The 53264-nt window shown below is 41.7% G+C and overlaps 2 protein-coding genes across 2 annotated transcripts; both read right to left on the bottom strand.

Annotated features, from left to right (window-relative positions):
- Positions 1–544: 544 nt before the first annotated feature.
- RABGAP1 (RAB GTPase activating protein 1) lies at positions 545–50838 on the bottom strand. Its single transcript, XM_010223009.2, has 25 exons — positions 50635–50838; positions 46219–46453; positions 45484–45688; positions 44682–44856; positions 44128–44285; positions 41624–41734; positions 41470–41536; positions 40868–40970; positions 40485–40654; positions 38165–38339; positions 37266–37359; positions 34859–35009; positions 16047–16160; positions 15703–15777; positions 13827–13952; positions 13577–13720; positions 12821–12862; positions 12371–12499; positions 9511–9603; positions 8428–8538; positions 5154–5258; positions 4631–4714; positions 3772–3843; positions 3070–3267; positions 545–2251 (listed from the first exon to the last, which is right to left on the bottom strand). The coding sequence occupies exons 1-25, from the start codon at positions 50782–50784 to the stop codon at positions 2129–2131; spliced, it is 3210 nt and encodes a 1069-aa protein (XP_010221311.1). The 5' UTR covers positions 50785–50838; the 3' UTR covers positions 545–2128.
- On the bottom strand, positions 27538–29002 carry GPR21 (G protein-coupled receptor 21). The gene has a single exon (XM_010223008.2). The coding sequence runs from the start codon at positions 28817–28819 to the stop codon at positions 27773–27775; it is 1047 nt and encodes a 348-aa protein (XP_010221310.2). The 5' UTR covers positions 28820–29002; the 3' UTR covers positions 27538–27772.
- Positions 50839–53264: the final 2426 nt, after the last annotated feature.

Below are 53264 nucleotides of genomic sequence, written 5' to 3'. Positions count from 1 at the left end.
CTCTGCAGAACACACGCAGCTCTGGGAGCCCGAGCTGCACTGTGACCCAATTAGTAGAGTCATCCAGTTGCACAGCTAAACCCCATGTTCAGCGATGACTAAAAAATCCCAGTGAAGATGACGTGCACATCATTTGACCCCACCAAATTTATGTTACTTTTGATGATGAGCAGAAATTCCCTACACTTTTTTTTTTTTTTCCTCTTCCCCCAGATCCAAGCAGAACCTGGTGGGCCACAGGAAAAAAATATATATATTCTGAATTGGGTATATCTGAGAAACACTCAGTCACAGACCTCAGGGTGAACAAGGTCATTTTTGTGGTGTCTTTTTATAAAGCAAAATCTACATTTTATTATATAAGACAGTATTTTGCAACACTCTGAATATGCAGTCTTTTTATCAAGACTTTTGCAGCATTAATATTGCTTGGGCTTTAGAGAAGCTTGCAGCTGCTAAAGCTTCTATTTTAAAAAGAGAATTGGTTTTGTATTGCAAAATATTTAATGAATTTGCTGTTAAAATGAAATGAAACAAGAAAGTTGTTATACAATTTTACTAGTTTATAGTTCAATTCATAAAGTATACACACTGCAACTATGCTACCACAATGTCCACGCATCTAATATTGATGGAGTTACAGTATTTTTTGGTATTAAACAATAATGTATGCAGTTAAGGAAAAAAAGCTTGGACATAGCCTGTTCTATCCTGTAGTTACAGAGTACATTAGCTAGCATTAGTACAGTAAACAAGAAAAAGGTAGAAATACAAAATAAACCAAATATCTTTATATACAAACCAGTGCCTCTTATTGTTACCAGCTTATACTCACACTGCACACAAAATTTATCCACTGATGCAATAGATACTTCAGCATAACACAAAACCATTATAAATTAAAAAATTACAAGGTGCAAAACTCCATTCTACAGCTTTCTGGTGAGAACTCAAGACATTCCAACGGATAAAAATCCAAGCACGTTTAGCACCTATTAGTGCAACTGCGTCGAGCGTGGTAAGTGACCTACACAACCTCTGCACTTGTCACCCGGGGAGCCAGCTGGATCGCTGCAGATCCTCGCAGCTGCACTCGCGCAGTGACTTTTGCCTCATATATATCTCAGTTTATTGTTTCTTTGTCCCATTCATACCTATGTGCAAAACTAAATCCTGGAAGCTTTCTTAGAGCTTCACAGAAGGCCTGCTACAGCCTGGTAAAAAAACAAACAAAAAACAAAAGCTCGACAAAAAAAAACAAACAAAAAGACTTACTTAAATGTCAGACCATCCACATAATTAGTACTTATTAGCAGTCTTGATGTCAGGGGTTTTAATGCTGTTGATGTGTGGATTTAACAACATGACACAGAAGCAAAACAGAAATTTGCCAAGAATTCTGATTATTCTTGTCTAGCACTTAGAAAAAGCCCCCAACCTCAGGTTGTGAATTTGTTTGGCAGCCCATGCCAAAAAAAGCCCAGAGTTGCATAGAATTGATTAGTAACAGAAAGAAATGCCAAACACAGAGATGGATGCTGCATCTACCTACTAAAACAAAGTGGGGTTGCTCCGACAGGAATGCTGAAATCATCCCCATTCATAAAGCAAAACACGTCACCTCCTACTCTCCATATCCTACCTCTGGGGACTGCTTTCTGGCACTGATGTAGTTCTTGCTAAAGTCTTTTTTTAATATATATATTTTTTTCTTTTTTTTTTCTTTTTATTTTGTTAGTGACACTTTTCCTTTCAAATAAAATATTAAAAAAGGTTATAACTGTAAAAAAACCTATCATATGTAAACTTAACGATTAGGGTTTGGTAAGTTCTCGTACCTAGTCTGTGAAAAGCCTCCAGCCAGACCGCAGAATGGAGTGTTTCTCTGAAGAGCTTCAATCTAGCTACATCACCTGTTAAATATCAGTAGTATGAAGATCCTGTGTCTAGCAATAAAGCCTTTTTTTTTGTGTTTCCATCCTCTTTCTCACTGACCTATTGAATCCTGACATGCTGTGTTTCTATGTTATTTACATTCTGGTCCTCTCACGTCACAGAATTAAACATCTGGCCAACGAAGGCAACAAAAGGTGTTGTGTTAAGAAGGTGGTTGACAGAGTTCTGCTTTTCAACAAGTCTCTTTTCCTTGGACTCCAGTCACTGTTTTTATAGAGCTTATTGTTCTGTTGAACCATGTTTTCTTTGCAGCTTGTACCTCATTCAATGCCAGACCCAAATGGTGCTCCAAATCCTGCAAAGAGAAGAATAATTTATTTGCTTTGTTATGTATACAAAGCACAAAGTTATGTAAGTTAAACTTAGAAGGCTTTAAGACCTCTACGGTCTCTCGGCTATTTCAGGAGGTAAACAAGTCTTGCATAATTTAAATGTAGCACCACAAGCAGATGAAATAAAGATCTTTCAAAAGCAAAACAAATCTTGTGTTATTGCCTTTCATGAAACAGCCAAATTTCATTAGCACATCCACACCCTTTAATTCATTCCTCTCAAAACACTGAGAAGGAAGTGTTCACACACTTGGACTTTCTACACAGACACTCAGAAACTAGTTGAAGAGGCTGTAACAGCCCACGCTGAGGCACAAAGAATACTTTTTTAATATATACTCTACACAAGTACTTCAAATATCTGGACTGCTTTCCAAACATGCTTTCATAAATACGGCTAACATCGCATGTTACTTCATTCAACACTGATTATGAAATAAAGACAATACAATTCAGGACTTTGTTAAAGCTAAACAGCAAAAAGCAAATCCCTGTATTTCTTCAAAGCAGTTTCCGAAGATCCATCTGTGAGTACTGTGCTGCAACCAGGCAGATGTCTGGATGTTGTGGTAGCTGGTAAATATACTTCATGCCATTTCAATTATTTTATCTGCCTATGCTATATTTTTCAAACCCAATGTTTGGTTAAGTAACCCATACATAGCAAATAGCAGGCTGCAGTTTCAAACAATGGGACCTATTCCAGCCCCACTACCACCAACACATTTTCCTAGGAATGAGAATACACCAAGCTCTATAGAATGAGCCCCCAGAGAATTACCTGTATTTTACACTCTGCTTCCACTAGCTGCAGTTTGGTCTGGGCCAGCTCAAGCTCCATTTCCCTCAGCTGGTTTTTCAGAGTTTCCTTCTCCTCATCCGTGTCCTCATCTGACCCGTCCTTGGCAGAACTAGCAACCTTCACACGGCCTTCTTTGTTGAAGAACTCCCGGCAATGTTCACAGTCATCCACTTTTTGCTAAAGCAAATACCTGATCGTGAATGCCCGCGCTGACGTGCTGGCAACGCCATCAAAGCCTTTTCCTGCCTCTGCTCTGGCAGAGCGGCGCAGCGTGAGCACCGGGGATGACTTACAAACGCGGAGACGCCTGCGGGGCGCAGCCCGACCGGGCTCCAGCCAAGCCCAGACACTGCTGCGCTTTTGGTTACGCTCTCTTGCTGCAGTAACGCGCTCTGCACTGCCTCATGCTAAGGCAGACAGAGGAATCTCCTCCAGAATAAAAATAAAGTCCCTCCAAGCAATTAACAGTCATTATTTACATACATCGGTATGTAACAAATAGGCGTGGGAGAGAGCTGACAGCTACTCATCCATCCTCCAAGGTTACCCCTCACATTCATCTTCCCCAAACTGTAAGCCAACAAAGAACTCTCTCTACCCTCCCTTTGCTAAGGAAATAAATTGTATGTCTTTGTTCAGAGATTTACACATTGGACACTTTAGTGCTACCTGTCATCTTACCCGTATTTTCTCAATTTCAGCTTTATTTGCCGTTTGTTGCTTTTCCAGTCGCTCGCTCAGCTGAGAACAGATCTAACAGAAGCAAAACCACATTACCAAATCATTTATAAATGTAAATTTTATCTCAAATGAATGCCAAAGCACAAATCAATGTTATAGCAATACTAATATGGATAGTTTAAGGTCTCTGAAAAAAGTGTGGAAAATTGGAATACTGCATTAAGTCTTTTTGTGGTACACATTCTTCTCATTCTGTACAAACTCTTCCGTAACTGCAGAAGCGGCTGTGGTTTCAACGTGCGTTACTAGCAGTCTGGCCTTGCTAAAGGAGTCAGCAAGGTTAGGAAAAGCATGGCTATTCCATTGCCTTTGGGATAAAGACAGCAGGGGCGTCCAAAAAAAAAAAAAAAATCTATCCCCCAAGACCCATGCAATGCAGACCTAATGTTTTGATGGGTATGGGCCCATTATACACATACATGAATTTGCTCCCTTGTTGTGACCAGAAGCATGAACTCCAAAGGAAAATCTTTGAAAGTTAACAGGTCTCTATGTTTCTTAAGTGCAATTAGCTTTTGATAGAAGAGATGAAGATGGATGAGACAATTTTATGAACAAATTTAAACTTTGGATTACAAAGGTCCACTGAACAATGTTAAGCTCTGACTGATGCTGTTGTGACTGATAACCTACAAATACCTATGTCACAGATAAACAGAACATCTTCCCACTTAACATAGCTAGAATGTCCTCTCAAATGCATGGCTGAAATTACACTTAATTTACAGATATCTCCTCAAATATCAAAAACAGGCTTGCAGTTTGAAAACAGAATATATCATCTTTAAGTTGTGCTTACCTGTTTGTAGTCACCAATAATAGAGCTGTTCTTTTTGATTTCTGACTCTGCCTTATCTAGTTCCCTACGACACATTTCTTTCAGCTGTAGGAGGGGGAAAAAAAAAAGCAAACAATAAAAAAAAGATGTATTTATCTGTACAGTCTCAAAAATAATCAGATGGTATTTCCTCTTTCTTTTTAGCATCTCCCTCTCTCACACGGGCCTAGATTCTATGCCATGGAACAGTGGCACAGGCTAGCTCAGGGACTCTGAGCTGGACTCTGGTGGCCCTGATGGCTAAAATTGCTGCTTCTCTGTGCAGCAATCTTTGATACAATCTGTGCCTTCACAATTTCAAGTTAAAAATTCACTACCCTACAAACACCTGCCAGGAGAACACAGAATTCTGCTTTGCTGACGTCCTTTACACTACAAAAGAGGCAGAAACATGACTTGGAACATTAAGCCCTTCCCACACTTGTCATTTTTAGTGTGTTTCCGTACTGCACAAAAATGTGAAAATGACAGAAATGCCCTTAACCTGAGCTGACTCTTCTTCTAGGCGCCTCTTTTCTTCTTCTGCATCAATCAATTTCTGTTTAGTCATTAGCAGTTCCTTATTCAGAGCATCTGCCTTCTCCTCCGCCTGAAACAGAGTAGAGCGTAGCCTTAGTGAGAGGCTTTCTTACTTGCTGATGCTGCTGGACACCCATGGGTGCAGGATCCAGCAGAACACTGCCAAGAAAACAGTCTCTTCGTGTGTACTACTACTACTAAGACATCAACGTTCTGCAAATTGCTTTTAAAGAAAAAATATACAATGCCAAAACAGTAAGAAATTAAAATTAGCAAAGTATATCACAACACTCCATCATCACAAGATGTTCCTGGAATTCAGTGATGAGTTTTAGCAATATTGAAGTAGGGATTGTTCCAAAGAAATCCAATTACAAAATAATACTTGTTTTCTAACCAAAACTGGAATTTGACAGATAATTTTTGAAGACATAGAAAGGCACAGGAGAGTTCATGACATGCAACCGGTAAATGGCTATAACAACTTTAAAATGAAGTTCAGCTTGCAAATACTTCAACTTTCAGTGAAAACAGAATTCATGAAAAATGCCTCAAGGACATTTAAAACAATACCAAAGATCTCTGATGCCTACCAACAGATGTGACAGCCTCTTTACAGCATCACCCATGACACACTGCACAAGAAAACCTCATCTACTGGAAAACACACAGCAGTCAGAGACCATCCTCTCCTTTAAGGAAAGAGATGTTCTACCAAAAAGTGCACAAGCCCTTTTTTTTTTTTTTTACTACTTTTTTTTTTTAAATAAAGATGTATAGTGGCAGGTTTTGGGAACAAAAAATGTTCTCACCAGTTTCTATTCCTGGGTGGTATATACTGGTGCTAAATCGCACTACTGCATTTGGAGGTAATCTTGCCTTTCTATTGGGGAAAATGAAATACATTTTCCCCCCCTCTTCTGGATACTCTACTGTAATAAATATGCGCTTGATTTTGGGATAAGAAAATGAGAAAAATCTTGGCCTCTTCATAAACCACCCAAAAATATCTCTGCTAACGTGGACACCTTTTCTTCTCACACAGCAAACTGTCTCACAGCAACTTCGTACTTCCCAATAGGTGTATGAATTCCACATAAAAATAGATCAGTAACTCAAACGGTAGATGGAATGTTCAGACACTAGCTGTACCAATTCCCTTCAAAAGAAGAAAAATCAAAAAGTGAATTTTAGACCCTTAAAGTCCTGCTGATCCTTTAAAAAAAGATGACAAAGGCAAAGAGAACATCTTTTCATTATACATGGTTTTAAGCTGTTTTAAAGTGAAAGAAAACTGCAGGTTGGAGTCTGACAACAGCAGAAGAATGAAGTCTATTTTCTAGTCTAGGGCAAAGGAAATTAAGGAAATTCTTGTATTTCCAAATGCTTTGCTTTGATCTTCTAGGCTGCAGATTTCAGACATGCCATGAAGGTATCAGAAAAGGTGTTTTATACAATGTCCTTTGGTACTTTTCTTTCAGGATATCTGGGTAGTAGAAATAAAACTTACGATTTCAGAGGATTTAATCGAGGTCCTAAAGTAGGATCAAACCTACACAACCTCTCTTGCGGAATAACCCAAATGCTACCAGCACCCTTTACCACCTTTGAAGACACAAGTATTATACACACACTGGGCTATCTCTGAGGCTTTGCTTCGATTTTGGTCTCCTCTCACCTCTCCATTTAAATTAACCAATATAAAGCATCATCATTCAAACAAATCAAAATAAAACCACAGCATATAGGACCCTGCAGCACATGGGCTCAAGCAGCCATGAACAGCAAAAAGTCTCCGGTGCTTTTGTTGCTGTGGAGCAGCTGCTGGGCAGCCTGCTGGCCTTCTACAAGCTACCTTCAATGAAGTGAAAAAGCACAGGCATTATGAAGTGAATGTACCGATGCTTTGTGAAAACGCTGCATGGGACATACCTTTATGATTCATAGCACGTTTTAGCACTAAAGGGGAGCAGATGTAATATACCTGCAAGTCATTAAAACAAACCTCATAAGGAGCAGCATTCATCCCTTGCCATCAACATGTGCTGTGAATACTTTTCTAACAGAAGGTTTCCAGGGACCATGGGAATCCTTAAATTCTCTGAAGAATTTAAGCTGAAACATTTTAGAGCCTGTCAACTGCTGTGCTATATGATTTCCAAAAGCCAACTTCCTTTGAGATTTCAGAAATGGGCTTATCTTGGTACAGAACAAGAATGGCAAAGCAGGAGCACTCGAGCTCCTCATCTCCCCAAGCACAGAGGCTAAATTCATTCTGGCCCACCACATGCACTACTAAAACCAGGATCTTTCAGTCTCTGCACGTCCCATAAAAAAACATATCCCATTAAAATCTCCTAAGCATGAGTATGAAAAGAAGGGAAAGGGAGAGTGAGCTTAAATAGACTCCTGTAACACAGACTGCGCTTTGCTCCTCAGAGTAATGCTGAAAGGAAACCAGGAATGATGATGAGTTCACATGGACAGACTTCAACAAGCCAAACCCAAACCATACAAACATTTTCAGAGTTGCCTGAGGTGTTTGAAAATCTGATTCCACTGACAGCCAGCCAGATTCAGTTTGTAGGGACTTTGCAAAAGCCTGTCTGCAGTGAAATCTTATTCATGGAAACACGAGATGAGGAAAAACAGTATACTGAATGTATCCTCTTATCTCTGCAGCAATTCAAAACCTTGACTAGTTCAGCTCCTGCTGTACTTTCTTTCCCTTTATACTAAGCGGGGGAAAAAAAAAAAAGTGTCTTCTCTTCTTTCCCTCAAATTGTTCAGTATATGTTTCAGAATATCAGTAATTCAGTCACAGGTCCAGTTTCTCATGAATGTCTGAGAAGTCCATATATCACCATTCTGCAATACAGACATGGAAGAAATAATTCTACCCCATCTATATCAACACCACAATTTTCTGCAGCACATTAGATACCCTGCAAAGGTGATCCCCCATCCTGGATAATGTCAAAATCTGCACCCACTCAAACTGTGGACCTGGCAGGATTATAAGTAACCCAGCTTCAGACAAACATATAGGCAATCCTTAACCCTGGAGGTAAGACACAAATGAAAATACATCCTATGAAGAACAAAGAAAGGGGGATTTATCAGTTGTGCCAACAGAAAAGGCAAACTTACAAAGTACAACGTGGCTCTCCCTACAGGCACCTCCAGAGAGGAGTCACTAAGAACCAGTCTGAACTACAGAGACTAAAAATGTGTCTTACATTATCTAAATCCTTTCGTAGAGCAATCTTGCTGGTCACTAGTTCATGTGCAAGATCATCATTTTCTTGCTCAAGCCTCATATTTGCTTCTTGTAGACGACGGTTCTCACGCTACGGGAAACAAAACAGAAGAAATTAAGAGGAAATTCTTATCAGATTCTTGTCCATTAACTGCAGTACTTACTGCACCTGAGGACAAGCACACAGCTTATATTCCAGGGACAAAAAGACAACTGTACTCCATGAGGACAAAAACAGCTAGCCATATTTTAAGTGTAAAATAAATAAATAAAGTATTAGCTTTGAGAATAAGTCATTTATAAATAACTCTCCTTAACTATTATTTGCTGAGCTAGAGAAATGCTTTTGGAGAATGCATAGGTGGGGGTGTCATTCCACCATCAATACCTTGCCAGGAGGTTGCCACAAGTGCTGCTTTTCTCAGCTCAAAATGAAATTTGCATGCTGGAAATAGGGGGGAGAGGAGCAGGATCCTGGGAAAGCCATTCTATTTTCTTCTGCTACAGTTCCCAGAACACAGACAGGCGTTAAATTAAGTTCACATAAAATTCTTGAACTTAAAATATAAAAAGGTGTCTGTATATGCAGGTGCGTTGGTGTGTTATGTATATGTGCATGCCCACATAATTTTATATATAACATATTTCTATATTTTTACATATATATGTATTACTTGATACCGGGGTGAGGAGTGAAAATAAGATTATAATCAACAGAAGGCAGAGTTCAATCAATTAGGAATTTTCTTTCTGTTCCTGGCATTTATGTAATCAGCCAAATTACCTACTACATAAGTGCTGAAAACAGGTTCTGCTGAAACAGTTTTATGACAAAAATATAAGAACACACTCATCTTCATTTCCTTGTGAAGATGGGCTCACAATAACCCCATTACAGTTAATATTGCTGGTATAAGGAGATTTACTGCACAGTCCTATAGCAGATGCCCCTATTGCATCAAAATTGATCACATAACGAAAACTGCTGAAAGAAAAAGCAGTCAAAGTAGGAGCTTCCTGCAGACATAATGCATTAAATTAGACTATGGTGAGTGTGCATTACCTCATATCTTTCTATAGGATCCTCCTGTTGAGCTTGCTGCTCCCTCATGGCATGATACTCCTTTTCATATTTCTTCAGCTTCTTCTGACTAATCTAAATTAAAGCAGCCCATTAGTTCCTGCCCAGAACATCAATAGAAGAACACACAATTCACAAAGGGTTACAGTGCAAGCTTTAGGCAGCTCCTGCCTCTTCACATCTCAAACATTTTAAGTATCAAATCATTAGACGTGGTCAAAAATTTGGATCCATTAAATACAATCGCAGACATGCCCCTTCCTCTTCTCCCTTGGTGGAAACTAGAAAAGCTTCTGAAAAGGATCTGCAGGACCATCCTGCTTGCATTTTCCCTGGCATAAAACTACCTGATACTCCAAATACTGCTCAGCGAAACAGACTGGGCTGCAAGCCACCAGAGGGGCTTCTGAGCTAGCAGGAGCATTTGGTTCACTTTCCACAAGCCTGCAAGCGCTGCAAGGACAAGGGCAGGCTCGGCTCATGTTTCGGCTGGTGTTGTCCAAGCTCAGGAGAAAACAACCCGCTCCCAGGGCTGCCGCAGCAGCTCAGATGAGCAGCAGCACTCAGTGCTCGCAGGGGCCCAGAGATCTGCTCTGGGCACAGCGCAGACAGGGCGAGCGACTCCGTGCACGAAGCTGTTTTGTGCACAGTGCTGCAGTGGAACAGGGAGCGAGGACACAGGAGCAAAGCTGCTACACAGCCCGAGCAGCTCCCTTCCCAGCGTAGGGATCCGGGATGCCGCATGCCATGGGGCTGCACAAGACACACCACACCAAGACCACTGTGTGTGGTCCCCATGTATGTTAGTTACATCTACGTCAAATATTTAGTAATAAGATTTGAATCTTTAGTATTTCAGTAGACCAAATTAATAAACAGTGATGGCAATTTGGTCTCTTTAAAAAAGTAGGTCTGATGAAGTTACCAGTGTGCAAAATGAAAGCCAAAAGGCAAACATGGTTTGGTTTCTATAACCTTAGGTTTTATCATTAAACAATCTTCCTTGAAATGAACTGTGGAAAACTAGGAGCTAAGCTCCCTCTAGCGAGAGTTGCACAGAAACATTTAACCATACTTTAGCTGATAATTTTCTTAAGAAGCCAGCCAATTTACCAGAGCCAGTCCAGCCTCATCAACTCCAAAAATTACTCTTTCCACTCAAGAGGAATCTTCAGAATATTAACCCTTTTCTGTCAATGAAGCCAATAACTTCAGTAGATTATTTCACTGCTTCGGCCCTGCTGAAATAATGCCCAAACTGTCGGCTTTCATGCAGCAAATCTGAAGCTGTGGGCACTGGCAGGTCTTGAGAAGCTGGGGTCTATCTCCTACATTTCTGAATGTATTCAAGCAGCTCTGCCTGTAGATATCAGTAATGAGGTGATCAGGAGAACGCTTGCTCATCACCAACCTTAGATGCCGGAGCCCTAGAGGGACCTGTGCCCTGGGCAGGTCACCAAGGCCTCTGGGTTTGCATGGTGGCAGGAGGCAGAGATGCAGCTTTCCAGGGTTGCAGAAAGCAGCAGTAACTGCAAACACTTGTCTGCAGCAGCGAGGAGTGGCCGTGAGAATGAAGCGTTGTCTCAGCTCATCAGCGCTGACCTCCTTTTCAGCAGAATGCTGTTGCAATCACAATGCCCTCGCGGACTACCTCTCCTTCCTATAAATTATTTATCTTGACATCAGACTCTTTTCTGCTCAAAAGCACTTCCAGACAAAGACCTGGAGATTTCTATTGACAGCAAAGGGCTTATATTTTAGGTCAAAATAGCAGTGCTGTGCACACCCAGGGGTGAGCCGCAGCAGCGAGCGTCTCCGCGGGCCCCGCGGCGCAGCCGGGTCTCCCGCAGCCCCAGCGCAGCCCCGGGCGGCCGCGCGCTCCCGCGCAGCAACTGGCAACGCCGGCAGCACCGGAAAGAGGAACCGCCCGTTATCCTCAAAGGTGAAAGCCATTCTATGTGGTTTAACCAGATGCATATTTAATGACAAAACTATGGCTAGTGTTTAGTGATTGGATGAGCTAAAACACCAGATTTTCTGCTTGATTATTCCCCTCTCCCAACACTTGTTTCATGCAAGAAATGTCCGAAACCAGTGCAGAATATTTATCTTGTGATGGGCAAATTTGTGTAAAACTGTAGACCCTCAGACTACAAAGACCATAATTGATGAACCTGTTATTGTTATCTACTCTACAGTAAAAACTATGAAATGGTCCTGAATGGGAAAATTCATTTAAAAAGTTAACAAAAAGTAGCATACCTTCCCCACCAGAAAACAGTGATAAATATACACAGACACCTTGAGATCGTTCCTAGCTTGAAATTTTAATGCCAGCTCACAATCCTTCATCTTCCTATATCTGTAAATCTATCAAAGCATTTTAATGTGTTCCTTATTTGCAGTACATTAACATTACACACACACAATTAAAGATTGCCATATTCTGTCTGAAATGGTGGTGTTCTCTTTCTGCATTACTTACTCTGTTTTAAATTAAAGAGCGTCGTTTCATGTTGATGAAATATATTACCCTTTTTGAAGCTATTACAGGATAAAAATTTCAGCAAAGAAATGCAGAGATGCCTTTAATTATTTTATTTTAGTGCTATTAGTCATTTAAAATGTTTTGACTGTTCCAGTTTTTAAAGCACTGGATGTTACTCTTGGAAAGCCAGTCTCTTCCGAGCTCTCAAGACAGGCCCATGCCACTCATGGGGTTTACTGTGTTTCACTGGAGAGTGTCTGCAATGTACTTACACTTGGACAAGCACGTTGCATGTAAGCACTGAAGCTGTACACATTAAAGAAGTTCTCACAGTCACTATTCTCACATCTTTACCTTCATATTACACGCTAATTCCATCAGCTTTTTTGCATTTTCCTCTGAACGGTATCTCTTGGGCAGTTGTACACGGAAGAATTTTAAAGCTCCTTCAAAGTCAGTTAGTAACAAGTCATCCTTGGTAGTCTAGAAATAGGAAAAGAAAATCAGTAACTGCATAGCAGATTTTGAACAACTGCTTTACTCCCAGAGACAATAAAACAACAGCAGTTTCCTAAAGCCCCCAAGAAAGTATCTAGCTTTAGCTTTCTGCAAATCCTGTGCGATTCCATCTCTGCAAACTTCTCTTGACCCCTGCTCCACCGCTCTAAGGGCACTGCCCTGCGCAGAGCACGACAGAGAACAGTACATGTTATACAGATTGTCATTAGGTTTTTTTAATTATATATTTGGTAACTCCTTAACTTCTGATACTGTACATGGTGATGTGCAAAGTAGGATACTCACTTTTAATAATCCCAGTGCAACGTTGAAAATAACACTTATTCCCTGAAGAGAAAGACAATGAGAAAATAAGTTAATTTCTCGGTATTTATTTTGCCACTACTTATTAGACATGTTTTATTTATATTATCCAATTATCTACAAATAGCCCTTATATTCAGTAATAGAATATACTGTCTTAAGGGATACCCTCCATAACCAAGACACACTATTCATCTTCTTTCATGATGGTATCTCCCTTTCCCCCCACTGCTGAATTACTCTGGTTTTACTGCCGTTTTCAAATGATTATTTAAAATAATTCACTATGAACACATTTACTAATTATTAAATTAAAATGTGTTCTAAACAAATAGAATCAATTTTCTAGGTACCATCTGTTGCTTTTTATTACACTGGCACGTGGACAACGCAAGCAGCAGATAGACATACGGACAGGGTAAAAACACTGACCAGCAGATTTATAACTCAAGGATGCTTCATTAGAAAATGTTCTTTACTCATTCATGATAACAAGCTCAGATTCAAATTATTCAACATAACATTACAAAATATATTGTTATAAAAATGATTATTTACAGAAACTCAATGTGAAGACTGCTGAAAACTTTATTCGTTGTAGAAATATAACTCTTCTGCATAAAAACATAGCACTTGCCTAGCTATTCAAGAACAGGTAATAAGAAGGACATGAACCAAGATGGAGAGAAGGTGTCAGTCATTATCAACAGCAACAAATCTCTGCATTATAACACATACCTCACACAACAGCAAGTCGATAATATGGAAGACCATGTAGAGAGGGAACTTTGCAGTGAACAGGGTAAGGAACCACTGGGAAGCATACATGTGTGCTTCAAGGCTGATGTCCAGAAAGTGGTTATACAGATCAGGAATGCATTCCTAAAATAAATAATAATAATAATGATATCAAAAAAAAAAATCTATTGAGCAGTGCTTTGAATTGCAGGTTCTGACCCGTTCACTTCCCCCAAGCTGGAGCACGTACCTGCATGAGGCGCTCCAGCTGGTAGAACTTGCAGTGCAAATCTTCAAAGTTTTGTTTGAAAAGCTCCCTGAGTCCATAATCAAACATGATTTTGACCAGAACACTAAAAGCTTGCTCTTCAGGCATCTGAGAGGAAAGCAGATTTAGCATTTTTCATACTGGGTGTGTTTGCCCTGTGCCCCCTCCCTCTCATAGAAAACCCAAATTATTATTGTTTTTTAATCTGGCCCTAACTGGTTTAGAGGTAAACAAGAATATGAACATACAAGATGAGAGCTAGTGTTAGAAACAGCGTTTAATTCTTGTTAAATGGAACAAATCACCTTGCAATCACTCAAGTAAAAACACTATTTTCAGACATGAAGATCAAAGCGGTTCTGTGCCCTGGTGACTTTGTCCAAATCACATCAGAATCGGATGCAGTGCTACAGATTTGGAGCAGCTTAAACCCTTGTCACCTAAACAGTTAAGACAGGAGCAGTAGTACTAGAGAAGGTTAAACAGGACCTTTCCCTTGTTTTTAACTATATATTTACATTTTAAAATCACATTATTACATTTGATGTTGAATTTTTCAGATGGAATGAATGAGAGAGACCAGTTACTGCTAACAAAACTTCCATTTATCACGTCTCAGCACTGATTTGGGAAAGTTCAGTCTCCCTTTCCTGCCAAAAGCTGAAGAAATACTCATCATAGCTTGTCGGTGTTTATACATTTCTCCCTGACACCAAAATTCAGTTTTGATATTTCCAGAGTGAAGTCTGTTCCTGGAAAGGCCACAACATCTATCTCCAGAATCCTATTATTACTCTGCATATGGAGCTCATTAAATCTGAATACTTTTCTGAGACATTTTAATACTCTAGAGAAGTACTTGTAGAAACTTAATTTCCTTTTGTGTAACATTTCATTTTAACATATATTGTCCCTAACAGCCGAGCCCCGAACACTGACTGTCTTGAAAAAGAAAGCTTGAGATACACGGGTTTTTGATGCACACTGAATTCCCAGAAGCAACAGCTATTGTTAAAGGAAGAACTCTGGAACTACACACAGTACGTTCTTGACTGCGAGTCTCTTAGTCCAATGGAAAATTTAAATAAATAGACAGAGGACAAGCAAAATATATGAGTAAGAGTGTTTATGTCTTTAGATCAGATTAGAAAGTATCATTATTCTTAATCTGATTCAGTATCGATGCTATTTGGCCATTAACCAGGGAAAAGATATCACAAAATCCTACTGGTTATAGAACTGTTCACTTCTAACTATTGATTCTTATAATCCACACACTGATAAGCAGATTAAAGAAAAAAAAAAAAAGGAAGGAAAGAACGGTCTATAAATAATTTCTACAGATTTCTAATTTTCTCATACTTCGCAATCATGAGTAAATATAAAACTTTTGTTTTTGATTTACAGTAACCATAAAGCTGTCTGGCTCCTGAACACCCAAGCAATTAAAGGATATTGCTGTGCTGAGGTCACTTCTACCAACAACAATTAAAGTTAAGAAAAGCATATTTAAGTATCTTAACAACGTAAAAAAAAAAAAAAAAAAAAAAAAAACTATTTTCATCCTTGACTAACCCCTAAAACCAAGACACAAACATCTGCAAGACGATAGTCCAAATAAAGGCAGCAGAGTGTTCAAAGCACTGAGACCCAGGAAACCAGCCTCACAATGACTTTTAAGCAGTGTATTCTTCTGTCTCTAAAAACATATCATTATTGACCAACATTAAAGCAGATACATGGCCTGCAACCTCCCTAGTTTGGGTAAACGGCATTTGTCCTAGATAAATGGAACAATATTTAGTCTTAAGCTTTAAAACAAATTGGTAGGAAAAAATAAAACCAGCGCAGCACTTACATGCAGAAGCAGCACAGCAGCAAGAAAGGACTGGCCTTGACAATAGCCAATCTCTTCATCGTAGACAGAATAGGCCTAAAATAATAACAAGAATAACATTTTACAATGTCTCTCTCAAGAGAAAAAGAAAACAAAGAAAATATTGCAGTTTTCTGAGTAAGTGACTCTTATCTGAATTCCCTATATGCCAGACAAACACTTACCAGCCTGACTCTGGTGGCATAATGAAACTCCATGGCACTTAACTATAACACATATGCAGCCTCCACAGGAAATGGAGTTACATCTGCTAATGATACACAGTGTAAATTACTAAAATTAGCAAATAAGAGTGTAAATAATACCTTGCATATTTTGTAGAGGGAGTCCTGGCCATCTCCCCCAGTATCTTTAAAATAATCATGAGCAGGGAACGTTCGATTGATGTCACGGGTAATAGCACTGTCTTGGGGAGACTCCTATGGGAAAAATAAACAAATAAATAAATAAAGTATATTAAAACAGGAAAAAAGTATAAACTGTAATATGCTAGAACTGAGAGTTAGGATGTGCGTGGCGTTCTGTAAGCTGTTCTGAACTCAGCAAAGTGCAATGTACTCAAGCAGCCCAGGTCCTGCAGACCAGCAGCTCTAGATCCCCGTCCTGATGGCTTTAGTCACCTGGGCACACGTGGGCAGGGTCAGGGTGGCACATGACGAAGCGGCCCAGGCCGCTGCGGGGCCGAGCGCGGCCGTCCCCACGGGGCCGGCTGGACACCCGTCCCGCGGGCGCATCTCCTGCACCGGGGGCTGCAGAGGACACCCGGCAGCTGCAGCCTGCCCTCAATTCCACCCCTTGGTTACGGTGGGTAACTACAGTCTGCTGGTTTTCCTCTTCTCATTTTAATCCAAGTTTAGCACTCCTCTCTGTGGCTTTTGAGAAGCATTTCATTAGGAAAACAGCATATTGCTACTAAAATCAAGTTTTTAGCTTGCCTTGAAAATGGTATCAAAATTGCTGCACAGCATTTCAGTTCAGTAAGAATTAACATGCCAAAGGTCTGTCTCATTACAATGAAATCAGAAGCAAACAAAATCCAATGCTAAAGAAATTTCATACAGATACAGGTCTTTTAAGTCAACACAGGCAGGTAAGTTAATGGCTAGTTTGGCACTCAGGGGGGCAATGCTCAGAAATCAATTCTGAAAACTCTTAAGCACGTGAATAAGGTATTTGGGATAACTTTCAGCTGCCTAAAGGTTTCCAAGACGGAATTCCAGCGCAGTGCTCTGCTTTGCGAGGCTCTGGGCGCTGCCGAAAGCCATTCTTGGCACCAAGTGCATTTTGTGTGCAGTGCTACAGCATGGACAGCAATCTGAACCCCACTTGCCTTTTAATCCACTTTTTTTTTTAAATAGTAGAGGCAAAAGTATCTGGTTGGAAACTCCTTCAAGTAACTAACTTATTCTAACTAACATGAAGAAACTAGAGGGTCTCCCTGTGCTTTTGTGTGGCTGTTCAGCGCTGGACTCCTAGGTCTCAGCACCCTTCTTCCAGCAGCCCTAAAGCTGGTTCCTGATGCTGAAACGTAGTTCGGGGACAGAAAAATATACGGAAACGATAAACTTTAAAAAAAAAAAATGTTTTTCAAACCATGGCTTTGAAATCTCTCTATTAGTACAAACTGCTGCAATCCAAGTATTGTGCAACCTTTTCTTTACTCCTATTTTTATACCTTGCTGTGAGAATTGGCTCAATGGGCAATTTCTCATGCTTCCAGGAGACTGGGAACTAAAGGAAACCCTTCTGAACCCACACCCTTTACAAACTGGAATTGAAAAATAGAAAGCTAAGAATGACAGGAAGAAAAAGAAAGCAATAAAGAAAACAGAATGGAAACAGAATGGAAACAGTCATGAGAACTGAGGCAAGTGTAATGAAGATTAAAATTCTCATAACAGTTCACTGCTCTGAAGGAAAGCAGGAAAATGTGGATGCTCTTGCTGAGAACATACCCTTCCCCTCCCTCTTTTATGCACTGAAAATTATTATTGGAGTTGCACTAAAGACTTCCTCTCCAATTGATTCACAGTGAAACAAGATGAGCAATTGAGCTGAGATCCAGTCTAGCAGAGAGAAACTCATCTATCGTATCAGCCTTCCTATAAAAACATACTTGTTCCCATCTCCTATCTGTGTCACAACACTTAAAGAACTTTTTTTTTTTTTTTAAAATATATTTTCCTCTAAATTTAAGATATCATTGATTTTCCTGGGAGCATCCCTGGATTCTAACAACCTTGATCAATGCCTTTAGACTGTATTCCTAGTCTAACTGAGCAAACACATCCAAGAAATGCCAAATAAAGTGCAAACTGAAGTAACTTTCTCAGCAGTTTCTCGATGGAAACCTGATGGGAGGCCATCCCCCTAAGAAAATAAGACCCAAGCTCTGCTTGATGCTCACTCTTGCCCTAACGGGATCAACTTTCACACTGCAGTTACTGCTTACAGAGGTCCCACTGACGCCACAAAGATCTACAGCCAGGCAGAGATCCCTGCGAGACGGGAGAGAGGAGCCTCAATCCCGGGAATCCTCCTGCTTCCTCCAGGCGCTGGGCACACGTGCCCTGTCCTGGCAAGGCAGATACACGGCCTTTAACAGAGCAAGAAGCTGAAAAGGCTGAAATCGGCTGAAGCTTTCGCGGACAGGCAACACTGATGGCCTCATGGATAACATGGAAAAGCTATTCCAAGCAGATCTGCACGTTTTAAACATATCCTAAGATATCAAGAAGTCTCTCAATATCTATTTTCAGTGTTAGTCAGACAGCCTGTCACCACGTTTATTTTGCAGGTTAATGTCGTTCCCAAGGTTATTCCTGGTGAGCAGCCTTGCCCGGTCGTTCCCGCCGAGTGCACCCACTGCACGTGCTGCCATCGAAGCCAGCGGAGAGGCTCGGAGCAGGGAGGGTTCCACCTGCGAGCGGGATCCTTGGGAACGGCGGTGAAACGCGCTCGCCCGGGGCTGGAGCAATACGCGGAGCAGCCTCTCGCAAGCCATGCTGCACCCGGAATGTAGCACTGCCTGGCGTCAGCACCATGGAATACAGCACTGCCTGGCGTCGGCGCCATGGAATAGAGCACTGCCTGGCGTCGGCGCCATGGAATACAGCACTGCCTGGGGTCAGCACCATGGAATACAGCACTGCCTGGCGTCAGCATCATGGAATACAGCACTGCCTGGCGTCAGCATCATGGAATACAGCACTGCCTGGCGTCAGCGCCATGGAATACAGCACTGCCTGGGGTCAGCGCCATGGAATACAGCACTGCCTGGCGTCGGCACCATGGAATACAGCACTGCCTGGCGTCGGCGCCATGGAATACAGCACTGCCTGGCGTCAGCACCATGGAATACAGCACTGCCTGGGGTCAGCACCATGGAATACAGCACTGCCTAGCGTCAGCACCATGGAATACAGCACTGCCTGGGGTCAGCACCATGGAATACAGCACTGCCTGGCGTCGGCGCCATGGAATACAGCACTGCCTGGGGTCAGCACCATGGAATACAGCACTGCCTGGCGTTAGCACCAGCTGCAGATGAGCAGCATCTGTGGAAAAACCTTAATAATTCAGACAAACTCAGAATGGCCAGAGAGCTGCAATTTGGTACAATAGTGCATTGATTCAGCATATTTTCAGTCCAAATATGGCAATATAGTACAATCCTAAAAATAAAAGTGAATCCCTTGTGATATCCAGCCCTTTAGCTGTGCTCGTTTCCTTTTAGGGCTCAAGTTTCCCACAGGAAAATTAGAAAGAGGAGTTTGCCTGCAGTGTCCTGCAACATGTATGGCCGGAGCATAACCAAGCAGCGCGTTTTGGAAGGCTTTCCCACTCCTGGCGGTTACGTCCAACCAAGCCTATTTAAAGCCCTAGAGATAGGAGGAAAAGCATCCACCTGCTCCGAAAGGAGCACCCCTCTATCAGCACGCAGTTACACAAAAGTCATCTGAGACAAGACTTGAAAACATGTGACGTATCATTTATTTCTTAAATGTATTTATGATCCATTCAGACCTTTCAAATAAAGTGTACAAGTGCATTTCAGAATAAAAAACTACACTCTTCACACAGCTCTGTAGAACACTACATTTCATCAAGAATTTAGAAGCAAAAACTTCATATTAAACCACCCATGCATCCTTTGGCTACAATAATATCACTGATCAACAAGTACTGCTATTCAATTCTGAGCATCCCTTTAAAAAGGAGGAGCACCTCAAAATACGCTGCCCCTTCCAAAGACCTCTCTTTAGATAGAGGATGTTAAATAAATTAGCTAGGCTTTTAGGCAAAACAGTAAGGCTATTTAGTACTGTTGATGCATGATCCATATATTTGGAGAACAGGCAATCCCAGGCGATGTGAAATTTGTCAACAGCCCTTTAAATTTTAGTAGTATCAAGATTACATTGGACCAAAACAAATGACAGACAAGAATGTAACCAGTAGAACAACCATGGAAATATGTGGCGTTTCTCTTAGGACGGGAAGTGTTGGTAACAGATTCAGCAAAGTGTTTAGAAAATATGCTAAGAAACACATCGACATTCTTAAAATTATGTATTTTACAAAGCCCTAGTGTAAACTGTGTGACTGTACAATTACCGCCATGTTAATTTGGTTGTTTTAAAATACACACACACATATATACATATATATATGTATGTACATCTACAGCAAAAGGGAAACAAGCCATTGGATGTATGACAGCTAGAACACAGACCATCTCGAAGGGAGTAATACATGTGCTCCAGTATTAGCAGCTCATAGCAAAATTAACTCTTGCAAATAATTATGCAAAGATTTAGAATCAGATATTTTACATATTTCAGTTTATTCTAGTACTGTTTAATATTTGAAAATATGTAAATATTTTTAATCAGTAGCAATTGTCATTTTGGCTCAACTTTTTTTTTTTTTCCTATTATCAGCCTTAGCTGAAAAAAATCAGCTGCAGAAATGTTTTAAGATAACGGGGTAAAAGTACTCCTGACCCCTGTATTTGAGCAGCAATTCTGAGCTGGCACTCAATACACATTTTTGGAGCCACAACATTCTCTGTTCCTCAGCTGTCGTGAATATCAATCAAAATGCCCATCTTCACCATCTCCCCCTTCCCTTGCAGGGTTCCCAACAGAACAAATCCAGGCGGGGATTAGGAACACCATGGAGCCTAGACTGATACCGTAATGCTCTGCACTGCCACAATTAAAAACAGTATTAGAGAGTCTTAGAGGTCGGATTGGCTCAGAATTCACCTGTTTGCTTTTCTAATCTGCTTTGGTGGATTTTTTTTTCCATAGTTCTTAACAGCAGGGGTTTCCACGCTTAAACCTTTTATCTTTTAATACAAAATGATTTCCAGCGTTAAAAGGTGCACAAAATACTTACACACACGTACACATTCTTACATGCGATTTTTATCTATTCTCGGCCTTTTCACTGACATGTAGGTAAAAAAATACCAGTCGTGATACTACTTGTGTAAGGAACTAGACTGACTCCCAAACAAAATTCCTCCTACCAAGCATCAGTCAGACGTGTTGAACCGCCACAGGACACACCGAAATAACCTGACCGGCGGCTTGGGCTTCGCCACTCACTGCGAAGGAGGAAGGAGACAGGCAGAAGATGGGGAAAGAGCATCCTTCAAAGGGAGGGCGCTCGGCCGCACGGAGGCCAGCGGAGCGGCCCCGAAGCACACGCATGCAGAGCTCCCATGCTTGCAGCTGTAAACGGGACGGAAAACAATTCTGGAAAGGTACTAACACAGCTCGGAACTTCCTGAAGAAAAGACATACCCACAAGTATTAACAATAAGAAAGCTCATCATTAACAATTGCAAACTCATTTCCATCCTGTTGCATTAGAGAAATACAAAATTGAATCTAGTGTTTACATGCTAGAATTACAATAGGAACTAGATTTCAAAGGTTACATATGGAGAGAAACTTATCAGCATAGCAACTTGCAGACACTGTGCTGCACAGCCTTTCTAAAGACACAATTCTGCAAAGACCGTGGACGTGTTTGCAAATCCTTCCAGACAGTTCAAAAGTGTGGCTGAGGGTAATGCTGCTTCCCGCCATCTGAAAGGATTAACCGCACTGTTATTTTTAGTAGGTTTTAATGACAACAACTTATCCTCAAGAAATACCTAATCCCTCAAAACCTGAGGTGAAAGCTGTAGGCACCTTACAGCCCTCAGGGTGTTATTTCTCTGTACACTAAGCATCAATTCTTTTCACAGCATCTACAAAAAGAAAGTTTTAAAAAAATGTTTCAATGAAATACTTTTCATATCCAGTAATGCTAAAATTTAAAAATACTTCACAGTGTGGCACTAACGTAATTTCATAAAATCCGCAACTTCAGTTACCTAAAGCTCAAAGCCTTATATTATATTAAAATAGTCCAAAGATTTCACACACACAAAAGTTCACTAGCACTATAAATATACCTAAGCCACTTTAGTGCAAAGTCTGTTTTTACTTCCCCTGACAAATCCCTCTATAGTCTTGCCAGCATATTACAAACTTCATCATTTACTGATCTAAACATTGATTGTTAAGTTTTACTACTTTCAGTTGAAATCTCAGATTTTTTTATTTTTACCAATTACAATTAAACTTATGACTTGCTTTATTAAGCAACTGATTGCTTTTACCATATGATCTTTGTAACACGACTTGCATATGCATAGCAAGATTGATACGAGTTCATCTTTACAAGGAGACGCTTGAATTACTTAATTTTTTAATCACAGGATCTCCAGTAACAAATATCAGAGAGAAGCCAGGGCTTTGAATTACAAAATTACTATGCTCATCTTACAAATTCATAAAAAGAAAGAGGTCAGAATGGAAAGTCCAGGTTCCTTCCCTTTCTGACGGCAGGACGGCACTTTGTCGCACGCGACTGCCATCCCCAAACACGTGTGTCCACCCGAACGCGGACGCCAGAGGCAGCTCCATGCAACGCGGCCCTTCCCGGCGCATTCCTAAGCAGTCCTTATCCTTAGCAAAGGGGGCTCCCACGGGCAGCAAGGGTCCGGCACCCACTTGGCCACCTGGGAGTCCCTTGGAGCACCTCTGTCATCATGACACTTCTCCCATTTTCAGGCCGAACCAAAGACACCTTCGTTAACTTCTGCTCATCACTTCAAACAACCCCACGTTCGCTAGCTAGAGAATCAGCCTGGCCCGGACACACAGCTGGCAAAGCCTGCAAATCCGCATCCAAACAGCTTGCATTAGGACACAAGAACATGTCAGCATTTCCATTAAGGGTTAAAGCCCAGGAGATCTGATTGAGTATTATACGGGTGAAATAGGCAAGAGTTGAGGTACCTGTCCTCGGAAGAGCTTCCACGGGGAAACCCAGAACGGGAGCACCCCGAGGACGGCAAGCTCACGGACGCGCACGGATACGTTTGTCTGCAACGGTTACACCTGCCCAAAGAGCTTGGGATCTAAAGGAATCCAGCACTGGGAGCAGACGCGATCCAGTTGTTCCTCTGGCATGCAGAGCATCTGGAGTAAAAAAGTTAAACTCCATGTTTAAGGAATTGTGTTATAAAGGAAATGGCCCAAATTAAATGCTCCATTGTTCTGACATAACCCTGATTTGTATCAAACCGGTGCTAACACACAGCAGGTTTCTCTTGTTTGTTTGAACTAGCTGCAGCTTTCAGTTTCTTGCTATAAATACTGCATCTACTTTTAAATACACTAAATTTTAATTCTGAAGAAATTTTTACTTCCAAAAATATTTTACAGATTTAATTTTAGCACTGAATTGTCTGCATTTGCTCATCAACCTCCAAAAAAAGAAAAAGCCTTAACATGAGAGCGGGGGGTAGACACTGCGGTTTGGACATCCTCGCCCAAGGCTCTGCTCAAAGAGGGGCTGCCCGGAGCCCCGCGCTGCTGGGCGCTCCCTGCGCCCCGGCACTTGGTGCCGGTCCCTTGTGCCGCAGATCTGGGCCCCGGCGCTCCGGCACGCGGCGCCAGGGCAGCCCTTCCACCAGCAGCAGCAACTCCTGAGCGTTCACCAGCACAAAGCCCCTAACAGCAAAGAAAGACCGCAGAAACCAGCAATATATAATTTAAAAAGACAGTAGACAACAGCAGAATTTTGTTTCTCACAAAATAATTGTTAAAAAGTGTCACTTGAGTTTGAGATTATAAAAATATTTCACAGATTTTTGCTCAACTTATGACAATATAATCACAGCCTAAACTTCCAGTATTTTTTTTAATCAAGAGTACTGGATGAAGCAAATTATCACATTCTGAAAGGTTGTGTATATAAAAATGATTTCTCATAGTACTAAAACAACAAAAAAACACTGAATTCCATCCTGTAAATTGAACCTTCTAGCAGCTCAACGTGATAACCCTAATAAAAAAAATAAACTTACAGTCTGAGATGGAATTTCAAATTGAATACAGGTAACCATACCGCACACAATTTCTATGAAGATCTAATTTGATTTCTGCATCCTGCATCTTCAGCTACACAATAGTCTTGCTGCTAATTCCTAAAGCACTAGGCACCCCCAGCTAGAAGCACAGCCAAGAAAAGATTAGATTATGTACAGTGAAGAAAGCCTCACACTTGGAAATTTTGCTGTGTAACAATTAATGGCACAAGTTGTGATGAAATTGTGCACGTACCTCATGTTAACTCTATGACAAAATATGTTGGACTGCTGACTGTAATAGATTTCAAACTTCTTCCACAATTGGCACAGTAAGCAACAGTCACGTCTATGTGATTTAATTGCAGAGATTCAAAGGTATTCATAAATATTTAAATAATCTCATCACATACAAACCTAGAACAACATTAAATTAAACGACAGGAAAAATAATGTAATTTAAAGTTTAAGAAATAGATAAATTAACACACACCAAACTAGAAACATTAACACTAGTCTACTGAGGCGATTTTAAGAAGTGTCTTTAAAAACTGATGCTAGCTGAAACTTGAATACATCAATTGGCTGCAACTCCTCTCCTCTCCATCGCTCGGAGTGTTCCAGATTCCGCTTTTCACCTCATCGAAATCATCTGAGCTGATGAAGATTCTGAGATGGAAATGGCAAGTGAACAAGCAAAATCCTAGCTGTTAGGAATATTATAATGAATCTTAGCTGCAAAGCAATGGCAGCAGCAAACATGTATTTGCATCTTAAAAAAAAAAAAAGACGATGACAACACCCACGTACAACTCCAGATTTTTAGATTAAGCAGCAATTGCTTCATCTTAAATTAAATTCAAACTCTTCATTCAAACCCTTTGCCTTTTAAAAAAAAATCCATGCTCTCAAAAGTTAACATACAACTTAAACCTTTTATTCATGCTATAAATGATTGGGTTAAAAGAAAAAACCAAAAAGTTAAATTTAATCAAACACTATTTTAATACTAGACCATATCACTTCAAAGACTTGGAAATGTTAGCTAAGGTGAAGAGCGGAGCAAAGCCGTAGAGAGTTTACCTGAGAGGCTGTTCCAAAAATACCACAAATGCTTTGATATTAGTGACTAAAGCCCTTAAATTGCTCCCCAAAGCCCACGTCAGCCCCAACGCCTCCGAGGCGGCGCGGCACAATTAGGCAGCTGATGTGCTGGAGTTTATTACCCCGCGCAGACGACTCGCTGCGCCGCCGCTCTGCTCCCCTTGGCTGCCACGCTCCCCCCTCGTCTCTGAGCACAGCTCGGGCTGCAAGGGCTCTGTGGAAGGGATCACTGCTGCTGCGGATGTGCAAAGACTGCAGAGCAAGCCCTGGCTCTAGGTGCAGCCCTAGTACAAGAGACAGCAATAATACAGCTGCAAAGGCAAGAGGATCGAGACAACCATAAAATTCTGAAAGTTTCGGGTGACCTGAGGAGGCTTATCTTGACAAGTTTGAACTACGGGTGAAATACTTTGAGAGCAAACCCAGATCAGATTTGAACATGCCTTGCAACAGGGCTCTCCAACGCAGCCTGGCAGCAGGAGGAGGGCTCTGCCCACCTGCCCCAGGCAGGGGACACGCGTCGATCCCTGCGGGAGCACACTCGTATCTGCCCTTAGTCCTGCAAGTACAAGTCACGCCAGGAGCGCTCCATCCAGCTCCCGTCTCTCTCCTTCCCCATTTCGTCAATGGCATCTGCACAAAAGTGTAACAGAGCAAACGTGGGTGGGAAGCAAACAGGACTAGGTGCAATTGTTGCAGGTGCAAACATAGGATACAAACTGTCATCCTCCAGGGCAACGTGGGAACATCAGATGCCAGAACTCCAGTCACTGAGGAGCGTACGCGTATGCTTGTGGGACAGACAGGCTTGACTCTCAGAAAAAGCATGAGCTTGGTCTACAACAACCCTTAAAAACGAAACCAATAAAAACAAAAACAAAAAGCAAATCACCTACAGACATCACTTCAGCCCAGAGAATTGCCCCAAGCTCTAGAAAACTCTTAAATTAAATTTCCCTGAAGATTTTCATCACCACTATGACTAACAATATATACTAAGCGAATGCAAGAGCTCAGAGAATCCCCCGAACGCAGCACCTGGAAGCACAGCCAAGGGAGGGCCCTGCAGAGAGCCGTGCTTTATAACCCGCTGTCAGAGCGGAGGCGAGTTGTGGGAACGGCCTGTGCCAAGCACAGGGCTAGAGAGCGATGCAGATTGCAACCCCTTTATTATAGGGATACAGGGTTCACAGGTAGTTTAGTTTCCAATATCTTATTTTACGCATCCATAGAAAGACAGAGATATTCATCAAGAAAATTAATCTGAGGGCCATATTGCATTCTTAACAGCATTACAGTACTCACATATTTCATCTAAGCCAGCCCCACCAAGACGCAGTCAATGTAAGTCTGCTTCTCAGATACTGTACTTCACTCGACCAATTTGATACATTTGCCAAAAGGATTTAACTCCTGCTATATTCGAACCATCTTTAATCCCACAAAGCCTAAAGAAAAATGCCTCCAATTTAGCTCTGTGCACTTATTCATAACTGAAATACTACAGTTAAATTTACAACATAGTTCCCTTAGCTGTTTAGAAGACAATTGTTTTCTTTCCTTTCCCCTTAAGTTCTAGTATGTAAAATATCAGAAGAATTTAGATTAAAAAAAAGGGGACATGTTATTTTTAAAGTTGTTCTTGAGAAAATTTCCACACACAAAAATGTGGCATTTCTCCACTGTTTTGAGAATAATTTTCACATATTGGCATCGTCCTCAAGTGGCTGCCACAATTCCAGTATCATAAAACAACAAGCATTTTCTCTTAGCTTATCAAAACACATTTTATTTTACTGCTAAATTTGGCCTGATCCAAGTTTTCCATGTCCCTTGACAAGCGGGAGAAGGCAGATGCGGCGCTGGGCTGGCACACGAGCGCTCTCCTAGCGAGGCGGCACTCGGGGCCGGGCCGGTCCTCCTGGTCGCAGCGCTCGAGACCACGTCACTGCGCTCACGGCGAGACGGGAAGTCCACACTCAACGTTCACGTTATCCACCACCGTTCCAGACGTCCTGCCTAGGTAACACTAACTGTTTGGCCCCTTCTATAACGATGCTGGAACACTGTGTCAATATACTTTGGCATATATTAAAAAAATCCCTGTAATATACCACAGACTGTGACATTTCCACTTCAGATCTATCATTTACATGTGAAGCACAAATCTCAAAAGAACCTCGTAAAGCTGTAAGAAAGACTACATTTTGCTGAAGCTCTCAGACACCCACTCCATTCAGTCACACCAGCTGGAGAGGTAAGTGTCAAGATACAGCTTTATTCTTAAAAATGAATATGGAGGTGAAACTCCACAGCCTCTTCCACGGCAATAATTTTTAAGTGAAATCACAATGATATGTGCTCCTGATTCTTCTATGTCAGCAGCATTTCTCAGAAACCTTTTTGCAAATCTGGACATCTTAAAATCATATTTAACTTATTTTGCAATTTACAGAATTGTCCCTGCACTTCCCAGTCACAATGACACGCTTCTTAGACGTGACATCCATTGGAGGATCTTTTGCTCCTGGAAGTAGAGGAGTCCTTAGCTACCCTTGGTCTAGCACAAGAGGCACAAATAGCCCCCGAGAGACGCTTAAGCCCCTTCTGAAAGACACTGTTGGACAGACTGTAAATGACACAGTTGCAGAAACTGTTGCTAATGGCAAGCCAAGTGGTCAAGAAGGATGCAACACGATTACTATAGACATTGGAGCTCTCCAGCAAAAAATAGATGATATAGGGCAACCAGAGGATGTAGAAGACGCTGGTGATGCGGAAGAGGACCATGGCGTAGCGCTTGTCGGGGCAGGGCTGCGCCTCCCCGGCCTCCCCGGCCTGCGAGCTGAAGCGCACGCGCCTCTCGTTGATCTCCTTCGTGTGCTGCTGGCAGATGCGGAAGATGTTGAAGTACGTGAAGCAAACGGTGAAAGCGGCGGGCGCGTAGAGCATCACCACAATGAAGAGGGTAAAGTAGGGATCGGTGTTCCAGGAATCGGCACACCACCGAAACACATCTCCGTGATAGCCAGGCTTGCCCCAGCGAAAGGAGGGTAAGAAGACCAGGCAGGAGTACAGCCAAATCATCAGAATGCAGATCCGGAGTCTCCACGGGGTGACCAGGGTGTTGTAGGTGAGCGGTTTAGTGATGGCGATGTACCTGTCAATACTGATGCATGCCAAGGAGGCCATGGAGACGCTCTTGAGCACTGACACCACATAACCAAAGATTTGGCAAACCAAGGACTCGCTCAAAACGACAGGGTAGTGCAGCAGAGACAGAGAAGGCACCAGACAGCTCACACCTACCAGGAGGTCAGCGTACGCCATAGTCTGGATGAAGTAACTGGTGGTGTGGTGGTTCAGTAGAGGTGCACAGTGAAAGACAAAGATCACTATAATGTTTCCTGAAATAATCAGCACCATGAGGAATACAATAATAACCACTTCCAGCAGGCAAAAATTGATGGTCTCCAGATAGCTGATGGCCAGGAGACAGAACGGGCGGCCACTCTGGTTGCCGACCAAAGAGGAGTTCATCTTGAGCACTGCAGTGATCCCTCTACTTCATGCTCCTGCCTGCTGCCTGCAGCCACTCCAGGCAGCTGCTGTCATTGCGGCTCTTTCCGTGCATGTAGCAGTGTCAGAAGCAGAGCGCGAGTCCCCCGGGCCGCTCCAGCCGCGGCTGCTGGGCATTGTCTGCAGCACAATTCCCCTTTAAATCCGGCTCCGTGCCGCTGCTCCGGGCCCGGCAGCCGGCATGTCAGCCCCGTCCCGCACAGCCCCGGGAGAGCGCTGCCCGTAGAGCCCTCCCGAGCCGGCTGCGTCGCTGAGCGGGGACAAGGGACGGGGGGAAGAGGGAGAAGGGGCCTTCAGCGAGTCGGGGCGAGGGTCCTCCCAGCAGCTGCCAGGAGAGAAGGGGAAAGCGTTGCAGGCACCGCTCCCACCTCCATCGCGGCCCCCTTCCCACGCCCTGCTGCAGCCTGTCCCTGCACCAGGCACCTCCTCGCTCCTCCCGCCATCCCCGCCGCTCGCGGCGGCAGCAGCCCCGCAGCGGGGCCGGCGGCGGGGAGGGGTCCAGCCCTCCTCCCTGGCTCCATCTTGCACCGCCGCTTTTGTTCGCGCTCCCGCCGGGCCCGCGGCCGCCCCCGCTCGCACCTACCTGCCGGCAGCCGCGGCGCATCCTCGGCCGGGAGCCGGGGCCGGGCCCGGGGCGGGCAGCGCGGCGGGGGAGGAGGACAGAGCGCGGCGGAGGGGGAGGATGGAGCGCGGCGGGCGGCGCGGGGGGACCCGGCCCGCAGCCTCCCCCGCTCCCCGCCCCGGAGCCGCCCCCGGCGCCGCAGCCGCAACGAGCGGGGGGCTCTGCCCGGGCCCCGAGCGGCTCTGCCCGCGGCGGCGCTGGGGCACGAGCCCTTCCGGGGAGCGGCTCCTGCCGCAGCAGCGAGCGAGCCCCTTCCCCGCGGGGGCGGTCTGGGCTAGGAAACACTCGCGGAGGGGGACGAGGCCGGGCCACGTTTCCCACCCGCCATGCGGATGCCGCTGCCCCTGCGCAACCTGCACCGCAGCCGCGGGTGTCGCTGCCACCGACAGCGGCCGAGAAACCGGGAAACCCCGGGGCACGCGGAGAGCAAACGCGCAGGGGAGTCACCGGGATCGCAATTCCCAACTGAGACGCGTCGAACTGGGGAAGCCTCCGCCAGGCGCTCCAGCCCCCGCTAGAGCCGGGACTGGAGCGGGCGAGCACTGGGCTCCGAGGCTGCTTCCCCAGCCACACGCCCGAGCTCGGGCCAGGCCCGTTGCCACGAGGCCGCATCGAGGGGCCTCGAGGTCCACAAAACCCGAGTGTGCGGCCTGCGCGCCCACGGTCACACCGCGCTCCGGCGGTACCGCACCGGGATCAGCCCCGGCACGAGCGCCGTGAGGCCGCGGGGAACGGGAAGGGGTCTCAGCCCAAAGGCAGAGCAGGCAGCAGCGCACGGCAACGCCGCGGCTGGGGGACTTGTACTAGGGGGAAAATAAAATCAACTCATTGCTCCAACGCCATGCTGGACAACAGCAAGATGTGGCAGGTATTTACTCTCATACAGACAACTGAACCTTGATCTTTCTTCCTCATCTTTCCTCCATGAAAGATCCCTTTACAACTGTCCTTCAGTGCCTCATGGCATTTCTCCTCATGGAAAGTGAAGTACTAGAACTGTAGCCAGGAAACACAAACTTACAAACTTTGAATTAAATTTAAGCAAGTGTGTAGTGGCTATACAGAAAACAAGCTAAGATTGAATTACTACTGGGGAAATGATCTCCTATCTTTCCAAAGCAGAGAAAGATTTACATACCGGTTGGTTCAAATAGTGCTTTTGGGTCCCTAGGGACAAACGGGCACTTACAAACACCTTAAGAAAGTGACACACACTGAACGTTAAATATTGTCTCAGAAACATGAAAACAAAGTAGTATTGGAGATCCTGAGGCTGACCAAAACAAAACCCTATTGTGAAATTTCAAAGCAAAAGGTATACCAACAACCCCCACACTGTTTCTGTTTATTAGACATGCAAACTTCTCTCCTATACAGCTGTTAAGCATTTTTAGGTATAAAAGGAGGAAAGTGTGTGCTGCTTTTTCCTTTAAGTGAAATTCTTTTCAAAGCTTTTTCAAAGTTAACACTCAAGTTTATCCAGGGTTCACGTCAACCTGCTCAACACAGCCAAGCCCAAAGCAGTGTCCCCTGCCAGCACTCCTGGGCCTCTCCGCACCAGGATAGGGACACGCTGAGCGCCAAGGTGGCTCGGGAAGGGCACGAACGGCACCTAGAACATATCCAGGAGGACATCAACCCACCTACACAACCAGGCACAAACACCTGGTTCTGCGGCCCAGGGTGCAGCCCGTCTACCAAGAACCACCATTTCTAAAAGACATTGACACATACATTTTCCAGTAGCTACGTGATTGCAAGTGGCAGTCACTGAAAATATTTCTGTATTATGGATACTTCTAGCACTTTATTCAGTAATGCAGCTCAATCTCATCTAACACTAAAAGGTATTTAAGAAATCATTCAAAAGAGAACTACTGCTTATAAAAGATAGTAAAATTATATTGCCACTTAATCAAAACTAAACAAATAAGGCACCTATAAATTTAGGCACACAGTCAACAAGGCTACTACATGCAATTTATCCCATGATTCACAGAACTAAATAAATTTAATCTCAATTGATCATACAAAATTGTGGCACTTTATACTCTAGAAAATTAAATGTATTCTTCTCAATTTAGATATTCTCATGAAAATCTGATTGTGAGACAAGTGGAAAATAAATGCTAACCACCCACATCTAAAGCACTATTACATTTATCCCACTGATGAAGCAATACATTCAGTCAAACAACATTTTAATCTACGTCTTCAGTAAAAAAAAATTAGCATCATTTGCACCAAGCCTGAGGGGAGCATCTGATAGAATTCCTGTGTATTGCAGCCCTCTGGTCATGGAACAAAGTAGGAAAAAGAGAAAGTAAGTAGCAAGAGTCCAGATATAAGACGCCAGGAAGAAGCATACAAAGCTAATCTCTTATTAGCCTTTAAAGTCCCCTTGGAAATGGTGAGCCCGGGGCAGCATTGCAGGACGCCCTTCCTGCCGCTGCTTCTTTTGTTTGCACCACAAGACACCCCTCAAGTCAAGTCTTTCTCAACATGCCATATTTATCTCACACAGCAATTCATGTTTCTTCCCTTTAGACATTATTTTTGCACACAAAGAGCTTTATTTTTCCCCACACACCTCCCTCCAAAGCCTTTGTTTCTCCCTCACTGTTGTAAATGCCAGATTCTCAAATTTGGGGTACTTCAAAAGAGCACCACTGATCTGTGAGATAGCTTATACTAGTCCTCTTCTAAAAAACCTTGACTGAAAAGTGGCTATTGTGTATTTAGCTTTATATCAGGCTATTTTTAACCTGTGTGGTTAGCTCCACAAGCTTTTCATTTAGCAACACCCTCTTAACCAACTATGACTGTCAAAAGCATGGGGTATTTTTAAATTAGGTACCTATTAATGCCTGGAGCGACTCTCCACGTCCCTCTCCCTCCTTGTGGTGGCTGGAAGCCTGAACACTATCTGCCATAGCCACGACTGCCAAAGTCCTCTCAGGAACAGATGCCTCTCACTGGGATCGTCTAGATCTTTCTACCTAGAGTTGCCTTCCTGTCCCCAGCAGGGACATGACCTTAATTCACTGGGCTGGCTTGCGGCCACACTCCCCACCATGGCTGTGGCAATCTGGAGCTGCTAAAAGCTTCATTATTGCACGCAGATGGTGCACAAATTCTCCAAAGTAATTTGTGGAACCGCCGCAGTGGTGAGACTTAGACACTACTGCAGTAACAAAAGCAGTGTACAAACCCAGCTAGTGTTAATCAAAGCCATAAAGAATAAATAATGAATACAGACTGTTGAGATGACCATAGGATGCAGCGAGCACACCCTGAGGTGGGGTTTCAAAGCTCCTTCCTATGCCTAGATCAGATGCAAGAAGAGAAGGAGATGCAGCCTTCCCAAGTAAAACACAAGGGAAGACATTTCCCTTTCAACAGCTCAGTAGCCACACAACAACAGTAAACGAGTAACTGTTTAACTTGCATTTAACTTGCAACAGCAAGCAAAAACCACAGAACCCCCAAGCAGCATGTGCCAGAATTCCACAGGAAAGCAATCGAACAGCCAAAGAGATACTGGGGAGCCAGCATCCACCAGCCTGCTCACGAGGAGAAAGAAATCACTGAAAAGAGGCCAGAACCTTTTGAAGCAGCTGTCAGCACAGATCCTTATTAATTTGGGGCCGGCTGCCACAGAGGGTCATGAAAGCTTGGCAGAAATCAAATGCAGCTACAGAAATAGAGGTCGAAATTAAGAGAGAAGGAGCGCTGTACCATGAGTACTCAAACAGCCTTAGCGCATCTCCTGCTTGCACTGAAAGGCAAAGGTTTTACTGCAAATCCTTGAGCTGCTGCTCCATGCTACAGTAGTTACTATTCTCAGTTATACCATTTTTCAATGCATTTTAATGCAAATAACATGAACAGTCTGTGCAAGTGACGTATAAAATACGGCAGCACGTTCCAGGGCCGGCAAAGCAACGCACACCACGGCACCCGGCCAGCACGTGGTGAGCAGCCGCTTCGCTGTTTCGGACACGCCGACTCCTGTGCTTTGCGTAGCAAGAGTGCGACGAGCACTTCCAACCCACCAGGGGCAGGTAATTTCCTTTGCTTCTGCCGATCGCAAATGAGTGGAAAGTCTCACAGGTTTAAAAATTAATTACAGGACTTCTTTTTAGATCACAAAGGCAGTAGCAATACATGTCACAGATATGACCTCTTTCTTTCCAATACCAAAATATTGAAAGGGAGAACCAAATGACACTGTCAGCTACTTACTAGGCAATTAAAACAACACAACCAGAGTAGCTGTGACATACTCCTTGCCTGAGCATTCAGCCTCCACATTATTTGTATGATTTATGCACCGTAAATCAGAGTTAAGAGTTCTACTATGCATATAGCCATAATCAGGAATTCAGATCAAGACTGTACTACAGTAAGAGAATGTAGAAGTATTTACGGCAGAACATTTTTAGCCAATCTTATGTGATTCTTTTAAAACATGTAGGATCCTTCCCACATGATTCCAGCAGAAATTGAATTTTCATTTCAGCCCTCTCTCTCTCAGAAAAAGGTCTTTTATTGGTCGTTGCAAATTTATGCCATCAGGACCTAGATACATACAAGGGCCGATTCAGTCACTTTGCTTTTTAACTGGTGAACAATTAACTTCTGTTTTTCTTGTACTAAACTTACATTGTCAGCCATTCCTAACATAGTCCTTATAGACTTGCACATTTGATGAAAGCAATAAAACACAGCTTGTCCACACAGATAATGATCAAAACCCAACTTAGCATATTCAGGTTCTAGAGAGGGAAGAAACATTTCATTTTGTGACACTGAATGATGACTGCATATATGACTTTATTTTCTTTTCCTGTGTTACTGAGGTCAGCACTGACGAAGTTAAAAAGAAAAAAGATGTCCAGAGCAAACACGTCCAAAATGCATTGCTGCTTCTACCAAAATAGAAGTTGCAATATTAACTAGCCTTCGATCAACCTTAAGACAATATGGCAAAATTCAGCTTTCATACAGAAAACTGAAGCAAGCAAAGGAAATGAGCCCCCTGAATATCTCTTGATGATGAAACAATTAATAGAATATTAATTTTCAGAAGCTGTCCAGAATCAGTCTCAGTGAGTAGGATTATGAAAAGAAGGCATTCTTAAACTAGAGGTAAGGCAACAATTAATACTGCATGCAGGGTGTTTTTTTTTTTTTTCTTTTTTTTTTTTTTCCCTTCTCTGGAGAGAGGACTCAGTTATAATGACTAATTGATTCATTATATTCAGATGCACTCCTGAACCTTTCAGCAAGCGAGCGCACACTTGGAAATCTCTGTATTTCCATTCCTTCAGATGTGAAGGATAAAAACAAACGACAGAAAAACGTCATGCTCCTACCTTTGTGATGAGGATTCGGTACTTCTCCACCAGATGATCGTTGTTGTGACACCCCGCCAGCAGCTGCCACACTTCTCCTCGCAGAGCCTCGGGGACGCCGCTTCTCACCAAGGCGGACAGTGTCTTTGGCCTCACGCTCAGATTGAGGTGCCTGGGTGGGGGTGAAGGTCAGCAGGAATCAGACACAAACGTGTGAATACGTGAGCAACAACTGTGCTGTTGTGAAACAGCAAACGTGTACCATGATAGAAATTGCCAGATAGTTCTTGCGTTGTCAGCATAAGTCAGATTCAAGGCATGACAGACAGATTTGGGAAAGCACTTTCCAAACTATTTCCTTGATTCCTATTAAATCTGGTTAGAATCACAAAATCACACAGAATCCCAGAACGGTTGAGGTTGGAAGGGACCTCTAAAGATCATCTAGTTCAACCCCCCTGCTCCAGCAGGGACACCTAGAGCACGGGGCACAGGGTATATAAACATATGTGATAAAACACTGAACAGCTCAAAAGTCTACAGCTAAAACTAGAACTGCAGGACAGATCCCACATTGTGTAAAATCCAAAGAACTCTCTCTGAGCTTTAAAAAAGGGTCATGTATGTATGTATAATAATTACACTTACTGTACTTATCCTATAGTGTACAAATACATATGAATATTTATATTAAATATTTATTATAGATAAATATACAAATCCTCTGTGAACCCCTATAAACCTGCTTTGTCTTATCCTCAGATCAGAATAACAGTAATTCTTATGAATATGGGCATGAACTATGGCCATAAATTTACTAGATTTTTCCAAACTATTTAATTTTGAAATGAGAAAATGATGTGACTCACCACTGAAAATGAGCCAAATATTAAAAAAAAAATCACAAAATACCATAATATACTTAATTGCTATACAAATTTAATTATAAGATTATAAAAATCTAACATAAAACTACCTGAATTTGATTTTTATTATTTTCAATCCTCTTATATTAAAAGCTCAAGGATCATTACTTGCAAATACCCATTTTTTGTTAAGGGAAGCCCTTTAACACATATTAAAGTTGTTGTTGCCAGCATTAGCACAGAAGCGCTCCATATCCTCTTAGAGCTGCCAAAACATTTTCAATGACAGTCAGGTGGCTTAATTATTTTTCAGCCTTTGGAAGAGTCACCAAAAAAAAAAAAAGTCCAAGTTGAAAGAGACGCTTATAGCAGCAGATGTGTAGAGCTCATTTCTAAAAGGCATGGGGAGGGGGCTGAGAGGTTGACACTTAATTTTAACCATAACCATACTCACAAATGTGAGAATTGCTGATGTCTGCTTTCCTAAAAACAAACTGGACTAAACACTTATTTGAAAAAGTATTAAATACATATAGAAAAATCAAAACTAGTATTTGATTGTGATAAGCTTAATTTTAAGAGAATCTTGGCTAAGACTTCACTTCAATACATTTCCTCATCTAAAGTTCATGGCTTAAACTAATCTCCGTTGTCCAGCTCCTTAGAGCTAATTTCCTATTCAGACCACTGACTGCTGCACACTCCTTGTTCTCTCTTCAGTGTTAGGAAAGAGGAGACAAGAGCTGAAGCCAGAGTCAAAACGAAGCACACACAAGCTCAACCTGCTGACACAGGCCTCGTGTGTCACCATTTGTGGGAGGGGAAAATAATCAGAATAACGAAATAAAATAAAAATGATTTCTGCAATAATCAGCATTAATTTCTTAGAGCTGCTGAGATGATTCCAAAATGACGAATGGTCCTTCAGAAAGGAAGAACCACTGTCGCATTATCAACTGGACAGTGAAGAAACACTGTTCTCAGTATACTGGCATCTCGTACAGAAAAAAAGATGCCTTCTTGGCAGGCTCTGGACCCATCTTCCTTCAGCTGAAGGGAAGGAAAACATCTTTGCAATCCAAGTACCAATCTCCCATATTCTTAAGATACAGAAACTAAGATATGACAGCTGGAAGAAAAAGTGTTTGTGAATTCCACAGGAGTTAAAGTCGAATGGGAGAGATCTAGGCAAAATAAACACAAAAGAAAGGATGCATTTGCTTTATCCTACTTAGGCGGTCTTATTTTTCTTTAAAAAATATGCAGAAGAGTAATACTTTTGTTTTAAAAAATAATCATCAGAAACAAGCAACATAAATAAATTTCTAGATTTTTTTTTTAAACATACACTCAGAAGCAAAAAATACTTAAAATGCCCTACTGAACAGATCGGACACTGTGCAGCCAGGGAGTAAGGGGTATTTACGGGGGATCAAGGAGGACTAAATCCACACTAATCTCATCTCAACTGGCTTCCAGAATTAGCGACAGCTCCAGGCAGAAGGAGCAAAGTCTGAGAGTATTCAGAACCGTGATTTTCAGAATGCATTTTTGCTACTTACCATTTGGACAGCAAATCTCCCCATGTCTCAAGAATCTTTTCTGCACACTCTTTGGAAACATCTCCAGAGCCACTCAAGAGAGGTTCATCATTGTCTGCCAACGGAAGAATAAAGGAGAAACTACGGAATCAGCAACTGCTTTCCCACCTCTGCAAATTTCAACCTTACTTTAATTGTATCAGTGTGTGGCAAGAAGAAATGCATCATTTGTGAAGGCATTGCTTGTGTGTTGAGCAAAGTACCAAAAACTCACCAGGCATTTCAGAATACAAGAAGATTACAGGTAACCAGATAACAGATAAAACATTAATGCAGCAGGTTAAGAGGAGAAACCAAGAGCTGAGTTTGCTCAGCCTTAAGAGGAGAAGGTTACTGGAAAACTTCAATTACTAAAGGGAAGGGGATAGAAAAGATAGACTCTTTTTGGAAGTGTTCAGTAATGTGACAAAATGCAAGAGACGAGCTGCAGTGTGTGAAATTCAGGTTAAATATATGGAAAAAGTGTTTACCATACATTTCCAACTAATGTCAGCTTCTCATTTTTACTCTCAAATCTGTTGACAATTGCTCAGGGAAGGGCAGAAATTACACAAAATATTTGTGTAATTTTTTAACAGCCTCTTTTCACATTGTTCCAATATATCATACTCAAGGCTTCATGAGGTCTGAGTTGAACAAAGGATAGACAGGCCACAGAAGTGTCAGAGAAGGGAGAGGCTGATCAAGGAATGCAGGGTTACTGGTTACTGAATACTCACAGCATTAAAGGAAGGAAAAATAAAAACAATAGGCCAGATTCTGATTGGAAAAGACTCAGCATGTTTTATAAATGCTATTTACTGACCACCCTGAAAAAGGCTTTTTTTTGAAATATACCAAACAAGCAATCCACATCTCACCTTCCTCTTCATCATCCTCAGGAGGAGAAGGAATCACAGAGCCTTGTGACCCAGACTGAGGCAGACGAAGAGAGGGGCTTGCTGTAGTTTTTCTTCTCTCCCTTTCTGATTCACTTTCCAGACACACAACTTCATATAGCGTGTCTGAGTTATTCTTTCTGTCCTTTTGCTTTATCTGGAAGATAAACAAATATTCAGTTTATTGAGAAAAGTTGTATCAACATCCAGATTACTTTGTAAGACTCTACCTTCTCTTTTTGCAAGGGCAGAGCTATCAAAACCAATTTTCATCACATTCTCCCATCAACAATGTTTAGTTTTCCAGTGTGCTTAATGCATTGCTCAGGTCTACAAGCACTTCTTTGACTTCCATTCCTCCTACCCTAAAAGAAACAGTAAGCTCCTCCATCCAGGACGCAGACGGGTATTACAGAGAGAACAGGAAGGCCATGCAGGTCTGCTGTTCACAGGTAACTGTGCAGTCCAGTCTAGTCTAGATGGACTGGAGATGAACAGGGTAGATGTCAAAGCTGTGAATGCACCTACCCTGCAAAAGGTCTAAAAAGGGTTCTTGAATATGAAGCAATTCTGCGTTTAATTAAAGATCAGTGGAAAAACCTCCAAAATTAAACCTGTTTTTCCTGTTGAACTTTCCAGGGATGCTGGCATGTCCAGAAGGAGAGTTCTTACAGAAATTGTTCATATTTATTTTCCCACTATGGCAATTGTGTTTGGTGATTTTTTCTAAGATATCTGTATGTATACTGCTGACAACAACACAGGAACACACACTGTTGGGTCCCAAGGTCTGTTATGTGCCCTTGGTTCTTCTTTAATTTTCAACAGTATAAGACCATTGATTACCACTGAAACCATTCCATCATTTCCTGTAAAATGAAGGCTCTTATTTGTGAAGTGATTCCAAAACTTCAATACAGTTCAGGAAAACTGAACTTTTCCCCCCCACACACACAAATTAGGAAAAACAGATTAGAAAAGGAAAGGTAATAAAGAGGGAAAAATCATTTATATTTATACTCTTAAATTCCCTGTGCTCAATTTTATCCCTTGGAGCATCTAATATTAAGAGAAGCCTAAAAAGACTAAGTCACTAAATGTAATCTGCAAAAATAAAAGCCCTCTGTTTCCACTATTTCCGAAAAAAGAAACACTGCCCAAGTAAGATAAGCCAATTGTACACAGCTGTATTTCTAATAGTCCAATTATGCCTCTATAGAAACAGGTTTCCCTTCCAGGCTTATCAGGCACAACATTTCATTTGTTGCTTCCACTATGAATTTTGATAATCTTCCATTAAGTAAACACTGGAAGTTGAATAACCTGACAGTGCCTATGGGAAAAAAAAAAAAAAAAGAATTAGCTAAGTCCCCATGCATGTGAATTTAGTAAGACAAAAGATACAGAATTAGCTAGACAAGATAAGCTTCCTTTAAACTACCAAGCAGAAAAGGCGCCTATTGGAGGTGGAAAGATATTTATAGCTGAACTGCCTTAATTGTTCAACATCTCTATGCTGCACATCAGAAATACTCTAAATAAAAAGCATGATCTCATCCATGAAGATTTTTTTCCACCTTGTATTTTGAAGGAAAGTTTCCAAAATGTTTATTCATAACTGTGTCCTAAACGGTTACACAGCTATTCAGTAGATTTTAAAGCTTCACACGGGGAAAAAAAAAAAAAAAAATCCCACCAAACTTCATCTTTGTTACTACAAGGAAATAATGCCACTGTTGAATAGCACCTTACCACAGGTGCAAAAACAAACCAGAGAATCCTCCAATTTCATTCCATTTCTCTTTAAAAAGTAAGAGGTATCAAGAAATAAGCAGGAAATCTTGCCTTATTGGGCTCTATCCAGAATTATTAAACCTGGAGAGGTTTATGAGTGACTATATTTTTCCCACAAGAGAAGATTTGGGGAATGTGTGAAAGTTCTGCTTCCAACCATGTAGAAGGGGGAATTGCTTTCCCAACATTATCAGGTTTTTGAGATGATTGAGGTGAGAAGCTGAAAGCTGGTAGGTCAAGTATTAAATTTAATCAATTCTGCATTTCGAAGTTTTATTAATTTATTAATTTTATTATTTATCATTCATCTTCAAGAGCAAAATACTGAAGTCTAAAAGTCACATCTGTAAAAGCTTTACCAAATACAGACAGAAACAACTACACTGAAGTTCTGACCTTCTCCCAAATCAGTCAGCATCAGACTAAAGGAACAGGTGTAAATATTCCCCTGGAATATTTGCCAAATCAACTGTAAATTAAAAAACAAGCAAACAGACAGAAGTGTTACCTGTTTGAGTTTTAGGAAAAAGTTTTCTGTAGAGCTACGTTTGCTGAAGGGCCAGAATAATCGCTCATTAGGTGAGCAAACTCTGACTTTAGTCTCCAGAATGAATCGAACAGGCTCCTGAACCTCCGTTATCACCAAATCCACCGCAGTAGTCATGAACAGTATTTTATCTAGAGGAAAAAGAAAGTAGATCTATCTATAGATACTGCTTATCTAGCAGTAAAACTATTGAATTCAGATGCCCATAATATAAAATTTATCCTACTAAATGTAAAAACTACAGAAAAGTCTTCTTGCAGGATTCATCTTAAAAAAACATAAATTGACACAATCCCCACCAGTCACTTGCTCAGCCTAGAAATAAAACCTGGCAGAGCTCATACCTTTTGGTGTTTCTTCATTTACAAACTGAAAGTGTGGAGACTTTTGATTCCAGCTCCCAGTGATTACATACGATTTTCCATCAGAGCTTTTACCCATGGACTCCTGTGAACAAGATAATATTTTTGTGTATATATATAATATATATAATTACAGCAAACTGTACATTATGAAGCGTCTCAGCCCCATAAAATAGCAACTGCACTAGTAAGAGAAGGGCAAACATCTGAAGTCTATGTTATGTTGTCCTATAACAGACAGCTCTGAAGAATTCCCATGCAATCTTTGATCTCCTAGGTGCTATTATAAAAAGACCAATTAGACCAAAAAGATCAAAAGACCGATATTAATTCTTATATGTGAAGATGGAAAGAACATCTATCTAGTAAGATTTCAAGAGAGATCAATAGCTCATTTTGGAGATGGCTCTTTGTCAGCAACTTTAGCTCACACAAATCTAAGCACTTTCTAAGTACTTTAGACTTACTGCAGCATCAACCCACATGAACAAGTGGGCATGAGCATCTCAACCTTTTCTATCTGTTCTGAGGTCACACACAATCATCATCATAATTACTGAATTTTGAATACAGAAAAATCTTACCAAATCTAAAAGATGCATGTCACCACTCCGCACATCTTTCCCACGGCTGAGGAGGAGGCCAAAACATCTGCAAAAACAGGCACAAATTAATCTGCAAAACTCAGACTTTTAAAACATTTTTAAAAAGACATTTTATAAAAACATATTAAATTACCTCTCAATAGCAAGTTCCTTATTAGTGGTCTGTTGAACGTAAATCACTATCTTCTTATCAATTCCTTGGCGGAGTTTAAAGCATTGCCTGTCCTTGTCTTTGGGAACTGCGCTGTTATTTACCAGGGAAGAAAAAAAAAAAAAAAAAAAAAAAAACACTCAGAACATCGTTTATCTGTATTCCTTGAATGTACCAAAAACAGCATCAGACATTCGGTGAAGTCAGCTTCTTATACTAAAGCACTCGAGACCTTTCTTTCTTGCACACTGCAATCAGTAACATGAAAGAAATGACAATATAATTAGGTGATTCTATTTTATCATAATTAGGCAAAAACCAAGGACACAACTTTCAAAATAAACACTACTGTTTATATTCATATTCTGCAGCTTATTCTTGTGAGACTTCCAGCAGCATTTGAAAAAAGTTTCTAAATACTGATTCCCCACATGACATGCACATATTTGTTAAGTAATTACTCATCAGAGCCTGTACCACCTTCCTTCATAAGGCAGGTTGACTACTGCAGCACATAAGCCAACAAGCCAAAAGGATGACCCAATCTTTAGACTGAGAATTTTACTTCATCCACTCACTCACTTCTCCCTTAGATATAAAAATAATCTTTATTTTATTTCAGACTTAACCTGTGCATTGGGACCGCTCGGATTTGCAAAATAGGCTGCGTAGCACAACCCACAGTTCAATATCTCCAACCAAAATTAGGTTTATCTTCTGACAGCAGTTGCTTACCCAGACCAGGGAACTGCAAACTACCTTTAACTGTCAGCACCTGCTCCGTGTGCTGGGGCAGGACAGGAGATCCACACCCTGACAGCCGTGCCTGCAGTCATTTCCCCAGCATGACACAGCTGCATTACCAGTGACCCAGGAAGACAAACGAAGGTAGATAAGACAAGATCAGGTCTGCAAGATTAAAGACTAAGATCAGAGACGGCCTTTGTAAAAGCCTTCTCATGTTCTGGGTCACTAGGGGTCTGCACTTGAGGGGTCAAACACAGATGCGCATCAAGCTGCCAGAGCTGTTCCAACTGAAGCTCCATCTGCACAGTACATACAGCAGAGGTAGGATTCTGCATAGTCCAAGACAAAACCCACTTTTCTTCACTATGGATAGAGCAGGTAGGTACATGGTTCTTAAGCAATTGCCCTTTAGCTCCCCTAAAGCAACCGCATCTTTGGGGCTGAAAAGACCTTTCAGTGTTAGGCCACAGCAAAGCTGAGGTTCAATGGGCTGGCGTGTCCGAGCGGGCGACGACGGCAGCAGCTCCCGGCAGAACCACCCCACGCTGCGTGGAGGCGTTCGGTGCTGGGCTGGCTGCCACCCCCGCGCTGCCCCGGCCACGCTGACCGCAGCACCGAGGCAGCAAGCCCGAATTCCACCTGGCACATCACTGCGTGCACCAGCCTGGGGCTGCTGCTGCGCACAAGGATCTCCCAGGCTCAGGCCCTTAGCTAAATTATTTTTCAGTTTCTGATACTTGGGTAGTGCTTCGGATTGTCTACAATGGAAGACGCTAAATAAATACTGGATTATTAAATGTGATTTTTTTTCTTATTAAATAAAGCTCGAGTAAATACAAGAAGAGAAACAACCCTGAAGTCCTGGCTACGAGCCAACGTGCTCAACAAGTCAGAGTATTTGGCAGACATACAGTACTGAAATAAAGACACTTGAGCAATTACAGAACACTATAAACGGTTACATGAAACATCTGAGGACACTGTACATAGGCTGAGTAAAAAGAATAAAAACACACTTTTAGCAATAATTAAAGACAACCTTTTAGAAAACAAAGTTCTCCAGTAATGGGCATACAGGAAAACAGCCCCAGCTGACACGGTGTGAACAGCTGACCAACACCCCCACTTTACATTAACACCTGCACTGGCGGGAAGGAAGAAATTAGGGAAATGGCGAAAAAAAAATAAGGGGATTTTGAGAACCGGGACAGAGAAGACTGCAGCTGTACACAAATAACGTCTTTCAAGACGTATCATTTCCCCTACAAGATTTCAGCTTGGACTATGCAGCTCCATTTTTTTTTTCTCCAGAAGAAAGGCTCCAGACTGAACTATTTTTGCTAACCGATTACACTTACCAAGTTCCCTAGAACCTTAAGTAACCAACAATTTTAAGAAATATTTTAAAATAATATTTTACATTAAAATCTAAGTCTGTTGATCAAAAAAATGTATTATATGGTTGTGTGCAGAGACAAACGTCTGGAGAAAAAGAATACATCAGAAACAACCACACTTTCATCTAATTTTATGGCAATGTGGCCCTTGGCAGGCAGCATCAGATTCAGTTCAATGAACAGGATGGAAGAGTTCAGAAAGTCATCACCGATGAACAATTTGATTAAAGTAGGAAATTTTCAAAAGGGAAATTAAGGAACCATCTCAGACCCACACTCTCCATTCACTCACCTTCCAACAACAGAAACGGATGCTCTATACAGCAAATGAAGAATCTATACCTGAAATAACCTTTCCCGTCATCTTCTTTGATTTCCAGTGACACCGAGAAGGTGAAAATATCACTATCTGGAGTCTGTGGGGTGGCAATGGCCGAGAGTGGAGTTTGTTTGGCAGAACGACGGAAGGCAGTGGCAAAGCTGTAAAGTATTCGGCTCACCTGCATTTAGACGGCACCAAAGATAAGAAAGGAGAGGATGTAAAGGATGCAAGAGCTGAAAACTTATCGCGTTTTCTCTAAATAACAGAATGAGAAGTAACTGTAAAAATGATTGAGGTTCTAGCATTTTATATGTTTCTTCAAAGGATAAACTATTAAATCCACATTCCTATTTCAGGAGTAGGATTTCTATAATTTTCTTAATCTATAGTAGAATACAAACAAGAGTGATGAAGCAGATTACTCTCTCACTCCCAAAAGGCCTGAAATAACCACCTTTTTTTTTCTGGAAGAAAAAAATATTTCCATTCTATCTCAGTAATAATTTTTGCATCTAAAAATGTTGTTATCATAAAAAAAAAAAAGACGAAACAGATAAGAAAAGATTAAACTTACAGCCTCTTGGATTTCACATTGGAAGACATGAATCATGAAGATTTCGGCATTGTGGTGACTTTCAGTGAAAGCAAAGCAATCACTTTCAGGGGTTCCATCATGCCCTCGTACACAGAAAAGGATTTTATAGATTGGATAATTTGCTATTTCTGCATTTGATTGAGGATCAAAAAGTCTGTTAAAAGACACAGAGAAAAAGAGAAAAAAAAGCTGTCAGCTTTAGCAGAATTACTTCAGCCAGCTATTAATTTGCAAGCCTGAAAGACTTCACAACTGCTGAAGAAAGTACACTACCAAGACACTAACCTCTGATTATCATTTACTGCAAAGCTTGACCAGAAGAATTATATTCGAATTGCAGAGTCTGAACACTTACAATGCAACACACCTTCACCAAGAATTTCCCCATAGTTTTCAAGGCTTAACCTTCAAATAGCTACGCTAACATACAGGGGTGGAGGAACGTTTAAGTCAGCAGCCCTCAGTTCCCCAGTAAGCTCTTCATCGTTAAGCCACTATTTTTCAGCCCTAAAGAATGAATTTGAACTATTGCATTTGGGGCGCCTTGGCTCAATCATTTTTGATACTGATGCTTGAGCATGAAATGCCTTTGGTAAACAAATTCAAATCATCATTTTTCCTCAGACATCCTTATACCCATTTCTTCCACTAAAAGAAATCTCAAGTTGTTCATGTCCCATCCCCAGCCTCCCAGCAAGGTGGGGTTTATCTCCTTTTTTTGGTAGGTGGGATTAAGATTAAATGCACGAAGTCACAGGGTGGAGCTGAATGAGCTTCATACCTCACTGTTCCTTCAGAGACATTAGGCACTGACAGAGTCACGATTAAAGAATTCTTGCGCTCACTTCGTAACACCGACATCATTCTGAGGGCTTCTACTTCACTCCGTGGAGCGTTCACCGAGGAACAGCCTAAGTAGATGAGCTTGCTAAACACCACGCTGTCCTCGTCTGTCATCGGCGTAAAAGGGCTCAAATCCCCACAGTCTAGGGTAAGACACAAAGATACAACATAAGAAGCAAGATAAAGCATACATGAATAAATTACTATAGACAGACTGGATGCTAAGAGCATACTCTTGTCTTGCTTCTTATAGACTAAGAAAAGTGTTACAAAAAAAGTCAAAATACTAGAGAAAATCCTAGCAAAGAGAGCAATGCAGCTATCCAAACTTTACAGTTTAACTCATGCCACAGAGTTTCTTCCCAACATAAAAATGCACCAATTTTCACTACTGCAGTAAGATGCAGACAAGCTAATATTTTACACAGCTTTACACAGCTAGGCATATTTGTGCAAAATACACAGCTTAAAACTAATGGCAAGTATTTCCAGAAAAGGCAACAAATCAGTATATGCTAACTCCTACATTGCATAACCTGCAGCTTACTGCTCTAGGTGATAATGAGGGGAAAAAAATGGGGAAAGGAGAGCAGACACACCAAAATTATCCTTCCTTTCCCTAGATAAAGCTAGTTTAAAAAGTACTACCAGAAATTCCTTGTTTTTTCCTAACCTCCCTGTGATGGGTTGACTGGCAAACTCATTTCTGGTTTCTGAAGTCCTGCCACCGACACTGGGTTAATAGTAGAGGATGCTGAAGCCTCAAGGACAACAGGTTCTTCCCCATCTCCATCAGTCCTAACTTCTTCGCCATGGTCCCGCTCATTTGACTGATCTTCAATGGGTGGATCCATTAGCACGTCTTCAAGTTCCTTCTGCAGCTCCTGCTCGCTTCCATTGCCCACAATCTAAGAGCCACAAACAGAGTTGGGATACAAAAGAGACTGTTCAAATGGAGGAACTCTCTAATGCACAAAGTCAGTCATAGAGCTTCTTCTGTCAATCAAAACTGTCATTAACAAGTTTAAACAAGTTACAACTGTAATTTTAACACAAACTGTGGTGTGCAAATGCTTATCAGAATAGATTATGTCCCCCATGCTTAAACCTAACAAAGGGTTTCCTCAAAGCAGGAATTTTCTAATGCTGGGAAAAGGTAAGAGATTCCTTTAAAGCTAGTCTGTAATTACAGACTGCACACACTAGCTTATTCCACAGGAAAGTAACAGAGGTCCACAGCACAGTGGTCTACAGCAAATCTCAGAACAGTAACAGGAAGTGCCAAATATAATGAAATGTGTTACGTGGTTCATGAGTAAAACAGCAAGATGTCATACGAAGAGAAGGATATGGAACAGGATTATGCTGTTATGCTGAAAGGAGTAGTGTTGTTTTTCTTCTTAACACTCATCTACAGCCTGAATTTGTAGGCATGGAAGCCCCTCGCAATCTTAAATGGTATAAAATCAAGTCTGAAGCTAGGAAGAGGTTGTAGAAAGACGTTAAGCTAGGAAGCTTTAAAACCTCAGTACTGAAATAAATTCCATCTGCCTCACAACCAGTATCCCCGGGTAGGCCATTAGACCATCTTTGAAAGTATCTGAAGTAATGGGCTTAAACCCCAAATATGGCAACCTGAAGTACATTTGAGATTCCTCAAATAACTCTGGCACCGATAATAAACCACTGTCATACACACTGAACTGCCTTGCAATAAATGAAATAACTGAAATATACTATGAGAGTAGAACTATTTTGACGTGCACTTCCATTGGACGTATCTGAGGACTAGTGTTGGTGAGAATACTCAGCAGTCTCTCTGCTGGACCAGAATTCCGACACACCATCATTTCCCTCCCATCTCCAAACACAAACTTCTTAGCTCAAGAAGCAAAAAACCATCAAACTGTCTTTTCTCTCTTTCATACTCAGGCCCCCACTGACAAAGTAGTTATCTGACCCTTTAGTCTCTACCTAGGTTGCATTAAAGGTGTAAACTGCGCATTAGTTTTCTTGTGAAAAATAACAGTTTAACATATAGGAATATTAACAAAGGACAGAAAACTATGACCTAGGGTTTACATAGTACAATAAATTATGATAAGTCACAGATCCCTGTTCTTTGTATACAAAAACTGAAATTCAGAGAAAAAGGAGAAACCAGCAAGCACATAGGAACCTAGAGTCAAGAGGTATAAAAGATCTGGTGAACGCTACATTGCAGAATCTAATATAAATATACATACACACACACACTTTTATATAAGATGTTTATGCTCTAGAAATTCATGTTTGAACAGAAACTACCTTTCTAATATGGATGAAAATATGTTCGTGTGTTATCTGGTATCACTGGCCAGAAATAGAACAGAGATCTTGCTCAGCTGTACGTCCAGAGAAGCGTCAACGACCTGCAGCTAGCTAGGAAAACCTGCAGATCTGCATTTCCCCCTCAGCAGGGCTCACATTCGTCTGCATGATTCAAGCAGAGAAGCAATAAAAAAAAACTTGCACAAGCATGGGGTGGTCAAAGACATAATCCCTTACAGAATTGAGTTTACTATCTAGATTTATTTGAGCTTTCCTCAACAATGATGATGAAAGATGCTACATGGTATTTTAGTGTACACAGTTTACACATTTTTCAGCAAGATAGAATGAATTAATCATAATGTCCCAACAGCCTCATTAAGGTCTGGACATTAAAAAATACTAAAAGTACTACGGTAACTTCCATTTTACAGGAAACTTAAAAATAATTATGGCAAAAATCCACACATCATATGCATTTACTAACTGATGACAATGATTAAGACAAAAACTTCCTAAAAGTAGCAGAAACAGGTAAAACACAAGTTACAAAACACTTTGCTACAGTGAGACTGAAAGCAATCTTGTAAAAAGATAAAAAATAGAGGGGGGTTAAGGCTTACATAAAATGTTAGCTAAGAGCAACAGTAGACATCTCTAAAGTATTGGCTGGATCTAGTCAAATATTTAATTTTTACATAAAGATAAACAAAACCATCGCCTGTTAGCATGTATTTTAAGAGGCAAATCTAGATTTAACCACTTTAACAAACCCAAGTAGACAAAAATAATATGAAGTAAGCGAAGCCCACAGCAGCAGTGCCCATAGGGCAGTTCCTTGCCTAGTAAATATTCTAAGAATTCCTAACCAAAACCTCCCATTTAAAAAGCAATTAAAAATAATTTCCCTCTAGAAAACCTCCCAGATTGCCCTGAAAAAAAAAAAAAAAAAAAAACAGAGAGGAACATTGGATATGCTTTTAGACTGGAGGATCTCTGTTGCTTATCCCATAGTCCTATCAAAGTCACAAAACTGAAGATTAATTTTACTCAAGTTTTATGTGGCCTTCTTTAAAGTATTTTTACAACAGCATGAGAGATTGAAAACATGCATTAGTTCAGATCTCTACTACTTAGACTACAGCATATCACAGCACTGACAATGAGAGCCTTACATACGATGTCTGCTCAATGTTGTAGGTTGTGAAAACTGCACAAAAACCCCAACTCCCAGCGCCACCCTCACACTGTGCTTAGGCAGTGCCTGTACGTCCCCAGGCTGCTTTTGGGGGTAAGAAGAACATCAGCTTCTGCTGTTTTGATCCCCCACTTCTCTCCTGCTTTCTTTGCTAAGCACATGATAGCAAACGGGTTTTGACATATGCAAACTATTCAACTTGGTTACACATACAAAAGCAATTCCTCCTCCCGGAAAAAAAAAAAGAAAAAACAAACACCTTCTCACCAATTATCCCTATGAAATGCACAACCTTGGCTCTCATTTTGTAGTGCTAAATGATTTTTCCTTACACTAGTACTTAGGCACTCTAGATCCTGTTGTGGCCGTACTGTAACACCTCCGGCAGCCTTCACAGCTCCACTTACCCGCTCAGAGATAAGCAGCTTAGTGCAGTTGGCTACTGAACAACTCCTGCACGCTGGAGAGACATCAGCAAAGCCGCACTAGCGTGGGCTCACCTTTCCTACAGATCATTAGCAAAAGATGATTTCTGTCCCTAAGGGCACCTAAAAAATCCTCTGGTTCTATCATTAATAGTTTGTACCTCCTTAAGTAGATGAGGAAGGTTAAAAGGAAACTCCTGTATAAGAGACTGTAGACTGGGCACTGACAGCTTATCTAAAGGGCAGTGTTGCCATTAATCACTCAGATTGTCACCAATGAGGAAACACAACATACTCTCAAACGAGGGATACAGGAAAGCTCAAGGTGAGTCACTCTGCACAAGGACTAGGCTCAGTCTGGACACCAAATTCACGAAGAAGCTCATCTTGAAGACCTGCAAAAGCCCTGTGGCAGCCAGTGCCAAATCAGGGAGCAGCACAACTTAACTTTCTAATTGCTGATAATTAGAAAGCAGTTCTTCCCTCAGCAAGAGGAACAGCATACCTGTAGGCAGGATTTTGTAAAGCATTTTGAAAATAAACAGAAGGGAAATAAGTACTAAAGTATGGAAAGTAAGAACCACTATGCAGAGTATTCTGAATTCTCAAGTATTTATAGCTGCTGGTATACAGATTTTAAAAAGCAAGAGGTTCCGGTCTTTCAGCAGGTTTTACAGAAAACCAAGCTGATTATTCAAGAAAACCTCAAATTTCTGTAGACTCTCCTGTGATGTGAAATACCAATCTTTCTCAATTGCAATAAAACTTAAGTCAGCTTCTTTTTTGCCAGATTAAACAAAGACAAGATCTTGAGACTCTTAACCATCAGATTTAGCAGTCAGTAAGGGTCTTATGTAAAAGGAAGTATCCACTATAATGGCATATCTTGCCCAGGTATCAAAGCAATGAAGAACAACAATCAGCTGGTGGCAAAAGCAAGATGAGTAAAGGCATCAAGAAACGTTCAGTAAAGTCTCTGTTCTGACAGCTGCTAAGGAAAAGATGAATACCCAGTCCAACAGACTGGCAAAAGCGATTCTTGAATAAGTCCTCTCTTCTGTCAAGTTTTCCACACTAGAGAAGTCCCTCTTTAAGCTCTTCTATGGTTAGTTTGGTTTAGAAAAATAGAGAACAAACTCAAGTTATTGATTCTTACCTTCAGTCCTGTTTTTTCATCATCACTACCATTATTTGTAGATGGTGTTTCATCCCCTTGCCTGGAAACCAAGACAAAATCTTCACTGTTAAGAGTGGATACCGAGTCTGAAGAGACACTGATTTTTCCAACAGAAGCCTTGTCATCCATGACTTAAAAAGGAAGTTCGACTCATGAATGAGATTAAGTATTTTATAAAATCCTGAAAAACAAAAATCATAAAAATACTTATATAAACTTTATGCTGAAAACCTCAAATGTTTGTTTTCTGAAGCCTCCTGACTATTAAAAAATAAAAAGCAACATATCTAACAGCAAAACACCTGACAACTCTTCTACGTTCACCTGAGGCCATGTCTGGATTCTGCCATGAAACACACTACTTGTAGGGCACGGGTTTCCACAGCTCACGCACAGGAAGCCAATAAATCTCTTTTCAGTAGTCCGTGATTAGATCCAACACCATCCTGCCCTGAGCAGGTCCTTGAAGCACATGCTATGCCTGGTGTTAATGGGCTCAGATTAGGACCAGAACTATATAAAGTTTATTTACTTCCTTCAGATAACCTGTCTGCATCTATGATCAAAAGTTAATTTTGAAGGTATCAGTGCACACCGATTACTACACTGCTGTCACAGTCTCTTCCCCCAAACAAAAATAGTTACATGTGACTCTTGATATTTTGGGCAAAAGACACTCTAAAACCTTGGGACAAGTCGTGTCCTATGATCTGTGCTGAATCTTCCGCATTGTGCAGAACAATAAAAGACTTCCAAGAAGCAGGAAGAACAACGTAGGCTGAATCTGTACTGAGAGTTAGGGCCAACAGACAATTTAAAAATGCTGGAACTGGCACTGAGACACATTTGAAGCAAGGAACAAAAGGTGAAGTTCAGCTGCACACCTTGAACCCAACTGCAGTGGTTCTCAGAATCCCTGGCTCCATGCAGAACGTCATGATAAAAATGGCTTATTAAATTTCTCAGAATCCCAATTTCACCCTTATCACAGCGCCATTTTTTTTTTTACCCTTATCACGACGGCTCAGGTCGCTACACGCTTAGAAACATGCCCGAGCCTGAAGGTTTCCCCAGCCCGGGGCAACGAGGGAACCTGCCAGCTCCGCACGCTGCCCTCCGCACCGGGAACGGCGCCGCTGCAAAGAGCCGAGCCTGGTTTTATTTCTGCAAATACCCTTCTCCACAGCCACCAGTGACACATGAAAACCTGCCAGGAGATCAATAATCTTTTTTTTTTTTTTTCCCGGCCCCCTAGGTGATTTTTAAATCTGAATCCTTCCTGATTGTTGCTCTGTGACCCTGAAACATGTTACACTGGCACAACCGCGAGAGGCAAGAGTACACGAGAGACAGGACACGGGTTGTTCACGCACAGTGCCCTAAAGGTGGGACACCGGCCTTTTTTTTTTTTAAATAAAATTTTATTTAAAGAATTCACATTAAAACCTTTTGGTAAGAGTTCTTCATTATACTACCTACACCATACACAGAACACGTAAAAATAACTAAATTGAGTAAAGTGAAGCACAAAATAAAAATAAGCTTCAAACATTTAATAACCCTTTGCCTTTACTATTTTCATTCAAGCAGTACATATTCATATCTGCCACTCTGCACGACTGCACGAGCCGAAAAGCTGGCTTTGATCACAAGCAGCTATAAAGATCATCTAGGCACGGATCAATTCAGCAATTTATTCTGGTATGCCGGGTCTGGCTTGAAATGTTAATTCCATCCATTTCCAAAGTCTTTCCACCTGGCGCTTTTTAACAGTATTAAGTTCACTTAAAGACAAATCTTTTGCCGCGCTTTTGCACACTTCTTTCAGCACAGAGTGGTGTAAACAGGTCCCGCACTCGATCCCGGGGTGCAGCTGGCCGAGCCCAACCCTGCAGAGGTTTCACAATACAGAATTGCAACAGCAGAAGGTCCCGATTAGCCCAATTTTGCCAACCTTACAGTGAGTAAAAGTCTCACTGAAATTACATGAGATAAAAAAGAAAACTGTAAGAATCTCTTGTAGATTAGCGAGGCATCGTCAGGCAAGGCACAGCTACCCAACCACTGTGGAACCAGTCACAAAATTCAGGGAATTCAAATAGCAAAAATACTAAAATATTGTCCTTGGTGAACCAAAATTTCCATATTCCCATACTCTGTTTTCTATGTATTTTATTTCCTCCACATTTTACTTTAGATCACTTTGTTTTGCACCGATTACCTCTCTAATCATTTCACCTACATCATAAACCTCACAACAGCAGAGCCCACCACAGAAAGTTCACGAGCTTGTTAAAACAAAGCCAGTCAAGAAGGGCTCGCACCGAACGCCTGCCCGGCCATTACACGTGGTAGGTCTAGGGCTCTCCTGGAAACACGCGGGGGCCGCAGGGCTCTTCAGCAGCACCTGCCGCTTGCCCGAGAAACTCGAGCTTTCTGTTCGCAGTTTAGGGATTTCGAAGGAAAGACCCCCCCAGCTATGTGCAGATCCCAAGTTTTCATGTTCCTCAAGAGAGCCAGTGTTTCACTCCTTGCAATGAAAGAGGCCCTGGTTTGTTTCAACACAAATAAAAAAGACATTTCCAATTCAGCATAGTTTAGTTCTTGAC

The sequence above is a fragment of the Tinamus guttatus genome, unplaced genomic scaffold (genome assembly GCF_059628265.1).
Source record: "Tinamus guttatus ecotype Peru unplaced genomic scaffold, ASM5962826v1 Tinamus_guttatus_pri_ptg000226l, whole genome shotgun sequence".
In the NCBI taxonomy this organism is placed as follows: domain Eukaryota; kingdom Metazoa; phylum Chordata; class Aves; order Tinamiformes; family Tinamidae; genus Tinamus; species Tinamus guttatus.
Note: the sequence above shows the minus strand (reverse complement) of the source record. Positions and strands in the feature narration are given on the sequence as shown.

What these genes read in the sequence shown, in the direction of transcription:
- RABGAP1 (XM_010223009.2), bottom strand. Translation starts at nt 50,784, where the DNA reads ATGGATGACAAGGCTTCTGTTGGAAAAATCAGTGTCTCTTCAGACTCG. An exon ending in AATGTGAAATCCAAGAGGCT is followed by an intron (nt 44,286 to 44,681) that starts GTAAGTTTAATC and finishes GTCTAAATGCAG; the next exon opens with GTGAGCCGAATACTTTACAG. An exon ending in CTGCTGTGCTGCTTCTGCAT is followed by an intron (nt 13,953 to 15,702) that starts GTAAGTGCTGCG and finishes CTTTCCTCTCAG; the next exon opens with ATGCCTGAAGAGCAAGCTTT.
- GPR21 (XM_010223008.2), bottom strand. Translation starts at nt 28,819, where the DNA reads ATGAACTCCTCTTTGGTCGGCAACCAGAGTGGCCGCCCGTTCTGTCTC.